Source organism: Rutidosis leptorrhynchoides, chromosome 2, assembly GCF_046630445.1.
Source record: "Rutidosis leptorrhynchoides isolate AG116_Rl617_1_P2 chromosome 2, CSIRO_AGI_Rlap_v1, whole genome shotgun sequence".
Taxonomy (NCBI): Eukaryota; Viridiplantae; Streptophyta; class Magnoliopsida; order Asterales; family Asteraceae; genus Rutidosis; species Rutidosis leptorrhynchoides.
In genome coordinates, this window is record NC_092334.1 from 350,644,433 (window position 1) to 350,716,521 (window position 72,089).

The window sequence follows — 72,089 nt, forward strand, 5'->3', positions numbered from 1 at the left end:
AAACAGAATATCTAACTCTAACAGAAATACATATTACCTTAAAAAAATTTGAACCTCCCCACACTTAGTTAGATGTGGTGTTGAAATTGTGATTAACTTCATTGTCAACTTCCATCGGACCATGTATGTAATGTTTAACTCTGTGACCATTAACTTTAAATTCAATCCCATTTGAATTTATTAACTCTATTGTTCCGTATGGGAAAACTCTTTTGACTATAAATGGTCCAGACCATCTTGATTTCAATTTTCCAGGAAATACCTTGAATCGTGAATTGAAAAGAAGAACTCTGTCTCCTTCTATAAATTCTTTTGAACTTTTGATTCTTTTATCATGCCATTTCTTCGTTCTTTCCTTATAGATTAAGGAATTTTCATATGTCTCAAGTCTTAATTCTTCTAATTCGTTTAGTTGACTTAATCGTAGACGTCCGGCTTCATGTAAATCAAGATTACATGTCTTCAAAGCCCAAAATGCTTTGTGTTCAATTTCTACTGGAAGATGACATGCTTTTCAGTAAACGAGTTTAAAAGGTGTGGTTCCAATTGGAGTTTTGTAGGTTGTTCTAAAAGCCCAGAGTGCATCCTCCAATTTTATGGACCATTCCTTCGGATTTGATCCTACTGTTTTCTCTAGAATACGTTTTAAAGCTCAGTTGGTATTTTCAACTTGTCCACTTGTTTGTGGATGATAGGCGGTTGAGATTTTATGAGTTACTCCATATCTTTTGAGAACTTTCTCAAGTTGATTGTTACAAAAATGAGTACCCCGATCACTTATTAAAGCTTTCGGTGTTCCGAACCTTGCAAAAAGACGTTTTAAAAAGTTGACTACAACTCGTGCATCATTAGTCGGGAGAGCTTGTGCTTTCGCCCATTTAGATACATAATCAATGGCAACGAGAATATAGAGATTATTATGAGATATTGGAAATGGACCCATAAAGTCAATACCCCAAATATCAAATACTTCACATACTTGAATGACATTTTGTGGCATTTCATCACGTTGACTTATTTTTCCGGCCCTTTGACAAGCATCACAGGATTTGCAAAGAAGGTGTGCGTCTTTGAAAATTGTAGGCCAATAGAATCCAGCATCGTAAACTTTTCTTGCTGTGAGTTGAGGCCCATAATGCCCTCCTGTTGGTCCTGTGTGACAATGGTTTAAGATTTGACTAGCTTCATCTCCGAATACACATTGAAGTATTATTCCATCGGGACAACTTTTAAACAAATGTGGATCTTCCCATAAATAGTGTTTTATATCACTAAAGAATGTCTTTCGTTTCTGGTACGATAACCCTTTTTCAAGGAATCCACATACTAAGTAGTTTGCATAGTCTGCAAACCATGGAATTTCATTATAATCTATCTTCAATAGATATTCATCAGGAAAGTTGTCTTGTATGGCCGATTCATTTAGAACTTCTAATTCAGGATTTTCAAGACGAGAAAGATGATCAGCGGCGAGATTTTCTGCTCCCTTTTTATCTCGGATTTCAATATCGAAATCTTGTAAGAGTAAGATCCAACGGATTAATCGTGGCTTGGCATCTTGTTTTGAAAATAGGTATCTAAGAGCAGAATGGTCAGTATAGACCACCGTTTTTGCTAGAACGAGATATGAACGAAATTTGTCAAAAGCAAAGACAATAGCAAGGAGTTCTTTTTCAGTAGTTGTGTAATTCGTTTGTGCTCCTTGTAATGTCTTACTAGCATAATAAATATTTTTAAATCGTTTTTCAATCCTTTGTCCTAAAACTGCTCCCATTGCAAAATCACTTGCATCGCACATTAGTTCAAATGGTAGATTCCAATTTGGAGTTATCATGATCGGTGCATTAGTGAGTTTTTCTTTAATAATATTAAAAGATTTGATACATTCATCTGAAAAGATGAATGGAGCATCCTTTTCTAGGAGTTTATTTATAGGAGTGGCAATTTTAGAAAAATCTTTTATGAAACGTCGGTAAAAACCGGAATGCCCTAGAAAAATCCTAACTCCTCTAACATTGGTGGGATGTGGAAGTTTAGCAATTACATCTACTTTAGCTCTATCCACTTCAATTCCTTCTTTTGAAATTTTATGACCAAGAACGATGCCTTCTTTAACCATGAAATGGCATTTCTCCCAATTAAGAACTAGATTTGATTGTTCGCATCTAATAAGCATTCGTTCAAGATTAACTAGACATGTTTCAAATGTATCACCGAAGACTGAAAAGTCATCCATGAAAACTTTCATGCATTCTTCTATCATGTCGTGAAAAATCGCCATCATGCACCTTTGAAAGGTTGCAGGGGCGTTGCTGAAATGTCCCGTTCATATTGATTATAAACGTTCCATATTAATTGATTTCGTTGCGAGGTTTTGACCTCTATATGAGACATTTTTCAAAGACTGCATTCATTTTTAAAACAACCATAACCTTTATTTTATCAATAAAGGTTTCAAAAGCATTACGTAGATTATCAAATAATGATAATCTGAAATATACTGTTTACACACGACCATTACATAATGGTTTACAATAGAAATATATTACATCGACATATGTTTCTTGAATGCAGTTTTTACATAATATCATACAAACATGGACTCCAAATCTTGTCCTTATTTTAGTATGCAACAGCGGAAGCTCTTAATATTCACCTGAGAATAAACATGCTTTAAACGTCAACAAAAATGTTGGTGAGTTATAGGTTTAACCTATATATATCAAATCGTAACAATAGATCACAAGATTTCATATTTCAATATACATCCCATACATAGAGATAAAAATCATTCATATGGTGAACACCTGGTAACTGACATTAACAAGATGCATATATAAGAATATCCCCATCATTCCGGGACACCCTTCGGATATGATATAAATTTCGAAGTACTAAAGCATCCGGTACTTTGGATGGGGTTTGTTAGGCCCAATAGACCTATCTTTAGGTTTCGCGTCAATTAGGGTGTCTGTTCCCTAATTCTTAGATTACCAGACTTAATAAAAAGGGGCATATTCGATTTCGATAATTCAACCATAGAATGTAGTTTCACGTACTTGTGTCTATTTTGTAAATCATTTATAAAACCTGCATGTATTCTCATCCCAAAAATATTAGATTTTAAAAGTGGGACTATAACTCACTTTCACAGATTTTTACTTCGTCGGGAAGTAAGACTTGGCCACTGGTTGATTCACGAACCTATAACAAATATGTACATATATATCAAAGTATATTCAAAATATATTTACAACACTTTTAATACATTTTGATGTTTTAAGTTTATTAAGTCAGTTGTCCTCATTAGTAACCTACAACTAGTTGTCCAACGTTAGATGTACAGAAAAAAAATTGATATATATTATCTTGAATCAATCCACGACCCAGTGTATACACGTCTCAGGCTAGATCACAACTCAAAGTATATATATTTTTGGAATCAACCTCAACCATGTATAGCTAACTCCCACATTACTGCATATAGAGTGTCTATGGTTGTTCCAAATAATATATACACATGGGTCGATATGATATGTCAAAACATTTGCATACGTGTCTATGGTATCCCAAGATTACATAATATATTAAAATACATGTATAATACAATATAAGTTAGCTAGGATATGATTAATATAGATTTGTTACCAATTTTCACGTTGCTACAACAAGAAAAATTATCCAATCTTGTTTTACCCATAAATTCTTCATTTTAAATTCGTTTTGAGTGAATCAAATTGCTATGGTTTCATATTGAACTCTATTTTATGAATCTAAACAGAAAAAGTATAGGTTTATAGTCAGAAATATAAGTTACAAGTCGTTTTTGTAAAGGTAGTCATTTCAGTCGAAAGAACGACGTCTAGATGACCATTTTAGAAAACATACTTCCACTTTGAGTTTAATCATGATTTTTGGATATAGTTTCATGTTCATAAGAAAAATCATTTTCCCAGAAGAACAACTTTTAAATCAAAGTTTATCATAGTTTTTAATTAACTAACCCAAAACAGCCCGCGGTGTTACTACAACGGCGTATGTCCATAAAGTGCTTCAAACGGCGTCATCTCAATGCTTGAATGATAGCTGTTGTTGTAAGAAAATTCTGCTAACGGTAGATGTCTATCCCAACTGTTTCTGAAATCAATAACACATGCTCGTAGCATGTCTTCAAGCGTTTGTGTCGTCCTTTCGCTCTGCTCATCAGTTTGTGGATGATAGGCAGTACTCATGTCTAGACGAGTTCCTAATGCTTGCTGTAATGTCAGCCAGAATCTTGAAATAAATCTGCCATCCCTATCAGAGATAATAGAGATTGGTATTCCATGTCTGGAGACGACTTCCTTCAAATACAGTCGTGCTAACTTTTCCATCTTGTCATCTTCTCTTATTGGCAGAAAGTGTGCTGACTTGGTGAGACGATCAACTATTACCCAAATAGTATCATAACCACTTGCAGTCCTTGGCAATTTAGTAATGAAATCCATGGTAATGTTTTCCCATTTCCATTCTGGGATTTCAGGTTGTTGTAGTAGACCTGATGGTTTCTGATGTTCAGCTTTGACCTTAGAACACGTCAAACATTCTCTTACATATTTAGCAATATCGGCTTTCATACTTGGCCACCAAAAATGTTTCTTAAGATCCTTGCACATCTTCCTCGTTCCAGGATGTATTGAGTATCTGGTTTTATGAGCTTCTCTAAGTACCATTTCTCTCATATCTCCAAATTTTGGTACCCAAATTCTTTCAGCCTTATACCGGGTTCCGTCTTCCCGAATATTAAGATGTTTCTCCGATCCTTTGGGTATTTCATCCTTTAAATTTTCCTCTTTTAAAACTCTTTGTTGCGCCTCCTTTATTTGAGTAGTAAGGTTAGTGTGAATCATTATATTCATAGATTTTACTAGAATGGGTTCTCTGTCCTTTCTGCTCAAGGCGTCGGCTACCACATTTGCCTTCCCCGGGTGGTAACGAATCTCAAAGTAGTAATCATTCAACAATTCAATCCACCTACGCTGCCTCGTATTCAGTTCTTTCTGATTAAATATGTGTTGAAGACTTTTTTAGTCGGTATATATAATACTTTTGACCCCATATAAGTAGTGCCTCCAAGTCTTTAATGCAAAAACAACCGCGCCTAATTCCAAATCATGCGTCGTATAATTTTGGTCGTGAATCTTCAATTGTCTAGACGCATAAGCAATCACCTTCATCCGTTGCATTAATACACAACCGAGACCTTGCTTTGATGCGTCACAATAAATCACAAAATCATCATTCCCTTCAGGCAATGACAATATAGGTGCCGTAGTTAGCTTTTTCTTCAATAATTGAAACGCCTTCTCTTATTCATCCTTCCATTCAAATTTCTTCCCTTTATGCGTTAATGCAGTCAAGGGTTTTGCTATTTTGGAGAAATCTTAGATGAATCTTCTGTAGTAACCAGCCAATCCTAAAAATTGACGTATATGCTTCAGAGTTTTTGGGTTTCCCACTTTTCAACGGTTTCGATCTTTGCCGGGTCCACCTGGATACCTTCTTTGTTCACTATGTGACCGAGGAATTGAACTTCTTCCAACCAAAATGCACACTTTGAAAACTTAGCGTACAGTTTTTCTTTCCTCAATACTTCTAGCACTTTTCTCAAATGTTCTTCGTGCTCTTGATCATTCTTTAAGTAAATAAGTATGTCATCGATGAAAACAATGACAAACTTGTCAAGATATGGCCCACACACTATGTTCATAAGGTCCATGAACACAGCTAGTGTGTTAGTCAATCCAAACGGCATAACCATAAACTTGTAATGACCATAACGCGTCCTAAAAGTAGTTTTTGGAATATCATCCTCCTTTACTTGCATTTGATGATATCCAGAACGTAAATCGATCTTCGAATAAACCGACGAGCCTTGTAGTTGATCAAATCAGTCATCAATTCTCGGCAGTGGATAACGATTTTTGATGGTAAGTTTGTTCAACTCTCTGTAGTCAATACACAACCTAAATGTACCATCCTTCTTCTTGACAAACAAAACAGGAGCTCCCCATGGTGATGTGCTTGGTCGAATGAAACCACGTTCTAATAGTTCTTGCAGTTGGCTTTGCAGTTCTTTCATCTCGCTGGGTGCGAGTCTATAAGGAGCACGAGCTATTGGTGCAGCTCCTGGTACAAGATCTATTTGAAATTCAACAGATCGATGTGGAGGTAGTCCCGGTAATTCTTTCGAAAATACATCGGGAAATTCTTTTGCGACGGGAACATCATTGATGCTCTTTTCTTCAGTTTGTACTTTCTCGACGTGTGCTAGAACAGCATAGCAACCTTTTCTTATTAGTTTTTGTGCCTTCAAATTACTAATAAGATGTAGCTTCATGTTGCCCTTTTCTCTGTACACCATTAAGGGTTCTCCTTCTTCTCGTACAATGCGAATTGCATTTTTATAACATACGATCTCTGCTTTCACCTTCTTCAGCCAGTCCATGCCAACTATTACATCAAAACTCCCAAACTCTACGTGTATCAAATCAATCTTAAATATTTCGCTACCCAGTTTAATTTCTCAATTTCGGCATATATAATCTGCTGAAATTAATTTACCGTTTGCTAATTCGAGTAAAAATTTACTATCCAACGGCTTCAATGGACAACTTAATTTAGCACAAAAATCTCTATTCATATAGCTTCTATCCGCACCCGAATCAAATAAAACGTAAGCAGATTTATTGTCAATAAGAAACGTACCCGTAACAAGCTCTGGGTCTTCCTGTGCCTCTGCAGCATTAATATTGAAAACTCTTCCACGGCCTTGTCCATTCGTGTTCTCCTGGTTCGGGTAATTTCTAATAATGTGGCCCGATTTTCCACATTTATAACAAACTACATTGGCATAACTTGCTCCGACACTACTTGCTCCGCCATTACTCGTTCCGACACCATTTGTTCCTTTCGTTCTGTTAACCCCTGGTCCGTAGACCTCACACTTCGCCGCGCTATGACCATTTCTTTTACACTTGTTGCAAAATTTGGTGCAGAACCCCGAGTGATACTTTTCACACCTTTGGCATAGCTGCTTCTGATTGTTGTTGTTGTTGTTGTTGTTGTTGTTGCGGTTGTTATTGTTGTTGGGATGATTGTTGTAGTTGCTGTTGTTGTTGTTGTTGTTGTTGTTGTTGGGCCATTTGTTGTAGTTGCGATTGATGTTGCGATTGTTGGGATAGTTGTTGCGATTATTGTTGTAATTGCTGTTGTTGTTGTATTGGTGATTCTTGTCACCGTTTTCCTCCCACTTTCTTTTGACTTGCTTCACATTGGCCTCTTCAGCCGCCTGTTCTTTAATTCTTTCCTCAATCTGGTTCACTAGTTTTTGAGCCATTCTACATACCTGTTGTATGGAGGCGGGCTCGTGTGAACTTATATCTTCATAGATTCTTTCCGGTAATTCTTTCACAAATGCGTCGATCTTCTCTTCCTCATCTTCGAACGCTCTCGGATACAATAGGCACAATTCTGTGAATCGTCTTTTGTACGTGGTAATATCAAATTCTTGGGTTCGTAACCCTCTAAGTTCTGTCTTGAGCTTATTGACCTCGGTTCTGGGATGATACTTCTCCTTCATCAAGTGCTTAAATGCTGACCACGGTAGTGCGTAAGCATCATCTTGTCCCACTTGCTCTAGATACGTATTCCACCATGTTAACGCAGTACCTGTGAAGGTATGCGTAGCGTACTTCACTTTGTCCTCTTCAGTACACTTACTTATGGCAAACACCGATTCAACCTTCTCGGTCCACCGTTTTAATCCGATCGGTCCTTCGGTTCCATCAAATTTCAAAGGTTTGCAGGCAGTGAATTCTTTGTAGGTGCATCCTACACGATTTCTTGCGTCGTTAGCTGCATTGCTAGATTCAGAGTTATTGTTGGTATGTAGCGCAGCCTGTACTGCGGCTATGTTTGAAGCAAGAAAGGCACGAAATTCCTCTTCGCTCATATTCAAGGTGTGTCGAGTAGTCGGTGCCATTTCCTTCAAAATAGTCAAATGAAACGAGTTAATCATATAGAATATCAAGAGTAGTCAATAGTATTTCGTAGCGTAATATGAACTTATTTATAAAAGCTCTTTCTTCATATTAGCGTTTTATACTCTTTAATTCGGGTAGTACCTACCCGTTAAGTTCATACTTAGTAGCTAACATACCATTTCAACTACTACAATTCTATATGAAAAACTAATCACAAAAAAAATATATATATATCATATTCAAACCTTTATACAATAACTTGCAAACTTACAATACCGCTTTTTTTTACATATAGCATGAAATATAGCACATAAAACTTTGATACAAAGTAGTTGCGAAGATAATTCTAGTTAATAAATAAGGCGTTCAGCAAAGGCAATAAAGACACGTAATTCATACGTCCAGAAACAAGTCATGCATTCTGGTTTTACTAATACCACTTCCCATCCTTGGTTTTGTGGAACATAACCATTGTGACCGATAATAAGACAATGTGTTGTAACGTCGTCAAAAGGATGAAGGTTACGTAATGACCAATAGTCTCGTAATAACCTAAAAACCTCATTTCTTACCCCAATTACCGACTCCATCACTTGTGGGAACGTTTTGTTTAATAGTTGTAGCCCGATGTTCTTGTTCTCACTTTGGTGAGAAGCGAACATTACTAACCCGTAAGCATAACATGCTTCTTTATGTTGCATGTTAGCCGCTTTTTCTAAATCACGAAGTCTTATATTCAGATATATTGAGTCAAAATAATTTCTTAACCCGTTGCATAAAATAGCATTTGGGTTCCCCGCAATATATGCGTCAAAGTAAACACATCGTAACTTATGGATTTCCCAATGTGATATCCCCCATCTTTCGAACGAAAGCCTTTTATAAATCAAGGCATTCTTGGAACGTTCTTCGAATGTCTTACAAATTGATCTCGCCTTAAATAGTTGTGCCGAGGAATTCTGACCGACTCTAAACAAGATTTCATCAATCATGTCTCCGGGTAGGTCTCTTAAAATATTGGGTTGTCTATCCATTTTGTGTTTTTATACTGTAAAATAGACAAGAGTTAGATTTATAAAAAAAATACTTATTAATACAAGCAATTTTTACATATATCATAAAGCATAAGCACACTATATTACATATATTACACCACACGAATACAACTATCTTATTCCGACTCGCTCGTTTCTTCTTCTTCTTCAGTTTTGGTTCGTTTTGCCAAGTTTCTAGGGATATATGATGTTCCCCTAATACGAGCCGTCGTTTTCCACATTGGTTTAGAAAAACCTGGTGGTTTAGAGGTTCCCGGGTTATTGTCACAACTTAAGAAATACGGGTGTTGACGATACATATAAAGTTCATCGTGTTTGGAATCAAATTTCTCTATTTTTATGCCCTTTCCCTTATTGTTCTCTTTTGCCTTATTAAATTGTGTTGGGGTAATTTCTATAACATCATCGGAATCCTTGTCGGAATCCGATTCATCGGAGAATTGGTAATCCTCCCATTACTTTGCTTCCTTGGCGGAAACACCATTGACCATAATTAACTTTGGTCGGTTGGTTGAGGATTTTCTTCTACTTAATCGTTTTATTATTTCCCCCACTGGTTCTATTTCTTCTTCCGGTTCCGATACTTCTTCCGGTTCCGATTCTTCTTCCGGTTCCGACTCTTCTTCCGGTTCCTCTTCGGGAACTTGTGAATCAGTCCACGAATCATTCCAATTTACATTTGATTCTTCATTATTATTAGGTGAGTCAATGGGACTTGTTCTAGAGGTAGACATCTATCACATAATATCAAACACGTTAAGAGATTAATATATCACATAATATTCACATGTTAAAAATATATAGTTTCCAACAAAAATGTTAAGCAAACATTTTTAAAGAAAACACGGTTGAAGTCCAGACTCACTAATGCATCCTAACAAACTCGATAAGACACACTAATGCAAATTTTCTGGTTCTCTAAGACCAACGCTCTGATACTAACTGAAATGTCCCGTTCATATTGATTATAAACTTTCCATATTAATTGATTTCGTTGCGAGGTTTTGACCTCTATATGAGACGTTTTTCAAAGACTGCATTCATTTTTAAAACAACCATAACCTTTATTTTATCAATAAAGGTTTCAAAAAGCATTACGTAGATTATCAAATAATGATAATCTAAAATATACTGTTTACACACGACCATTACATAATGGTTTACAATAGAAATATATTACATCGACATATGTTTCTTGAATGCAGTTTTTACATAATATCATACAAATATGGACTTCAAATCTTGTCCTTATTTTAGTATGCAACAGCGGGAGCTCTTAATATTCACCTGAGAATAAACATGCTTTAAACGTTAACAAAAATATTGGTGAGTTATAGGTTTAACCTATATATATCAAATCGTAACAATAGACCACAAGATTTCATATTTCAATATACATCCCATACATAGAGATAAAAATCATTCATATGGTGAACACCTGGTAACCGACATTAACAAGATGCATATATAAGAATATCCCCATCATTCCGGGACACCCTTCGGATATGATATAAATTTCGAAGTACTAAAGCATCCGGTACTTTGGATGGGGTTTGTTAGGCCCAATAGATCTATCTTTAGGATTCGCGTCAATTAGGGTGTCTGTTCCCTAATTCTTAGATTACCAAACTTAATAAAAAGGGGCATATTCGATTTCGATAATTCAACCATAGAATGTAGTTTCACGTACTTGTGTCTATTTTGTAAATCATTTATAAAACCTGCATGTATTCTCATCCCAAAAATATTAGATTTTAAAAGTGGGACTATAACTCACTTTCACAGATTTTTACTTCGTCGGGAAGTAAGACTTGTCCACTGGTCAATTCACGAACCTATAACAAATATGTACATATATATCAAAGTATATTCAAAATATATTTACAACACTTTTAATACATTTTGATGTTTTAAGTTTATTAAGTCAGTTGTCCTCGTTAGTAACCTACAACTAGTTGTCCAACGTTAGATGTACAGAAAAAAAAATTGATATATATTATCTTGAATCAATCCACGACCCAATATATACATGTCTCAGGCTAGATCACAACTCAAAGTATATATATTTTTGGAATCAACCTCAACCCTGTATAGCTAACTCCCACATTACTGCATATAGAGTGTCTATAGTTGTTCCAAATAATATATACACATGGGTCGATATGATATGTCAAAACATTTGCATATGTGTCTATGGTATCCCATGATTACATAATATATTAGAATACATGTATAATACAATATAAGTTAGCTAGGATATGATTAATATAGATTTGTTACCAATTTTCACGTTGCTACAACAAGAAAAATTATCCAATCTTGTTTTACCCATAACTTCTTCATTTTAAATCCGTTTTGAGTGAATCAAATTGCTATGGTTTCATATTAAACTCTATTTTATGAATCTAAATAGAAAAAGTATAGGTTTATAGTCAGAAATATAAGTTAAAAGTCGTTTTTGAAAAAGTAGTCATTTGAGTCGAAAGAACGACGTCTAGATGACCATTTTAGAAAACATACTTCCACTTTGAGTTTAACCATGATTTTTGGATATAGTTTCATGTTTATAAGAAAAATCATTTTCCCAGAAGAACAACTTTTAAATCAAAGTTTATCATAGTTTTTAATTAACTAACCCAAAACAGCCCGCGGTGTTACTACGACGGCGTATGTCCGGTTTTACAGTGTTCTTCGTGTTTCCAGGTTTTAAATCATTAAGTTAGCATATCATATAGATATAGAACATGTGTTTAGTTGATTTTAAAAGTCAAGTTAGAAGGATTAACTTTTGTTTGCGAACAAGTTTAGAATTAACTAAACTATGTTCTAGTGATTACAAGTTTAAACCTTCGAATAAGATAGCTTTATATGTATGAATCGAATGATGTTATGAACATCATTACTACCTCAAGTTTTCTGGATAAAGCTACTGGAAATGAGAAAAATGGATCTAGCTTCAAAGAATCCTTGGATGGCTTGAAAGTTCTTGAAGCAGAATCATGACACGAAAACAAGTTCAAGTAAGATTTCCACTCGAAATAAGATTGTTATAGTTATAGATATTGAATCAAAGTTTGAATATGAGTATTACCTTGTATTAGAAAGATATCTTACTGTAAATAACAAAGATTTCTTGAGGTTGGATGATCACTCTACAAGATTGGAAGTAAGCTAGCAAACTTGGAAGTATTCTTGATTTTATGAAACTAGAACTTGTAGAATTTATGAAGAACACTTAGAACTTGAAGATAGAACTTGAGAGAGATTAATTAGATGAAGAAAATTTAAGAATGATAGTGTTTGTAGGTGTTTTTGGTCGTTGGTATATGGATTAGATATAAAGGATGTGTAATTTTGTTTACATGTAAATAAGTCATGAATGATTACTCATATTTTTATAATTTTATGAGATATTTCATGCTAGTTGCCAAATGATGGTTCCCACATGTGTTAGGTGACTCACATGGGCTGCTAAGAGCTGATCATTGGAGTGTATATACCAATAGTACATACATCTAAAAGTTATGTATTGTACGAGTACGAATACGGGTGCATACGAGTAGAATTGTTGATGAAACTGAACGAGGATGTAATTGTAAGCATTTTTGTTAAGTAGAAGTATTTTGATAAGTGTCTTGAAGTCTTTCAAAAGTGTATGAATACATATTAAAACACTACATGTATATACATTTTAACTGAGTCGTTAAGTCATCGTTAGTCGTTACATGTAAGTGTTGTTTTGAAACCTTTAGGTTAACGATCTTGTTAAATGTTGTTAACCCATTATTTATTAAATCAAATGAGATGTTAAATTATTACATTATCATGATATCATGATGTATTAATATATCTTAATATGATATATATACATTAAATGTCGTTACAACGATAATCGTTACATATATGTCTCGTTTCAAAATCATTAAGTTAGTAGTCTTGTTTTTACATATGTAGTTCATTGTTAATATACTTAATGATATGTTTACTTATCATAATATCATGTTAACTATATATATATATATATCCATATATATGTCATCATATAGTTTTTACAAGTTTTAACGTTCGTGAATCGCCGGTCAACTTGGGTGGTCAATTGTCTATATGAAACCTATTTCAATTAATCAAGTCTTAACAAGTTTGATTGCTTAACATGTTGGAAACATTTAATCATGTAAATATCAATTTCATTTAATATATAAAAACATGGAAAAGTTCGGGTCACTACAGTTGCAAAGTCCAAATGGCATGCGTTTGTAAGCAAAAGTACCATAAGGGCACGTGAATGTGGTTTTTTCTTGGTCCTCGGGTGCTATTGGAATTTGAAAATATTCGAAAAAACCGTCAAGAAAACAATAGTAACTATTTTCGGCTAATCTTTCCAACATTTGATCAATGAAAGGTAAGGGAAAGTGATCTTTTCTGGTGGCGTCATTTAATTTTCTATAATCAATACAAACACGCCATCCTGTTACAGTCCTAGTAGGAATAAGCTCATTTTTCTCATTTATGATGACAGTCATGCCACCCTTCTTAGGTACGCATTGAACTGGGCTTACCCATGGACTATCAAAAATTGGATAAATTAAACCTGCATCTAGCAGTTTAATAATTTCTTTCTTAACAACATCTTGCATATTAGGATTTAGTCTTTGTTGGCGTTGTACATACGTTTTATGACCTTCTTCCATAAGGATTTTATGTGTGCAATACGAAGGACTTATTCCTTTAATATCATGAATCTTCCATGCAATAGCTGGTTTATGAGCTTTTAGCACAGAAATGAGTTGAGATTTTTCATTTTCAGTAAGAGAAGACGATATTATTACAGGTAATTCAGATTCACCATGTAAATAAGCATATTCCAAATGGTTTGGAAGTGGCTTTAACTCTAATGTCAGTGGTTCTTCTATCGATGATTTATATCGATATCTGTCTTCCTCTTTTAGCATTTAAATTTCTTCTGTTGTTGGTTCATATCCATTAGCCATAAGTGTAGCTAACATTTCAGTTTCATCAATTGGTTCAGTTCCTTCTCCTAAAGAATATTCTCCTGTTCCTTGTAATTCTGGAAATTCTTCTAACAATTCTGCATGTGAATCTATAGTTTGAATATAATAACATGTATCATCTGCAGATTGCGGTTGTTGCATGGCTCTATTATAACAACCCTCACTTTTCGACTTCCGATTTTACTAAAATACCTAGAGTTGTTATATACGAAAAAATTTAACGTTGACCGAATAAACGTACGCTTAAAATAAATAATATAATTATAAATATTATAAATAAGATTATGATATATAATATAACATAATTACATCAATGAATATATATATAATATTTATATTACTTTTGTTATTTAATTAATAGTTTATATAATTAACTAAATAATAAATAATATTATAACATTTATAAAACTAATAAAAACTATAAATTAATAATCATAAATTTTAATTTTTATAAAAACTAAATATAATAATAATTTTTATATAAAATTCGTATTTAATAATTAAACAAATATAGAAATAAAATGTTAAATGTTCTTAGAAATATATTAAACAAATTTTTTTTTAGAATTTTATACAAAAAAAAATCAAAACTATATCTACTTTTAATAAATAAATACAAAAATACAAACTACTTTTTCTTTTGAGATTTACTTTTAATAAAAATACAAACTACTTTTTCTTATTTTAACTTTTAAGATTTACTTTTAATAAAAATACAAACTACTTTTTCTTATTTTAACTTTTAAGATTTACTTTTAATAAAAATACAAACTACTTTTTCTTATTTTAACTTTTAAGATTTACTTTTAATAAAAATACAAAATACTTTTTCTTATTTTAACTTTTAAGATTTTACTTTTAATAAAAATACAAACTACTTTTTCTTATTTTAACTTTTAAGATTTTACTTTTAATAAAAATACAAACTACTTTTTCTTATTTTAACTTTTAAGATTTTACTTTTAATAAAAATACAAACTACTTTTTCTTATTTTAACTTTTAAGATTATTTTTAATAAAAATACAAAATACTTTTTCTTATTTTAACTTTTAAGATTTTACTTTTAATAAAAATACAAACTACTTTTTCTTATTTTAACTTTTAAGATTTTACTTTTAATAAAAATACAAACTATTTTTTCTTATTTTAACTTTTAAGATTTACTTTTAATAAAAATACAAAATACTTTTTCTTATTTTAACTTTTAAGATTTACTTATTTTATTTTAATTTTTTTTACCTAACATTTTCAACTATAAATACCACATACATTTCTCATTTCAAACTTACACCTTAATCTCTCAATTCTCTCTTAAAGAACTACTTCTAGTTGATATCTCGGTCACTTACTTGCTTTACTTTCCTTTCTTGCGTGGAATACTTCAACTGCTATTTAAGGTGAGTTTCATTTGCTCCCTTTTTAATTGCTTTGCAATTTACATTTTTGGGCTGAGAATACATGCGCTGTTTTATAAATCTTTTATGAAATGAATACAAACACTAAAACTGATTTTGCGTGAGTTTCATTTGCTCCCCTTTTACTCTTTACATTTTTGGGGCTGAGAATACATGCAAATATTTTATTAACTGTTTTACAATAATTATATGCGAGTGTTTCATTACTCCCTTTTTATATATATTTTTGGGCTGAGAATACATGCGATGTTTTATAAATATTTTACGAAATAGGCACAAGTACTAAAACTAATTCTACGTGGGTTAGAATCAAAAATCCCCTAGCTTGGTAACTTTAACTATTGGTTTATGAACTGGTAGGCGCGAATCCTAGAGATAGATCTATCGGGTCTTACACCCCCACCCAGATGTTATTCTAGTCACTACTAAACTAGAAGAACGGGTGTTTAGTACTTCGAGGTTAACGTAACGCACTTGATTCGGTGCAAATATTATTATAACTCAGGGGTACACACTCTTGTTAAGGCTAGTTACCGGGTGCCCACAACTTATAGAATGCTTTTATACACTTGCTAGTGTACGGATATTTATGAAACTGAAATCTTGTGGCCTATTATTATAACAGAAATGATTGATTTTGATAAACTAATGAACTCACCAACCTTTTTGGTTGACACTTTAAGCATGTTTTGTCTCAGGTGACGAATAAGATGATTGCCATGATTGCTACCTGATGAATTGAATGCTGCTACATGGAGTCTTCATTTCATTACCTTTACTTTGCATTAAGACTATTATTATTATTTCAGTTTAAATTTGATGTAAAACTTTTAATGATTCCGCTGTTTTATTAATAAATGTTTTATTCAAAACGTCTCATATAGAGTCGTTCTCGTTAATACAACTGTGATTTGATATAATTAGTCACAAATACCCTATGCCCTATTTTGGAGGTGTGACAGATTGGTATCAGAGAAGGTTGTTGTAGAGAACCAGGATTGCATTTTATGTGTGCCTTATACAATTAGGTACCTTAGCAATGTAGGACTACAACTTTCCTTGACCATAGTGCCTTTAATTGTTGCATTTAATTGATAAATACTACACTATACCTTAGAAACTATACTTAAATCTTAAGATTATAACATACACGATAATGTGAAATTACTCGAACGTCAACGCTACTTAAGGCCTAGGGTGATCCTTGGTACCACTATGGGACGCTTGTGGATTTCGAATGCCAAACTTAGATTTTGGTCGAGAATTCCTGGGCCAACCGGTAATAATTGATCATTCAAGTGACTCGGCGGTGGCATAGATGTTTGGGTATGGTGCACAATATCAAACCTGACTATAGTGATCATACAACACTTAGTCACTTACGCACTTAATAAGTGGTGAACTTATTAAGAACAACTCACTTAGTCATCTATCCTGGTTTTGTGTATTACATATGTATTACATGAAATATTATCCAAGATTTTTGAAACTCCTATAATTCATACTCAAACGTATATAACTCCCTGTTATATCACGTACCTATATGCCTTATGCCTTTATGCATCGGTTTGCGAACCGGGAAATGTCATTGGGTTATCACAGTATACGAATTGAAAGTCTTTAATCGAAAGATTATTAGATTACTTACTTATCATTTTATAATCTCGACACGTCATACTGCCATTATTGGAGTATAGACAAATCATATCTTAGCATATCTATTCCCAATAGACCTTGTCTAACACTTTTCCTAAATTTCCTCCGTAAATTACGGAAATCTTTCTGCTATATATACGTATTCAAGGAGACGAATATATCATTCAATATTCAACACCCATTTCATATCAAACCCTATTCCAAACACATAATATGGATTTCTCACCTGATTCCTCAAGTTCTTCTAGCTCCAAAGATAGCGTGACAGGAGCACACCCACCGATCAATTACCGTGATTTCTTTAGAAAATGGGGATGGGTTCGCGAAATACTCACCCTATGGAGAAATGAAGAAGGTACTCCTTATCATGAGCCAAACTTACCACCAAACGTCGGAGTACTCGATCCGCTTACCGGCGAACCTGTTCGCAATACCGTTTTCACTCTTTTTGCAAGGATTTTCCGCCTCGAAGGTCGACTCGATGTAACCAACGACAATATTCGTCCTCTACTCCCGAATTCTAACCAGAAAGGGTTATTAGAAGAAGTTAGAAGACTTCGAACTAAATATCAAGAATTGACAAACCTTACAGAGGAATGGGTAGAACAAATCCACAGACTCGAGCGTAAAGTAGAAACCCTGGAGGAAATAGTGCGCGATTTGGTAGCTAGGCTCACACTTACTAACCAAGTACCACAAGCAGCACCAACAGTAGCAGCAGCAGCACCAGCACCACCAGTACTATCAGCATCACCACCAACAGCATCAGCTTCACCAACAACAACATCAGCATCCCACGTCTCAACATCATAATCGGTACCTCAAACATCGACATCATACGCCCATAGATACTAAGGAATATTAGTAATAATGAGTTAAGATGTATTGACTCATTCTTCCTGAAGAATTATATATGTATACTTTATATATATATGGTTTGGAACAATAATAAATCTTTTCGTACTAAACTATTACGTGTGAATCTTAACTAGTATGTACTACTTGGTTAATTCATATCACTAATACGCTATGATGTACATCCTTCGTTAATGACTTAACAATCATTAATCACTGCTTCAGTACAATAAACTCCATTTCATAATAAACTAAGTGTATTATTCAAATGCATGTGTGATTTTACACTCCTATTTTCGATATTCTCGAAAATTTCTCGAAAACATCATTTGTGCCTTATGAATTTCACAAGAAATCCACGAGCATCAACATCATATACTGAGGTATATTAATAACAATGAACGATGAAGTATTGATTCATAACTTCATTAAAGAAATATTCCGCGACGATTATGTAATCTCTAAAGTTTTGGAGATTATTTATTCTCGTTTCAACCGTAAATCAAATGAGTTTAATATTATATTAACTTATTAAATCCATAATTACATCTGAAGAAAATATATATGTATGTATATTTTCATAAAGATTGTATTTAAAAATTCTTTTGTACAAACTGTTGATTGTGAAAATATTTTAACGGGTAGGTAATACCCAAGAAATATCTAACATTCACATTAATATATTACATTGTACATTCTTCAAAATCCTTGAAAACATATTGGATTGATAATCAATGATTCAGATCAGTTAACCTTGAGAATGCTGATGAAGCAGCAAAAGCTGTAGATGGCCTTAATGACCAGAAGCTTGATAATAAAGAATTGTGTGTTGGAAAAGCTCAAAAGAAAATCTGGTATTGAAAGAGGGATTGAGCAAAACATGAAGGAGACCAAGGACAAATCCCAAGGACTAAACCTATAACCAAAGAATCTAGATGATTCGATTTCTGAAGGAAATCACAGAAGATCTTTTTACGCATTCTAAATCCTTACAGAAGAATTTCTTCATTATCCATCGATTTTAGAAATTCTAAAATATCATCGTATCTTTTGTTATAAATATCCTCGATATTTCTAAAGATATCTTCATAACGATTCTTGTCCGCAATTAATTATCTCTTTGCAATATCTTTATTACATCATAAAGGAAAAATGTTTAAGTTTCTATATTCCGTAAAATTTAAATTCAAATTTTGAATGATTTGAAGTAGTGTTGAGAATTGAAGCATGAGTTAGTATGATATAATGACGTCAGGCCAACGTGATTATATTATAGTAAGTCATGCTAAATTTTTAATGGAAGATGATGATTCATAGACTTTATAATCATCATTTGCCATGTTACACGACTCTTACATTCTACTTAATCTCTGAACATATCAAGAAAATATATTCTTGATAGTTCTATCCTCAATAATTCTGGTAATTTACCAAATCAAATCGTGATATTACGCTTAGAACAGTAGGTCCATTCGAAACTTCATACCTACAAATTCTGGACCATTACTCGCTTTACTTAGAGTCGAGAGGAGAATAAAAAGGCAAAGAGCTCCGACATATAAGGGAAAATATGTAGCCCGATAACGATACCGAAATTACAAACCGTGTATATCAATACGTATTGCAACGTAAAGACATGGGAGAATTAAAAACACTATAACCCCAAGGTAATAGTAGAAGAAAACAAATTCCTCTTGTGGTAAATGAAAAAGAAGAATGACTAAAATGATAGTCAGAAAAATATCCAGGATAAGAACTGGATGGAGCATTCTCACAATCTTTGGAAGTATGAATTGAGGAAGAAAGTATAGAAGTGGTGAAGATAATGAAACGGAAGAAGCTAATTTATAGCAAAATTCCAAACACAACAATTGAAGCAATTCACCTCATTTAATCAAAGAAAATTTCAAATTCCTTAATTACCGGAGAATCAAATCTTATGGATTACGAAGATTTCCTTTAATCCCTTGAATTCCGGAAATCAATCGTGACTACGTCAAAAGTTAAGGCGAACATTTAATTTCTCATTCACTCTTTTACAATAGCTTCGTTTATACGCTTCCTATAATCAAATCGTTTTATCCATATTATTCAGTAGTGATAAAACTTTATTTTTTCAACTTATATTCATCATTACAATGTTCTTGTTGTAAACAATGATGATCTCTATCAAACTTCATGACTATAATTTTCATGAACTACTCTCTGTTTTGTCTACCCTAATATTGTGACATAAACACTCAAAGTTTTAAATAAGCTCAATACTATTCATAACACATTTCATGTGTTCTGTTTACTAAAATGCTCGTATAACACCATCATCCCTTTTGAGGATAACCTAGTCAAATGACACTCTTATTAATCCTTTAGATAACCTCCGCATTAATGATAAAATGCACTTTATAGAAGAACCTGTAAGAAATTAGGGTTCGTATTATTTAAATGCATGAAACAGAACAATATTCTATCCGTTGGAATTCACGAAAGGCCCCGAACCTACCTGGGAACGTGAAGAGCAGATAAAACGTAAATATCCTCGTCTAGGTACGAACAACGCCGATTAATGGCAAAAACAAAATTTCGGGACGAAATTTATTTTAACGGGTAGGTACTATAACAACCCTCACTTTTCGACTTCCGATTTTACTAAAATACCTAGAGTTGTTATATACGAATAAATTTAACGTTGACCGAATAAACGTACGCTTAAAATAAATAATATAATTATAAATATTATAAATAAGATTATGATATATAATATAACATAATTACATCAATGAATATATATATAATATTTATATTACTTTTGTTATTTAGTTAATAGTTTATATAATTAACTAACTAATAAATAATATTATAACATTTATAAAACTAATAAAAACTATAAATTAATAATCATAAATTTTAATTTTTATAAAAACTAAATATAATAATAATTTTTATATAAAATTCGTATTTAATAATTAAACAAATATAGAAATAAAATGTTAAATGTTCTTAGAAATATATTAAACAAATTTTTTTTTAGAATTTTATACAAAAAAAAATCAAAACTATATCTACTTTTAATAAATAAATACAAAAATATAAACTACTTTTTCTTTTAAGATTTACTTTTAATAAAAATACAAACTACTTTTTCTTATTTTAACTTTTAAGATTTACTTTTAATAAAAATATAAACTACTTTTTCTTATTTTAACTTTTAAGATTTACTTTTAATAAAAATACAAACTACTTTTTCTTATTTTAACTTTTAAGATTTACTTTTAATAAAAATACAAACTACTTTTTTTATTTTAACTTTTAAGATTTACTTTTAATAAAAATACAAAATACTTTTTCTTATTTTAACTTTTAAGATTTTACTTTTAATAAAAATACAAAATACTTTTTCTTATTTTAACTTTTAAGATTTTACTTTTAATAAAAATACAAACTACTTTTTCTTATTTTAACTTTTAAGATTTTACTTTTAATAAAAATACAAACTACTTTTTCTTATTTTAACTTTTAAGATTATTTTTAATAAAAATACAAAATACTTTTTCTTATTTTAACTTTTAAGATTTTACTTTTAATAAAAATACAAAATACTTTTTCTTATTTTAACTTTTAAGATTTTACTTTTAATAAAAATACAAACTATTTTTTCTTATTTTAACTTTTAAGATTTACTTTTAATAAAAATACAAAATACTTTTTCTTATTTTAACTTTTAAGATTTACTTATTTTATTTTAATTTTTTTTTACCTAACATTTTCAACTATAAATACCACATACATTTCTCATTTCAAACTTACACCTTAATCTCTCATTTCTCTCTTAAAGAACTACTTCTAGTTGATATCTCGGTCACTTACTTGCTTTACTTTCCTTTCTTGCGTGGAATACTTCAACTGCTATTTAAGGTGAGTTTCATTTGCTCCCTTTTTAATTGCTTTGCAATTTACATTTTTGGGCTGAGAATACATGCGCTGTTTTATAAATGTTTTATGAAATGAATACAAACACTAAAACTGATTTTGCGTGAGTTTCATTTGCTCCCCTTTTACTCTTTACATTTTTGGGGCTGAGAATACATGCAAATATTTTATTAACTGTTTTACAATAATTATATGCGTGAGTTTCATTACTCCCTTTTTATATATATTTTTGGGCTGAGAATACATGCGATGTTTTATAAATGTTTTACGAAATAGGCACAAGTACTAAAACTAATTCTACGTGGGTTAGAATCAAAAATCCCCTAGCTTGGTAACTTTAACTATTGGTTTATGAAATGGTAGGCGCGAATCCTAGAGATAGATCTATCGGGTCTTACACCCCCACCCAGATGTTGTTCTAGTCACTACTAAACTAGAAGAACGGGTGTTTAGTACTTCGAGGTTAACGTAACGCACTTGATTCGGTGCAAATATTATTATAACTCAGGGGTACACACTCTTGTTAAGGCTAGTTACCGGGTGCCCACAACTTATAGAATGCTTTTATACACTTGCTAGTGTACGGATATTTATGAAACTGAAATCTTGTGGCCAATTATTATAACGGAAATGATTGATTTTGATAAACTAATGAACTCACCAACCTTTTTGGTTGACACTTTAAGCATGTTTTGTCTCAGGTGACGAATACGATGATTGCCATGATTGCTACCAGATGAATTGAATGCTGCTACATGGAGTCTTCATTTCATTACATTTACTTTGCATTAAGACTATTATTATTATTTCAGTTTAAATTTGATGTAAAACTTTTAATGCTTCCGCTGTTTTATTAATAAATGTTTTATTCAAAACGTCTCATATAGAGTCGTTCTCGTTTATACAACTGTGATTTGATATAATTAGTCACAAATACCCTATGCCCTATTTTGGGGGTGTGACATCTATCAACAGAAAAGGTAACACTCTCGTCCTCTATACTTAGGGTCAGTTTCTTACCAAACACATCTATTATTGCTTTAGCCATGTTTAAGAATGGTCTTCCAAATATGAAAGGAACTCGAGAATCTTCTTCCATATCCAGAATAACAAAATCTACTGGAAATACTAAAGTACCAACTTTAACTAGCATGTTCTCCATTATCCCTCTAGGATATTTTACTGATCGATCGGCTAGTTGTATGCTTATTTGTGTTGGTTTCAATTCTCCAAGGTCTAGTTTAGTGTATAGTGAATACGGCATTAAATTTATACTAGCACCTAAGTCTGTCAATGCTTCTATTGAACTAAGACTACCCAGAAAACATGGAATTGTGAAACTTCCTGGATCAGATAATTTTTCTGGTATCTTATTCAACAGCACTGCAGAACAATTAGCATTCATAGTAACAGCTGAGAGTTCTTCCATTTTCTTTCTATTTGTGATTAGATCTTTCAGAAATTTAGCATATCTTGGCATTCCTGAAATTACATCAATGAAAGGAAGATTGACATTTATTTGTTTAAACATATCCAAGAATTTGGATTGCTCGGCTTCAAGTCTCTCTTTTCTCATTTTACTCGGGTAAGGAAATGGTGGTTGGTATGGTTTAACATAAGGTTTTGCCTTAACTGTGTTATCTTCATTAACCTTTTCAACTACCGGTTCTGTTTCCTTATCTTGCTCAGGTTGTGGTTCTTGTGGAGTAGGAATAGCTTCATCAGAAATTACAGGTATTTCAAGTGGTTTAAGTGTAATACCACTTCTTGTGGTAATGGCTTTAGATGTTTCATTCCGGGGGTTAGCATTTGTATCACTAGGTAGACTTCCCGGTTTTCTTTCACCTATCAACCTTGCTAGGTTGCTCACTTCTTGTTCCAGATTTTGAATAGAAGCTTGTTGATTTCTAAATGCTTGAGCATTTTGTTCATTGGTTTGTTTCTGAGATGTGAATAATTGAGTTTGAGATTCAACTAGCTTTGACATCATATCTTCTAAATTTAGCTTTTTATCATCGGTTTGTGGTGGTTTATTTTGAAAAATAGGTCTTTGCTGATTGCAAGTATTATTGGATACTTGTTGATTACTAGGACCTTGTTGGTTGTTGTATGGAACATTTCGGTTATAATTCTGGTTTTGATTGTAGATTGGTCTTGGCGGTTGATAATTATTCTGATAATTATTTCCAGGCCTTTGGTTTAGATATGAAACATTCTCTCTTTATTCCATTGTTAGTTCAATACTGAGACAATCTTTTGTTAAATGTGGTCCTCCACACTGCTCACAACTAATTCGTATTGAGTGAATATCTTTAGTCATCTTTTCCATTCGTCTCTCGACAGCATCTATCTTTGCAGAAATGGAATCAAAGTCATGGCTAGAATCGGATCTAGCTGCTTTAGATGATCTAACGATATCTTTTTCTTGGTGCCACTCATGTGAGTGGGAAGCAGTGTTATCAATAATTTTGTAAGCGTCAGTTACGGTTTTCTTCATAATGGAACCACCAGCTACTATATCGACATCTTTCCTTGTAGTGATGTCGCATCCTTGGTAGAATATTTGTACTATTTGACAGGTGTCTAAACCATGTTGCGGACTTCCTCTCAATAACTTTCCAAATCTTGTACACGCTTCGTATAGAGTTTCATTTGGCTTTTGCGTGAACGTAACAATTTCTCCTTGAAGTCTTACGGCTTTAGATGCCGGAAAGAATTGTTTAAGAAATTTTTCAACTAAAACATCCACTATCCAACTATAAATTGATTTAATAATAATCTTTGATGAACTCAATGACTCGAATGCAACGTTCTTCGAAATATGCTATGAAAGACTCCAAGTAATATCTTTAAAATGAGCAAATGCACAGCGGAAGATTTCTTTAACACCTGAGAATAAACATGCTTTAAAGTGTCAACCAAAAGGTTGGTGAGTTCATAGGTTTATCATAACAATCATTTCAATATATTAATAGACCACAAGATTTCCGTTTATAAATATATGTACACTCGCAAGTGTATAAAAGTATTCTATAAGTTGTAGGCACCCGGTAACAAGCCTTAACGTTCATGTTTTACCCTCTGAAGTACACCAGATCAGGTGTGTTTAAAATAACCTCGAAGTACTAAAGCATCCCATAGTCAGGATGGGGTTTGTCAGGCCCAATAGATCTATCTTTAGGTTTCGCGCCTACCGTACATAGACAAGTAGTTTAATGTTACCAAGCTAAGGGTATATTTCTGGTTTAAACCCACGTAGAATTAGTTTAATACTTGTGCCTATTTCGTAAAACATTTATAAAAACAGCGCATGTATTCTCAGTCCCAAAAATATATATAAAAGGGAGCAAATGAAACTCACAATACTGTATTTCGTAGCAATTATGTATATGACGGCACTGAACAAGTGCAGGGTTTGTCTCGGATTCACGAACGTATCAATATTGTGATTCAATATTGTTGGAAAGTACGTAGACGCAACGAAAATGATAAACGTTAGGTTGACCTCACGAGCAATACCCTCGATCAATACCCATAACCTCCATAGCTATAACCCATAATTTCCTTAGCTCTATCCCGTTTGAAAACTTTTTTTTGAAATCGTCTGAGTATAACTCCGTCGTAGTATTTTATGTATACTAATAATATCTTGAAATAATACAAAGAAAATATATATTTGTAATTCGATTGAGAGAGTTTAGAGAAATATATTTTCAAGTTTCTATGAAATAATGAAACCTATTGAATTCTATTTATAATAGATTTTTGAATTATTAAAGTGAATTATTAAAGTATGAATTATTAAAGTGAATTATTAAAGTGAATTATTAAAGTGAATTATTAAAGTATGAATTATTAAAGTGAATTATTAAAGTAATTATTAAAGTATGAATTATTAAAGTGAATTATTAAAGTATGAATTATTAAAGTGAATTATTAAAGTGAATTATTAAAGTGAATTATTAAAGTATGAATTATTAAAGTATGAATTATTAAAGTTAAAGTAAAGGTAAAGTTAAAGTATAGTAAAGTATAAAAACTATGTATGTATAATACGCGTATAAATATATATAATATTAATTTAAATCATTATATATATTTAATAAAATAAAATATAAATATCGTTATATTTATTATACTGGTTAAGTAATGACTTGTCAAAAGTGATTCTAGATATTTATAAAAGTTATATACGTTTTAATAATAAAGTTCTTTTTAAACTGAAAACGTCTTTGTACGTTTGAAAATAGATTAATAGAATATTATGGAAACCAATTCTCCACTAACTTTTGTCTAACTTTCGTAAATGACACTTTTTGTTTTTATTTATAAATAGCTTTACAAATTATTCTGAATATCGTTAAGAGGAATAGATTTTCTCAAATCATAGTGGACCTCTCAACAGAGACTTGTAATCATAATTCAATGTTTCTGATAATTCAATCATTTAATATATTTTTTTTAATTTCGTCGAAAATCATATTGAAACAAATACGTTCGTGTAAAGTATTATACGTTTAATACTTTATTAATATTCTCAAGTTATAATATATATATACATATACATATCTATTTATATATAACGGTTCGTGAATCGTCAGAATTTGGTCGAGGTTATAATGAATGTATGAACACAGTTTAAAATTCCTGAGATTTAACTTAACAAAATTTGCTTATCGTGTCGGAATAATATAAAGATTAAAGTTTAAATTTGGTCGGAAATTTCCGGGTCGTCACAGTACCTACCCGTTAAAGAAATTTCGTCCCCGAAATTTGATAGAGGTCGTCATGACTAACAATGAGAATGTTATTATAACGATTATAGAGTTTTATCATGTTCAAGAAGAATGGATAAAATAATTCGATTACTCGAAGCGTGTGAGTGAAGTTATCGTAAATGTATGAAATAAGATAATAGTGATTCGTCGTATCTTTTGGCGTCATCACGATTGATCTCCGAAAATAAAATCTTTATAATCTATATTGGATTTGATTATTCGGCGATTAAGAAAATTATGATCCTCTTCGAATTACTGCGATAATCCATTTTGATTTCTCTGTCGGATATTTCACTATAAATCCACCTCATTTGTTTTCTTACAACTCACACCTTCTCAACTCATATTTTAAAGTATTTGTCAATATGCTTCATCCAGTGCTGATTCTTGATATACTCCTCACTTTCATATCTGTCGCTCTTCTTTTTCATCTGCCTCCGGAAGAATCTATTTACTTCTACTATACTCTTGGTTTTATAGTGTTTTTAGTTCTCCCGTGTCTTTATATTGCTATATGCATTGATATATACGGTTTGTGATTTCTGGGTTGTTGTTGGGTTTTATATCTTCCCTTATATTTCAAAGTCCTTGCTTCTTCTATAATCATTGTCATCCACAGTTAATGTTCTCTTCTATTTGCTATGATTTATACTCCTATTTCTAGTTCGGAGCTTTGTCCGTTCGTTTCTTCTTCTTGCGATTAAGCACCGCTTGTAATGGTCCAGAATTCGCAGATATAAATTTCGGAATGAACATTGTTAATGTTCTAGGAAGGAAATTGTAATGGCACGATCTTGACTTGTCAAATTACCAGAATACCTCGAAAAAGGCCGAATCATCAAGAAATATTTTCTTGATATTTAGAGATCAAAGAGAATACAAGAGTCGTGTAACATAGCACATGATGACGTTATGATCTGTGAATCATCATGTTCCATTTAGAAACTCAGCATGAATTACTGTAATATAATCACGTTGATCAAATGTCATTATATTATACTAACTCATGCTTCAGCTCCCAACACTTCTTCAAGAATATTCCTATTTTAAACTCGAATGTTTCAGAATTTAGAAACTAAAATAGTTTCTTTTATGATATAATACAGATAGCACGAAGAGGTAAATGATTTTAGATAAGAATAATTATGGAAATATCTTCAGAAATATGGAGGATATTTATAATGAAAGATACGATGATATCTTAAAATTTCTAATATCAGGGGATGATGAAGAATATTGTCCGTAAGGGTTTAGAGTCAGGAGTAAGGTATTCGATAATGACTTCAGTAGACACGGAATCATTTGGATTCTTTGAAGGTATATTTCGTCCTTGTGATTTATCCACAGCCTTCTTCATGGTTTGCTCAATCCGTATTTTTCAGTACAAAATCTTCTTTTTTCTGAGCTTTGCCAACACACTACTCTTTATCATCAAACTTTTACTGTTAAGGTCGTTTATAGTTTTTGCTGCTTCATCAGTATTTCGAGAACTAGTTCACAGTTTAGGGTATTTTTCAGAAATTTCACATTCAAAGTATATAAGTCCAGAAGATAGACACATATAATTGTTGGCGTAGACATGCTGCGAGATTTCAAAATACTGATTGCTAATTTCCAATGATTCGTATGGCAATTCTCGTTACAAGATGCAGATGAGTAAATGATGGGGTTTTGAAAAATATAAAGATTTTTCGGAAAGTCAAAGATCAATGAAGTTGTTAATAAGTTTACTTCTAATGTGGCGATATATGAAAGGTTTCTCGGTAATAATGATGAAGGGGTAATCATTATAATAAGGCTTATTCGATTGAACAATTGAAGTTGGTTTGCTGGAGATGTGACAAAACCATCTATTTTTAGAAGGGATTGAAAAGTTATTTTAGCTAGTAAATGCCAAAAGATCTAACATGGATACATGTTAAATTATGACTTTGGTTTCAAGAGTTTTTCAGGTACTTAACTGTGGATAACATGTGGTTGGATCATCATCTCAATTGTTCATTATTTGAAGTGTCTTCAGGTATTTCGAAGGGCTTGAACACAGATTATAATCGTTAATATACATACGATGTTCTAACACAGTTTTGAAGTTAAAGTATAGCTTTGAAAGATGTAAGAATCTAAGAGTGATGATACCGGTTATAACTTGAATTGAATTCAGCGATTTCGAAATCAGAATATGTAATTAGATTTTGAATGAGTATGGTTGTTTTGATTTCTATAAAAGAATGTATATTGTTGTGAAAGTAGGGAGTATAATGGATGATTTGCTGAATCAGATTCGAAGAATGTAACATATTAATTGTGAATTTATATATCTCTCGGGTATTACCTACCCGTTAAAAAAATGTCACAATTAATATTTTGTACAAAAGAATTTTATTACAGTCTTTATGGAAATATATGTGTATATTTCTTCAGATGTAATATAGATTTAATGAGTTAATATTAAATTAAACTCACTTGATTTATGGTTAAGGCTAGGATAGATAATTTCTAAACTTTAGAAATTACATAATCGTCGTAGAATATTTTCCGAATGAAGTTATGAATCAATACTTCATCGTTGTGGTATTCCTTAGTATCTACAGGGCGTATGACGTCGATGCTCATGGGACAGATTGTGAAGTTGAGGTTTTCGATGCGGTTGTTATTGGTGGTGGTAATGGTACTGTTGATGTTGTTGATGGTGGTACTGGTTATGTTGCTGGTGCTGCTGCTGGTGTTTGTAACCTTTGCACCATATTCTCCAAAGCCACTACCCGAGCGCGAAGCTCGTTGACTTCTTCTATTACACCGGGGTGATTGTCGGTTCGGACGAGTGGATAAATAAGATCTAGAATTTGGTGTAGTATATAATCATGACGAGATACTCTGGAAATGAGAGAGAAAATGGTGTTTCGAACAGGTTCACCGGTAAGTGCTTCAGGTTCATTGCCAAGAGGGCAATGTGGTGGATGGAAAGGATCACCTTCTTCTTGTCTCCAATGATTGAGGAGGCTACGAACCCATCCCCAATTTATCCAGAATAGGTGATGACTGATTAGTTGATCTATTCCGGTCACACTGCTTTCGAAGCTTGAATGGGATTCCATTTCGGAATCTGAGTGACTTGAACTGATGACGAATTCCATTTCGTACGATTGGATAAAGGATTTTTTTTTTCGATATGAAATGATTTTGGCTAACGGATGGTATTCTAATTACATAGAATATATATATATAGATCAAAAGATTTCGTAGATTACGGAGGACTTTGCGGGATATGTCAGGCAAAGTTTAAAGTAACAGATACGATAAGATATGATTTAGCAGATATGCTAAGATATGAATTTTTGTCTATACACTATTCATGCAATCAATACAGCAAGACGTGTCTTAGACTAAAAATGATAAGCAGGTAATTTTCTGAGGATGATAAGTAGTTAATTTTCGACACAAAATGATAAGCAAAACTTTTGACATGCAGATACGGTCGAAGTCCAGAATCACTAATGCATCCTATCGACTTATCAGTTAGACACACTAATGCAGACCTGGTTCGCTAAGACCATCGCTCTGATACCAACTGAAAGGACCCGTTCATATACATTATAAACGATTCACAATAGTTGATTACATTGCGAGGTATTTGACCTCTATATGATACATTTTACAAACATTGCATTCATTTTTAAAAGACAAACTTTCTTTACATCGAAAATTGACAGGCATGCATACCATTTCATAATATCCACTATCCAACTATAAATTGATTTAATAATAATCTTTGATGAACTCAATGACTCGAATGCAACGTTCTTCGAAATATGCTATGAAAGACTCCAAGTAATATCTTTAAAATGAGCAAATGCATAGCAGAAGATTTCTTTAACACCTGAGAATAAACATGCTTTAAAGTGTCAACCAAAAGGTTGGTGAGTTCATAGGTTTATCATAACAATCATTTCAATATATTAATAGACCACAAGATTTCCGTTTATAAATATATGTACACTCGCAAGTGTATAAAAGTATTCTATAAGTTGTAGGCACCCGGTAACAAGCCTTAACGTTCATGTTTTACCCTCTGAAGTACACCAGATCAGGTGTGTTTAAAATAACCTCGAAGTACTAAAGCATCCCATAGTCAGGATGGGGTTTGTCAGGCCCAATAGATCTATCTTTAGGTTTCGCGCCTACCGTACATAGACAAGTAGTTTAATGTTATCAAGCTAAGGGTATATTTCTGGTTTAAACCCACGTAGAATTAGTTTAATACTTGTGCCTATTTCGTAAAACATTTATAAAAACAGCGCATGTATTCTCAGTCCCAAAAATATATATAAAAGGGAGCAAATGAAACTCACAATACTGTATTTCGTAGCAATTATGTATATGACGGCACTGAACAAGTGCAGGGTTTGTCTCGGATTCACGAACGTATCAATATTGTGATTCAATATTGCAGGAAAGTACGTAGACGCAACGAAAATGATAAACGTTAGGTTGACCTCACGAGCAATACCCTCGATCAATACCCATAACCTCCATAGCTATAACCTATAATTTCCTTAGCTCTATCCCGTTTGAAAACTTTTTTTTGAAATCGTCTGAGTATAACTCCGTCGTAGTATTTTATGTATACTAATAATATCTTGAAATAATACAAAGAAAATATATATATGTAATTCGATTGAGAGAGTTTAGAGAAATATATTTTCAAGTTTCTATGAAATAATGAAACCTATTGAATTCTATTTATAATAGATTTTTGAATTATTAAAGTAAATTATTAAAGTATGAATTATTAAAGTGGATTATTAAAGTGAATTATTAAAGTATGAATTATTAAAGTGAATTATTAAAGTAATTATTAAAGTATGAATTATTAAAGTGAATTATTAAAGTATGAATTATTAAAGTGAATTATTAAAGTGAATTATTAAAGTGAATTATTAAAGTATGAATTATTAAAGTGAATTATTAAAGTATGAATTATTAAAGTTAAAGTAAAGGTAAAGTTAAAGTATAGTAAAGTATAAAAACTATGTATGTATAATACGCGTATAAATATATATAATATTAATTTAAATCATTATATATATTTAATAAAATAAAATATAAATATCGTTATATTTATTATACTGGTTATGTAATGACTTGTCAAAAGTGATTCTAGATATTTATAAAAGTTATATACGTTTTAATAATAAAGTTCTTTTTAAACTGAAAACGTCTTTGTACGTTTGAAAATAGATTAATAGAATATTATGGAAACCAATTCTCCACTAACTTTTGTCTAACTTTCGTAAATGACACTTTTTGTTTTTATTTATAAATAGCTTTACAAATTATTCTGAATATCGTTAAGAGGAATAGATTTTCTCAAATCATAGTGGACCTCTCAACAGAGACTTGTAATCATAATTCAATGTTTCTGATAATTCAATCATTTAATATATTTTTTTTAATTTCGTCGAAAATCATATTGAAACAAATACGTTCGTGTAAAGTATTATACGTTTAATATTTTATTAATATTCTCAAGTTATAATATATATATACATATACATATCTATTTATATATAACGGTTCGTGAATCGTCAGAATTTGGTCGAGGTTATAATGAATGTATGAACACAGTTTAAAATTCCTAAGATTTAACTTAACAAACTTTGCTTATCGTGTCGGAATAATATAAAGATTAAAGTTTAAATTTGGTCGGAAATTTCCGGGTCGTCACATCATCCTCCACTTCTCTTATTTTAAATAGAGTACAGATCCTATTAAAGGTACGAAGATGTTCATTTGGATCTTCCTTCGGTGCACCACTAAATTGGCATTGATTAGTTACTATGTGTAGGATTTGTCCTTTGATTTCATAATCTGGCGCATTAATGTCTGGTTGAGTAATTGCGTGACCTTGGTCAGTGCGTTTAGCTCGCATTCGGTCTTCCATACTTAGAGGTTCCAGATTTTCCATGATTGAATTTGTTGAATCTGAATCACTAGGGGATTCTGATTTAATGGTTGGTTCCTCGACAATCTCTGTTTGAATGATTGGTGGTTCCGGAGGAAAAATTAATGGTTCAGGATCTCTGAATTGTCCCTGAATATCCTCTGGATTCTCAATTGTGAGGTCGGGTTCAAAAAATGGATTATCGAAAATTTGAATTGGAGTACTTGGTCGACTTGATGACGATTCTAAAGAAAAATCAACGGCGACAATATTTGCTAGATGTCTTGATCGAGTTACAGGTGGTGAACGTATAAAAGGTGATGAACGTTTTGCTCGGTGCATTCACTGAATATTCTATTAGTTATAAAAGATAAAAATTATTAAAGTTATCAAATTAATAGACTTTTCTGTTTTTGCCCACGTTTCGAATAGCCAAAAGATGTAGCAGGGAGCCAGAACCCTTTAAATCGGAAGCTCACAACTCAGCCACTAACAAATCCAACTATTACTACGAAGCAGAAAAATTGGATGTCTATTAATTTAACCACTTAAAATAATTCTTCGTTGAAATTTAAAGAAATTTTAGAGAAGAAATAGAAAATTCTATGTCCTAAAAACTAGAGCGGTGAGAAATAAGAAAGAAAAAGAGCGCGTCGAAAAACGTCAAAAAATAAAAGGTTGAAAAATAATAAAAAGAACGTAGTGCGCCGAAACTTAAAAGTCTAAAAACTAAGAATTAAAAGTTGCGTCTAAAAATATTAAAGCTTAAAAGAAATACTATATCCAAAACGACAATAACTTAAAAAGTACTAAAATCTTAAAACAGCGTCGCAAAAAATCTAAAGCACCTAAATCTTATTCTAAAGAAAAAGCACTTAAGGGATTTTACGGCAAAGCCTAAAAATCTAGAAATAAAAATAACTATGGCAAAAACTATGACTTAAAACTAAATACGAACGAAAAATACAAATATTACGCTAAAACAAATAAAAAGATACAAAATATAAAAATAAACTTAAAGTTGTAAAAACACAATTTTTATAAAAATATTATTTTTATATTATTATTTATAAAAGTATTAATTTTTATATATTAATAAAACTAATTAAACTAAAAATATAAATTAATAATAAAAACTAAACTAATTAATTAAAAACTAAACCCTAATTAGGGTTTTAATAAATAAATAATAATAATAATTACCCCGTAATTAATGCTGTTACCAGTCAACTCTGGCGTGTCAGACAGGTTCATGCGGTCGCATGGATGTTTGCCTTCGGGCTCATGCGATCGCATAGGCTAGGTTTCCAGGCCAGGAATTGGGCTTCAACAGTACCGGGCCGATTGATTTATATATATATATATATATATATATATATATATATATATATATATATATATATATATATATATTGTTTTAATTTTCTGTTTTAATATTTACAAAAAGTATTTATATAAATTAAATAAAACTTATATTTTTACAAACTAAAAATAGAAATAGAAATATTTTATAATTTTATATATTTTTGAACAACTCTTAAATATATATATATATATATTTTTTTTTCTTTTTATATTTTTGTATTTTTAATATTTAAAACGTATATTTTTTTTAATACAAAGAACTTAATAAAAAAATCTTTTTTTATATATATATATAGCGTTTCGCTTCCGGCGTTTAAGCAAGTTCCCCTGCAGCGGCGCCAAAAATACTTGATGTGCGTAGAGGTGTATATAAAATAGTTTATATTTTACAAGGAAAATACTATTAAATACGATACAATTTTACACAAGTTATTTATTTATTTATAGAGTGGATATACCTAAACCTTGCTACAACACTTATAGGCAGTGTACCTAATCGTACAGTAGTGTAGTTTTTAGTAAGTCCGGTTCGTTCCACAGGGATCTAATAAACTAGTTCAACGCTATATTAGTTTTAACTTATAATTGTAAAAATACAAATATATATATAAGTAATATTATTATTATAAAAGGGGATTTTTACCGTTTAATGACCGGTTTGTCGATTTTAAAACTTTAGTCGCAGTTAAAACCTAATGTAAAATATTAAAAATAAATATAACTTAATTTAAAGCGGAAAGTAAATGACAATAATTAAAGTGTGATAAATTAAAGTGCGATAAATAAAATGACAATAAATTAAAGTGCGATAATTAAAAGTGCAATTAAATATGAAATAAAGGAATTTTGCTTATTTAAACTTCCATAATCATGATGTTTGACGTGTTGATTTTAGTTTATTCCCATGGGTTAATTGTCCTTTGTCCTGAATTATTTGATATGTCCATACGATTTTGTCCATAATAGTCCATCAGTCATAATTATAAAATGCGGAAGTCTTCGTCAAATTATTCTTATTCCCGAAGTCAAATATTCCAACTAATTGGGGATTCGAATTGTAACAAGGTCTTAATACTTTGTTTAATGAATACACCAGGTTATCGACTGCGTGTAATCCAAGGTTTTACTACTTTGTTAACAATTACACCAATTACCCTTGAATGTAATCCACCCCTGTTTCAACAAGTCTATTAACTATTAATCCAGTTCCGTGTCCAGTTAAATGAACAATTATTGGTATTTATAGATATCCCGCCCACCGTACCCAGTCAAGCGTATGTGGTTATATATAAATACGTAAAATTATAAGTCTATATATTAAATCAACGAGGTATCATTTAGTTAACATAAAGCCCATTAATAGCTCATAGTCTAATTTCCATAAGTGTCGTTCTTTTGTCCAAACCCCAATTATGGTATAAAGCCCAATTACCCAATTTTAATATTTAGTCCAACATCACGATTACTTCGGCATTAAATAAGCATAATAATTACTTAGCTACAAGACATTAATTTAAAAAGGTTGAACATAACTTACAATGATTAATAATAGCGTAGCGTTACACGGACAGAATTTCGACTTACACCCTTACAACATTCGCTAACATACCCTTATTATTAAAATTAAAATTAAAATTAAAATAATATATATATATATATATATATATATATATATATATATATATATATATATATATATATATATATATATATATATATATATATATATATATATATATATATATATATTATACGAGATAGAGAGAATGAATTGAAAAAAAGGTGTCAAAATTCGTCCAAAACTCGCGAACTTTATAGGACCTGACGTACTACAGGACGTCATACGATCGCACGGCTTTTGTGCCTCCAGGCCATGCGAGCAGCTGAATCCAGTCACATGATTTTGTTTTCTTGTTTTGCCGACGGTTTAATAAATAAATATAATATATAAATAATTTTAAGAATTATTTAAATATTATATTATATTTATGTGCATAGTTGACTTGTAATTTTTAGTCCGTTGCGTCGAGCGTTGAGAGTTGACTCTGGTCCCGGTTCCGGATTTTCGAACGTCCTTGCGTACAATTTAATATCGTGTACTTTGCGTTTTGCGTCTTGTACTCTTGTAATTTCGAGACATTTCTCATCAATAATTTGAACCACTTTGATTGTACTTTGTACTTTTTAGCTTTTTGGTCATTTGCGTCTTCAATTCGTCGAATCTGTCTTTTGTCTTCACCTTTTATTATTTAAACGAATATCACTTGTAAATAGAACAATTGCAACTAAAAGCTTGTCTTTCTTGAGGGATAATGCTATGAAATATATGTTCGTTTTTAGCATTATCACGTTTAAAGCATGTTTATTCTCAGGTGATTATTAAGAGCTTCCGCAAATGCATGCTATTATATGGACAAGATTTGGTGTCAGCATGTTTGTATAATATTGTTTAAAACTGCATTCGAGATTTATTTTGTTGTAACATATTAATATTTGTAAACCAATATGTATTGGTAGTGTGTAAGTGTGATATTTGTTAGATTATCATTTCTGGATAATCTAAGTGGTGTCTTGTTAACCTTGTCGATAAAATAAAGATTATGGTTTGTTTTAAAAACGAATGCAGTCTTTGAAAAACGTCTCATATAGAGGTCAAAACCTCGCAACGAAATCAATTAATATGGAACGTTTATAATCAATATGAACGGGACATTTTAAATGTATAACGATGTGTAAATGTATATGCATATATTTAAGTAAATATGTATATATTTATACATATATATGTATTTTGGGTGATAAATGGATATACACATGAATGATAGATTGACATACATATCCGATCCACTAATTTTTCACATCATTCATATCCATATCCATATCCGTTATCATCCATTTAGGTCATCTATATTCATTTATATGGATTTGATCGGATGAATATCCAATAGATCAAACATCCATTTTTAACCCTACAAGCAACATAACTTTATCCGACATGAACTAACAAACCGAGACAAACACTAGACAATTTATGAAAACATAATATAATGCCAAAAACATTACAACTAAAAAAAAAAACAACCATAACAAAGAATGTTACTGGAATACAAATGCTATCGCAAAAACCTCTCAAATTTCTCCACAACTGTCCTAGCCATTTTTTGCTTGTATGAAGGTTTGTTTACTCAATTGATTTAATTAGTGTAAGACTACAGCCTTAAATAATTGACTAAATTACCAAAATCATCTATGTGTTTGTCAGTTTTAGTCGTTTTAGTCCCAATTTTTAGAAAGCTACACTTTTTATCCTTAAATGCATAACAACGTCCCAAAATAGTCCCTCATACTAACTTCTATTAACTGTGCGTTAAGTATACAACATGTGCACACCACGTGCATATCTCCTGCTTAAATAAACGATCCATATTCCTATCCCTATAATCTCTACGATATCTCAACACTTGAAACTTGCAAAACATTAAGAACTGAAACAAGGAAAAGGCGATTTATTAATAATGGATGGCGAACTTGGATGGACACCATTGACTACAACATTGCAGAATGTTTATAGTAAGTAAATTCCATTTATTGTTCTTTTGTCTAGTTACTAGGGTTTATGGTTTGAAATTCAAATAACCGAGTGATTTTCACAAACACAATAGAGACCCATAGAATTAGAAGTGAGTTGGAATTGCTTGAATTCGATGCTTCATTATGTGAAGCCAATTACGGTTTAGGTCAATTTGGAGCTGGTAATCGTTTAAAATAAGGGTGAATTGTCACATGGTGTGCTCATGTTGTATACTTAACGGACAATTAACTATAGTTAGTATGAGGGACTATTTTGGGACATTTTTATGCATTTAAGAATGAAAATTGCAGCTTTGTATAAATAGGGACTAAAACGACTAAAATTGACAAACACGGGGACGATTTTGGTAATTTAGTCTAAAATAAATAGTTCTTACAAAAACAAGGGCTAAATTGAAACAAAGTCCATAACTAGAAGGTTATGAATATAAAATAGTTACATTACTAGTTACTGCCGAGAGTGAAATGAAATTAGTAAAAGCTTGCTCGGCTAAGGTTTCATGGCGGTCTCTGTAATACCAACACCACCAATTTCATGGCAACCTCGTAATAATAATCATAACAATAACATTACTCTCTTCATTCGCCGTCCATCAATTTCCGGCCAACGTCCGTACCGGCGACATTCAACCTTCAGTTGTTCATCATCTCTCAGTACGTCCCTAAAACCCTAATTCCGCCACCTATAATGCACAATTAAACTTTTCATGTTTCAATTTCATAACTAATTACGATAACTATTCTATAAAATTTATATAATTAATTTCAGAATCACCGAAGTCTACGGAGGAAAAGAGAGAATTACTCAAACAGTACGGACTCGATCCTGATGAATTCCTGTCTGAACCTACTCCTAAGAAGGTTTGCTAAATTTTGATGTATATATAAAATTAATTAAAAATTATGAAATTGTATCGATGTATGATGATGTATTGAGTGCGTATTTTGTTTAGTCGAGAAGGAAAAAAGAAGTGAAAAAGGATGAGATTAAGGCACCACAGGAGCAAAGTAAGCCCAGGGAGACTCACAAGTTGCTTCAGGTATCTGGAATCTGTTGATTGCTCTTCCAATCAGGGGCGAAAATATTTGAGGGCACGTCGATTTGCAATTTTCAGTGTAAAAATTTTGGATTTTTCGATTTTGTCCTAGTGGATTTTTTTTGCCTCAAAATCTCTATATTTTGCGCAAAAAGCTTCATATTTTGTCCCAAAACCTTCATATTTTGCGTAAAAATCTCCACATTTTGCCAAAAAACCACCATATTTTTTGCCCAAAACCTCCATGTTCAAAAAAAGTTGCTACGCTTTTAAAATTTTTTTCGCCCTGGTGAAAAATTATTTCTGCTTCCACCAGTGCTTCCAATGTATATCAGTGTTTAGTATCTTATATGGAATATGGAAGATTTAATGTAACACGGTAATAGTAGTGTTTTCATTCTGTTTTTAGACATGTGATTAAAAGTTCAAGCAATGCATTAACTCCATAGATTAAAAAAACCTGTATAAAAGGAAGATCAGTACTAGTATCAAGAGACAACTAATGATTATTGAGATGAGTGAAAACCGATTCTTACTTCTGAAATACAAAAATGGGATTGATTGATTGATTACCAGATTCTGTGATTACAGTTATTAGAAAAAGCCTAACTGAATATCCAAATACACTGTTATATGTATATTGTACTGCATATTGACATTATGAATGGTAGGTTCTTGGAGGAACGGCACGAAGGAAGAAATTACTCTCACCAAAGAGCATGGATGTGCGCCCAATGATGGAAGTTGTCAAAGGTGCAGCTTTTGGTATTTTGCAGGTACTATTTTCATTCTGCTTTGTTTAATCAAATCAAAATATGGATTTCTTTTATAATTTATTTATCAGTAAGAAAATATCTACTTTATTTAGGCTGCTGGTGGCTGTCCTACTTCTTTAAGGCCCGGTAGATGGTTAGATCTTTATAGTGGTACAGGATCTGTTGGCATAGAAGCCATTAGCAGAGGTTGCTCTGAGGTACGTTATTTTCATTTAACTATGGTTAGAGTTTAACTATGGTTAGAGTTTATATGAGTATGTATGATTTAGCATTACCATACTGATTACAGGTGCATTTTGTGGAGATGGACCGTTGGGTTGTTTCTGACGTTCTACGTCCTAATTTAGAATGGACGGGCTTTGTTGATAATGCGGTTATACACACTGTGCGCGTGGAAACTTATTTGGACCGAACCAAAGATGCTCCATTTGATTACATAAGTGTCACACCTCCATATATGCTAGTCGATTACGAGATCCTAATGAAACAAATTTCAGAATCTTCTGTGATTGGAGATAATTCTTTCATAGTAAGTTACCTCTTCTAAATTTTCCTGACCATTATGTTTCTTCACATTCAGATTGCTTTAGTATCTTACCGAAGATTATCATTGTATAGGTTGTAGAGTATCCATTTCGAACTGACATGTTGGAAACATGTGGGTGCCTTGTGAAGGTACTTTTTAGCTATTTCTTTTGTGTTTTATATCATAACTGTACACTCAGTTATCATGTGCATAGAACCCACGCTAGTTCTCCAGTGGTTCACCCCCTTACACTTGTGTATTGGGATGGGGGTGGGGAGGTCTCAAGTTCGAGTCCCTCTCCGTAAAATATCCGTGGGATCTATTTCCTGAAAGCTGGATTGCCCTGGGGAGGTTTTACCGACCCGTATTCAGGACCCATGTCTGAACCGCCTGCCCCTCGGGATGAATAAGGTTCGAATCCCTGTAATGCGGTTCGGGTTTCCGCCCGAAAGCGCGTGCGTGCGTGGCAAATGAGAGCATTCGATGCCAACAACTTGCCTTTCAAAAAAAAAAAAAAAAAAAAAATTATCATGTGCATAGATTTATGACCTTACGATTTTTCCAATGGCATACAAACTGTAGTTAGCTGATCGCCGTTTCGGGAGGACACATCTAGCAATATACGGTCCCAAGTGGGCCAGGAAGAAGGAAAGGTCTTAATGGTCAAATTACTTTGTTCAGTTTTCCTTAACTATAATCATCAACAATTGAACCTAGATCAGCCTCAACATCTCTTTGCGGTAAGCAACTTCTATATGTGAACAATGTACAATCACATTAACGGAGAGTAGCATGTGATAGAAAGTTCGCATTGGAGTTTAATCACATGGTTAGAGATGAATAGTTGATATGCAGAATCAAATCACAATTATTTAAAATTGTAAGATGATTTTTCAGATATCATTATTGTAACATTATGACATAAGTTACAATATACCTAGCATCTTCCTTTTGTAAGGTGTGTGTAATCTCATGTTCATATCTTATCAACACAAACAAAAGCTTCTTTGCTGTTAACGATATTATCCTGTTATGTTATTGTTGGAGCTAATATATTTTGAAAAAATAACGCAACGTAGTTTCAGAATGAAACAAGTTTGATTGAAAGGAATCAATGGACCACTATATACTTTGAGTCTTAGTAAGGCAACCTCTTTTGTTTCTCTCGCATGAGACAAAAAAAAGGTTATATGTCTACAACTCTAGATACCGTAAAGTGGTAGTCATACTTCAAGATGTAGTCACTTTTTTTTATATGTTACTTTCATAAACAGAGGCGGTGCGAGTAGAAAATGTATCGTATCGTAGTATCAAATAGAAACATGGTGCATCGAAAACGTCATATCTTAACAAGAATTGTTGTTTTCTAGCTTACTGTGCTTAACTGACTGCAATCTTGAATGGAAGTATTGAATTCATAAACTGTACTACTATCACTTGCATTTGCACATAATTTGATGTATTCTTATACATCTATAATGTCATGAGTAGCAAAATCTGTGTCACAAGTGCATGAAAATGCACATGACAAAGCATTGGTAAGTTTTTTTGTGGACCCACTCATAACCTAAAGCAAGAATGCTTGTCAAAAGTTCATCTAATTTTTACCTTTTATCTTATAACATAAAAGAAAAAGTGCAACAGAATTGCTTGTAATATTCCATCTTTAAAAAAAAGTAGTCTCTCTTACCCTCCAAGTAAAAAACTTACACACACATTCTCTTTATATGTGTGTGGGCAACTTCTATATCAAAGGCAGAGAGATGCATAATTCTAATTCCAAAACCAACATGATTGTTATTACTATAAGTTTATCATTTTTCATTCATATTGTCTGCCAAAAATTCTGTTTTGGAGTAGACATCTAGAGGGGTAATTTGGTAATTGGTATAGCTAGAGTCATGGGGAGGAACATTAAGGATGTTTTTCAGGCGTTTTTATTTGTCGGGTTCTGCTGTTTTTTGTTTTTTGGGGTTGCCACGATCACAGGGGGGCCAATGCCCCCAACTGCAAGCGTTGGTGTTTTCATGTCGAACGAAGGAACAAGGAGGCACGAAGGGTTTGTTTTTCACCATGTGAGTAAAAGAAGAATACCAAATGGACCTGATCCTATTCACAACAGGTATGCAACTACACACATTATCCCTATTTTTTTTTTTTTTTTATGTTGATTACTTTGATGTGATAATTATGTAACTATACAAGTTTGAAGGCGCTCATGCATCACTATATCTTGTGCATGATTTGCATTTTTTTTCTCAGTTATCATCTAAAGCAAAGTTGAAAATTGCAGAAAAGTTTACATAGTTTAAGTTATAATTATGCATGCATTAAAGCTTTTGTGTCTCATTGTGCTATGTTTGATTTTGTTCAGGAAAATTGGGAATACGAGACAATCGCCTGAACGAGTCTAGGATTGGCTCGAAAACTTTTGTACATGGAGATATATTAGTAAACCAAGGTAGGTCTACATGAAGTTTGGTTCTTAAAATCGATTATAATGGTACAATTCTTAAGATATTGATCATAATATTTGATCTAGGACAAGTTCTTTTCGCTGGTTTATTGTGTCGGGTAGAAAAGTTTGAAGCTTTTTTTAAAGGGTACTAATTCAAGTATTTGTTCAAAGTTTGAATTGAAAGATCCATGTTTAATTTTAGATGAAAAAGGAATGAAATCTAATACATTTTCTATGTGGGTGTGTTATGTAAAAGATGCAAATTTTAAAAGGGGTGTTGCCTTTGCTTTAGCTTTAAGGAGTTGGCTTTATTCTGTAGTTAAGTGGGTTTGTGTTCCCTAAATAAAGCACTTAGCATCTCATATACTTACCCTCCTTTCAACAAATCTTTTCTTTACTTTTTTTGCATGCTCAAATTGCTAAAAATGAGCATAGTTTGTTGCAAGATGGTAGAAATGATGTGAAAAAGAGTAAACTTGATATGGGTCTTAAATCTTAACGGGTCGGGCTTCATAGTAATAACTGTGTTCATTTCAAAAGTAGTTTTCAAATATAACTTCAAGTCCAACAATAATCACACTATCAAATATGTATAATCTCACATTCTCACATTCTCACATATGTATTATTTTTCTGTCTTTAACATTTGTACCAATAATCACCATATGTGTTATTTTTTCTAACACACCTTATGTGTTATTTTTTCTAACATCAAATTTTTTTTTTCTGCACACCATTAAATATACATTAAAATATACAAATACAAATATACAATAAATTAAATGTGTCTTATTGGCTAAAATATGGTATACAAATCGCTTTCCGAGTCGATTGTTAGATAGTTTTTCATTTGCTCCAAACATCTAGCTTACGTACTAAAAAATGTATTAGTGCCAAATACGAAGTGATTATATTAGCGGTTTAAGCTGTGAATAAAGTTGGTAATCTCCCTGTGGTTTGTCTTCTTTTTTCTATGATACTTTAGCTTTTCTTTTCTTTACTTGTCTTGTTTTCTTTTATGTATTGTGATTTTGAAAGTTTCAAGAATGGTAATTTGGGTCCAGATTCGATATTCAAAAGCACCTTTTGTTTCTTTTGGGTTGCATTGGTCATTGCTGACTGCCACTCTCAATTCCTTTTGTAATTTATGGTAATGGCATTTTTGGTGTGGCTCCAAGTTATATTAACAAGCACTTTTAAGTGAAAATTATTATTAAACTCTACCTAAGAAAAAAAATATTATTACTCTACTATTTAATAAGATTGTTGTTTTACCTTACTTTTTATCTATGTGTTGTCGTTATGCAAGTATAATACTACGTATTACTTTACCTTATCAGCTTTAATTATTCATGAATGTTGACAACTAATTTATGAAATCTACATGGGCTATAAAAATTTAGAGGAAGTATAACATTAATGGTAAATTGTAATAATTATTGGGATCTTCTCATTTTTCCAAACAAATGTAGACAGCAAAGCAAAAACATGTCGATGATATTTAAATTTGGAGGCACCATTAACCCACAATTTCATCCCTGAAGTTCCACACATGGCACATTTCCACACATGGCACATTTCCCACATCGCGTTGTGGGGTCAAGGGGAGGGGGTTTTACCGTCCATATCCCGTATGGGATTGGTGCGGGTTTCCTCCTGGGCACGCAGGGGGGGGTAACTGTGTAGGAGATGAGCACGTGAGTGGTTAAGTCCCCCTAGGTGATCCTAAAGCTGTTCAAAAAAAATAATATAATAACCTCCATACGAAATTCCGATTTATGAAGATATTTTGAAGATTAAAATTGAGACGTAAAGAATATATTAGAATGCGACTCTTATAAGTCTTATTTGGTTACCCCTAATAAGTTATGTTTACTATTTAGTTTAAGTAAGCTATGTACAAATTATTATGAAAATTCAACCGAGCGGTCATAGAATATACGCCAATAATGTATCATAGGCTCACCAACAATTTGTTGTTACTTGTAACTAGAAGCTTCATAAAATGTACTCCGTAATATGCTTTTGTACAGTCTCCTAGTGAATTAGTATACTCGCATATTGGGAAACGCGTGTAATTTGAGATCAGAAGCGGAGATGACGGGCAAGAGGGTGTTGGGCTACCCCAATCAGCCCATAACTCTTAGAAATGTGTCATAATCAGGCCGTAAACACTTTTATTTGATTGGTTCATTAAGGGAAGGTTACTGACGAGTTAACTAAGTTTGATTGGTTCATTAAGGGGATGCATTCGTCTAAAATAAAAAATAAAAAAATGAGGGTCGCAAGAGGCCTCGGCAACAAAAGTCGAGCCCAAATAGTGGGTATTTTTGTGTCCCGCTATGATGTTCAATTCATGGCTATTCAAGAATCTAAGGTCAAGGAGGTTTTGGTACCTATTCTAAATAAGTTTTGGAAGGGTGTACCGTTTAATGTGGTGCAGGTTGGAGCCTTTAGAAGATTAGGGGGTCTAGTTTCTGTGTTTCATTATGGAGGGATGACTGTTTCACTCTAATTGATTATCGACAATGTCGTTATTATATTGCCACTTTGCTAGAATCTGTGACAAATCATGTTGAGGTCCTCATTATTAATGTGCACGCTCCACAACTTGAATCTCTAAAGTGTGAGTTTGGGATCAAATTGTTTCTCTGGACGATAGGTGGTCCTTTGTGTGTGTTGGGTGATCTCAGCTCCACGTTACATCAAGAGCAACGATTGAGGGAAGTATCTGATGAGTCAAATATGGCTCATTTCAATTTCAATTCTTTATTATAAGGGCAAACCTTATTGATCAATATCAAAAATGGATCTAATTCACTTGAGTATGTATTACATGAATATTCTACTATTTCATTTTGGCATTTTGGAATTCAATGCCCAGTGTTGGAATATGAAGACAGGGAGGTGACTAGTAGTGACTGCTTTACGTGCTTTGCTGTCATCCGTATCTATGGTATTACATATAGATGCCAAAATTGTGTGTTGCTATCTAATAACGAGTCTTATTTGGTTTCGGATGGAATGCGTTTGTTGGTTGATCGCTCCTTTTTAGGCTTGCAAGATTCAGAACAAATCAATTATTTCAAAAATCATCATATTCCATTGGTTCTCGTTCATAGTGTAGAGTGAATAGAGGGACTTCCCTTTGACTTATATGCATGCATTTGTTTTTGTCCATGACCGATGTGGGATAACTTCCCAACACGCCCCCTCACATCAAGGCGTGGAACTGTTGTAGAGATGGCGGCAAGAAGAAGGCCTGACTCAATCTCTTTGTAGCGACGACGGCGCACACATGGGGACCTGACTCGGACTCGCTGTAGAACAAACCGTCCACCTAAGCTCTGATACCATGACAGAATTGATAAATCGTATAGTCGAACAACATGTACGACACATAAGTCCAAGAGTTCATCCTTTTCTAAAACCAATTGGTGATAGAGGGACTTCCCCTTTGACTTATATGCATGCACAGAGGCGGATCCAGTGTATAAGGGAGGGGGCGCCCGCCTCCGGTGGATTTCGAAATTTTAGTACAAATTTTTTCGATTTTTCGATTTTGCCCCCGGTTGAATTTTTTTTTTTTGCCCCAAACCCTTCATATTTTGCCCCAAAACCTCCATATTTTGCTCCAAAACATTCGTATTTTGCTCAAAAACCTTCAAATTTTGCTCAAAAAACTCTATATTTTGTCAACAAAAAAAATTCCTACGTTTTAGAAAAAATTTCGCCCCCGGTGAAAATTTTTCCTGAAATCACCCCTGTGCATGCATTTGTTTTTGTCCATGACCGATGTGACATCTTTATCTATTTGTATCATTATCCTTATCATAGAGCACAGGCCCTTAACAAATTAAATTACTACCATAAAATAAATTGAGTTCATTTGCTATGAAAAAAATAACGAATCAAAAGAAATTGAAGGACTACATTGTTACATTGTTTTTTTTTTTTTTTACGAGGAACCCCACTATGGACCAGAGCACATTGGCCCCCCCACCGCAGGTAACCCCCGGGTAAACGGCAAGCCAGCCCTCCACCGCTACCAGGTAAGGCATTCTCCAGTTTGGTCATTAAATGCGGGCACCCCTTAGGATTGAACCCGAGACCTCCCCTTCACTGAAAGTGCTGGTGGCCACCCAGGCTAGGCCTGAATGGTTCATTGTTACATTGTTGCAACTGTTATTTTATTTAGTAGACGATGGCTAAATTTATAGTCAACGATGGCGAGAAAAATAGCCATTATCTCAACTACCTTAAAAAGTGGGACTCCACTTACAAATAAACTAAGGGCCTGTTTACCTTTTTTTTATTAAGTTCTGTATGGATATTGATGGCAGTATGGATAAAGATGGCTATATACAATAATCAGTGAATGGTTAATCTTGTTTACTTTTTATGTTTAATCAGAGATCTGAATGATAAAATTGACTATTTTACCTTTAAATAAAATAATTATTTTCTTTTAGTTTTTATGCACATTAGTTATAGTTATTTTATTTGAGATACTTTATATTTATTTTCTTTACAATTTAAAATATTACATTTCTATTATCTATCTTCAATCATCAATTTTATGTAAAGATAAGTATAATAACTTGTTTTCTTGCACATCTACACCAACCGACTCACCATTGTAAAAATTTAAAATATTCTCTATTATCTTTACTCATTTTAAATTCAAAATCATTACACCACCAACACCGACTCAATTAATCGTCACTATTGTTTCCTCAAACAACTATGTTTTTACAAAGTGGCCGCCGACTGAGATTGATAAAGAGTTCAAGAGGCGCTTTCACTTTGAAAGAACTAAAAGAAGACGGAAGAATAAACTTTAAACAACTCACCATTCTTTTTCTAGTTTCATTTCACTTTATCTAATTTATTTGTTGAAACTTCAAACCCAGTAGGTGATATAAAAAACCCCAATTAAAATTATTAAAAAAGAAAATAATAATGAAAAGATTAAAGAAAAAAGGAATTTGTTAGTAAGAAAGTTTGATGGTGGAATGTTTGGACTATTGATTACGCATAAACAATTTTGTGTTTTTGGAAAAAGGAAGATGAGGGTATTGTGGTAACATAAATCAGCTATATAGGGACTAGTGGGGTTTTGCTGGTGACCGAGACATCCATCCAATAAGGCATCTCATTAATTTAAGGTGCAAGTAAACACCTTCAATTGGTGACCGAATAAGTTTATCAGTCAATACAGCCATTAATGCGTAGGTAAACAGGCCCTTAGGGGAAGTCCCTCAATACAGCCACTAATAATTCCTCATAATCGGTCAACTAATATCCGATTCCATATTAATAAATCAAACTAAAAAACCATTAAATAAAGCATAACAAATTTTTTTTTGGACAGCTGTTAGGATCACCCAGGGGACTTAATCACCCACACGTTCATCTCCTACACAGTTATACCCGCCCCCAATGCATATTGTTTCGGCTTTCTCCTTTTCCGTAACAACGTCGTGGCATGCATTGTCTAAGGATCCTGTTTCCTTTCCCGTAACATATACAGTGGCTCTCTTGGACACTCAACACCATCTCGACTCATCTGGATCCCCGACCTCTTTTCCAGTTATGTCTACAGTCATCTCGGTTTAAACCTCCATAGCCAGAGCCAGAACGTACTTTAATGTACTTTGACGTGTGATTTTCTTCACTATTATTAGAAGTGTTACCCCACTTACAAATAAACTAACTAATAATTCCTCATAATCGGTCAACTTATATCCGATTCTCTACTAACAAATTAAACCAGAAAACAATCAAATAAAGCATAACAATAAAACATTAAATATTAAATGCTTGATAAAACCAACGTATACTCTTTATTAAACTGATTAGCCCAACACAGAGAATATCCTATCAGCAATGAGATTTCAGTGACTGTCCCTTGTTCTGTTCAAGTTTTTTCGGGAGATTGGTTCTGGGGCATGTGGATTGAAGCTTCCAAAATTTTAGTCTCTAATAGGACCGGCGACAATTTGGTCCATTTGGATTTCATGAAACAAAGCTTTATTCGTGGAGAGTTCTCTTGTCGCCTTGTCAGAGATTCTTAGTCTAATCGATTAAACTCAGTTTTTTTGGGGGCCTACGAATGCTAATCTTTGCCATTGTTATCAACTACATATTTGATTAACGCAACCTTGGTTTTTGGTTCTGACATGATAGCAACTAGTCAACTACAGATTTTTTGTGGTCATTTTGTAGGCATGTTTTCTAAAGTTTTCATTGTGTATTGGCGTTGTTCTATTGCACTTTCTTCAGCCTGTCAGATGGAGATGGACTTCTTTAATATGTATCCTCGTCATTATCATTCAATATTTTAATTTAATATGTATCATCGTCATTATTCATTATCATTCAATATTATATTGTGTTGTTTTAAAACTTCTTTTCATATTTGTTTTCCCGGAAATTGATAAAATTAAAGAGTCCTTTCGATAAATGTAAGAACTGAATACTGACCAAACCAAACAAACGCCTAAACAAACCTCAAACCTACACTAAACAATCTAAAGTATATAAATCAACTTATGTGTAGAGTAATAATTAGGAACTATCAATTATACTGTAGCATAAATGATAAGATATTTGCTACGAAAGGCACACAAAGCATAAATGATTTATATAATCTAAACTTAGGATACGATAATCATATTAGCATAATCAACTTAAGATTCTTTGGACAAAAGGCATAATGGGTGGAAACTTTTACCTAACCTGACATCACATAAATCACATAAATTCAATTACAACATGGCTGCTGACCTTTTCTACACCTGCTACCAGCCCACACCACCCCAAACATAAATGACTGTGTGTAGGAAAGATCTATGATGTCAGGTTAGATTTGTTTCCAGCCAATGGACCATCCAAATTATTGATGTGTAGATATAACCCTTGTTAACAAAATACTAATATATACAATATGGCAGCTTCCTTCAGCAGAACACCCTGACCCATTTTAATTCTAAATGCAACCACTTTCAACCCAAACTCATATTGATGCATTATCTGACCTGTCAGTGGCTGACCCAGTAGTTCTGCCACCGCTACAAAATAACAATACAGCAGCCACCAAATGATGATGATAAAGTTTGGGTTACAAGATAATTATGAGTTATAAATATAGCAAATAAGTGTATGCAACATATGACATCACTATAACAACCTGGTTTAACAACACGACTAAATACAACTGAACATCTATTCTACATATCCTAATCAAGGTTACCTGGAACAGCATCAGGCTGACCAAATCAAATGATGAAGAATAAAACACAATGAGTTGGTATATTCATTTGTTTAATTCGAGTGTTGACTAAATTGGAAACTATTTATAACCAAAACAAATATGATCAAATTTGGGTTACCGGGCAGTCATATAATACTATAATACGAATAATAATAGAGAGCTCAGTGTATGTTACTTTCCACTTAATGATCTGTTTTTGTACAGTTCTTAATTCTTAATTCAGCAAGTAAAATTGTTGTTTCTTTATCACTTAATCTGAAAAATTGGTCTGTGTTTCTAAGAGACATAGAATCAGACACCCATTCTCATTAAGAGACAAATGGAAACAGGAATTAATTCAGAAAATAGTAAACAGCCCCGCCACTCCTCGAATCATACCCACAGAGCATTCTTGAAAATATGATGAAACTAATAGTTTCAGCAGCTTTTGTGTAATATAATGCAGTTATATTTGACAAGCATCGAAAAAAATAGGGCTTAAATAGAAATAACAAGATCTACAACAAGCATGCTTCAATATTTATATTAATGGATAATATTTTCAAGGCCATGTATGAAACATGAACTTATCTCTATGCACGATAGTTCAAACGTCATTCTTTGTTAAAAAGAAGAGGAAATTCATCATGATGTTCAGATAAACCTAGTTCTTGAGCCATGCTTTTTAACGCTTCATAAACCTGGTACATAGACCATCTTGCTTTAGGCTGATAAGTAATACAATTACCTGCAATTTTCATGAACTGGACAATCTTCACATCATGACCTTTGGCTCGAAGATTATTATCAATGGCAAACTCAATTCGACCTGCACTTAAAAGCTGATTCACCCAATCCACTAAATTACCCTTAAACCCTTCATCTGTAGCTGTTACATTTGCAGGTTTTTGCCCAGTTGCCAGTTCCAATAACACCACCCCAAAAGCATATGTATCACCTTTCATAGAAGAAACCATGGTGCTCGAATACTCAGGAGCTACATACCCAAACTCACCCAAATCCCCATTAACAAAACTACTTTCATTTGGGTGCTGATTTGATAAATTCATAAGCCTAGCTAATCCAACATCCACAATTCGAGCATCATAATCTTCATCAACAAATATAGCATTAGAGCTAACGTTTTGATGTAATATTGGAGGCCGACAACCATGATGAAGCCAAGCGAGCCCTCGTGCTGCACCCAAACCAATCCTAAACCTCGCAGGCCAATCTAACGAGCTTCCCTGTGTAGCCAACAATGATGAAAGAGTTCCATTTGTCATATACTTATAAACCAAAAGCTTTTCTTCTACTACTAAACAATACCCTAACAAAGGAGTCAAATTCGGGTGTCTTAAATGACCCAACCCATTCATCTCAGCTTGAAACTGCCTCTCAGAAAGCTTACACGTACTTAGCCTCTTAATCGCAAGTGCAGAACCATCTCTAAGAATAGCCTTATACGTTGTCCCTGTCCTAGTCGATACAATAACACTCTCGTTACTAAAATTATTCGTAGCAATCATTAAATCTACAAGCCTAACCTTCACAAGTGGTTTCTGAAACAAAGACACCTGAACAAGCTTATGACTTCTCAACCTATCAGCCCAAGTACTGCTTCCATCCTCTCCCATAATCCCGTTCCGTCTCTTCCTCTTTGACCTGGTGAAGCACCACCACCACAACCCAAACCCTATCAACAACGAAGCCGCAGCACCAAACACACCAGCAGCAACAATAATAGTCAGATTCTTCTTATTCAAACCACCACAACTATCTAACGGCTTACCACAAAGTCCTCTGTTTCCGTCAAACTTAGACGAATCAAACTTCGACAACCGCGGCGGTATCGGACCAGATAAATCATTATTCGCAACCGAAAACTCACTCAACCTAACCAAATTAGAAAACTGAGGCGGTATACCTCCTATAAACTGATTATCATTCAAAATAATCCGATTCAAAAAGGAACAATTACTTAACCCTACCGGAATTTCACCGGTCAATTGATTACCGGAGAGATCTAAATCAACTAAATAAGGTAACCACGTACACAGTTCATTAGGTATAGAACCAGTTATATTATTACCGGATAGATCTAGTGATTGTAAACCTTGACAGAACCGTATGGCCGGTGGAAATGATCCGGCGAGTCCTGCTTGACCTAGCCGTAGCTTAATCACACGATTCTCCTGTTGATTCCAACATTCAAGCAAATTAAAGGCGCAAATGTATCCTGGTGTCATGTTAGTAAAGATCCAGCTGGATAACGCAAAGTTTGGATCACGGAGCGAGGTTTTTAAGCCTTGTAGACATTTGGTGTCATCTTCGCCGACGACGGCGGACGGCGGAGTGGAGATGAGAACGGCGATGGTGAGAAGAAGTGGAACGGAATTGAGAATTAGTTTGAAAGAAGGCATTGATGATTGAATTTTAGTGTTAGGGTTTTGCTAATTTGGGGAATTTGGTGATGGTGCAGGTTTAGTTATTTTTAATCCATTCTCTGATCTCTTTTTTTTTTTTTTTTTTCGTTTCTAGTGGTGACACGTCATTTGGTCAGAAATTTTTTGTAGTGGGAGAATGATAAGGTGGGAAGAACCTTGACTTTTGTGGGGTGTTGTTTATTGAAGTTTGACCGGTGAATTTATTTTGCCTGCTGAGTTTCTATATCAGTAAAAGCGCGAGGAGTACTGAAACCGTTTTTACAATAGGAACACATTCTTTTGAATTAGTCAAGTAAAAATTTATACGGTATAATTAAATTGAAGAATTACGGAGTATATAATTATTTAAATAAAAATTTGTATTCTGAGTTTTTTTTTTCAAGGTAAGTATCTGAAATCCTTGACGGGAAATACCCATCCACCAGATCATTTTACACGCGCTTTCGGGTGAAAACTCGAACCGCATTACAAGGACCTGATTCTTAAACCATCACGAGGGACAGGCGAAGCGGGCCGAATCCTGAAATACGAGTCAGTTAAACATCTTCGGGGTCACTCAATAAATCGGGTAAATACCCTGAAAAGTTTAGAGAATGGACTTGAGATCTCCCAACCCATTCAACACACTATTAGATATATGTGTTTTGTGGGTTGAGAATCTGCAACCAGATGGATAATAGAATCGTGGTGTCACTTTCTTAATCGAGTGTTTTGACCCACTTGGTCACGGGTATCACAAAATCACGATTAGGATAAGACTAGTATGAACAATCGTCTTGACCAAAAGATAATTGTTCCTTGCAATTATAAAAGTATAATCTGAAAGTTTGAGTATTGAAAGCGTGCTTGAAAATGTCAAATTTCTGGAACCTTTCTTCAATGAATTTAGGTTTGCATATATAATGGGTCAAAAGGTGCAGTGGAGTGTTGCAACCTTTCAAATTTAGTTATGATCAAAAGTCACAACCCTTGGCAACCGACATGTTTGAATGGGTGCTTTAGAACACTAATAAACCCCTTAAACATGTCGCAAAACGCCCAAGTACAATAACCAACCATTTGTGATATGTTACAAAATGTTTGGGCAAAGATTGCACCTTTTCTGCACATACAACACTGTGGTGCGGCACACCATACAAGTGGTGTGGCGCACACTCCTCGTTCAATCATATGGTGCGGCGCACCTAGTAACGATTGCAGAGCACCTTAACACACCAAAGCCTACTGACTTCGAGTGGTCCTTTTCATATTATACGGTGTGGCGCACCGTAAGCCTGGACAACCAAATCATAGTTTGATTCAACTCAGACTATACCCAACTCAAGCTACCTCTTTTAGCTCTTTGACGTACCTGTACTCCACACTCTACAAATCCGTTCTAGAGCATTAGAGATTGCTTCACTTTCAACTAGCAAATCCAATACACTAAAATGATTCATTGGGTCACAGTAAAATCACCAACAAATCCCCTCTCCCTCCCGTTTTAGTGTTATCCTTAATTTACTAAAATGTAAACAAACAGTAAAACCAATGTATCAGTGGAAACGTTCTAAGAATTGAATTTTCACCTAGTATATTACACATTTCAAGAATTCGAAAATCAGGGTGCTCGTAACGTTTGAACCCACTAATCCATTTGAAAACTACAAGATAACATGCACATAAGTTTCGTACTTTCTACAATTAAACCCGACACTTTACAAGCCATGTGTCCTAATCCTCTCATGAACATATCAAAAAACCAAGTCCAAGCTTTCTTGAAGCTGCAAATTTCATGTCCACATAGGTTGTTTTCTTCAATCTTGCTTCTACAATGCAATTTTTCAAGAAAACTATTAAGAAGTGTTAAACTTCAACCTAACTTTATCTTGTAGGTCCGAACACATACCTCGAGATTATATTTACATGTGTTCCAATCTTGAAATAGTAGGCTTTCCACATTGAATTCATCTCCTAGCGTTTACTAGAAGGGAATTGGTTATCCCACTATGGAAGATCTAAATGAACTTCAATCCCACACCAATAGTTGACTTTTGCACTAAGTCCCTTACTGATCCTTTGGTCAAGTGACTGGCCAAATACTTGTAAGACCCAAGTTTGAAAAGTACATAATGTATATATGTTAATGCTGGCGACATCACTTTTCTGTTTTGAGCCGCGATGCGGCTAGGCCCTGACGGAAATTATTACTTTTTATTTAATTATAAGAAAGGCAATTTGGTATTTTCGCTTAGTGGACGACTCTAAGGCCCCAAGATCAGTTGGTGGGTGTCATTACTCCCTTTTCATCTACCTTATCTCTTCCAATTCAAGTTTAGAGAGAGATAGTGATTTCTAGTGTGAGAAAGCTTAAATCAAGGAAGAAGAAGTTTGTTTCGGGTTTAAGTACTTGTATTAAAGTTTCTCATCTAGTCACTAGCTACGTTTTGGATTGTGGTGGTAAGTCCTAATCTTGATTTCCTTACTTTAAATTAGTTAAGGGTTAGGGTTTGGGTTAGTGATGAACTTAAAACCCATTTGCTAGTAATTGGGGGTTTTGGGTAAGATTGAGTCATGGGGACTCAAAGATGACTAACTTAGGGTTTGAAATGATAAATGTGTTTATGAGTCTAATTTGGTTAGTTAATTACTAGCACACTTGGATATTATGAAAGTGGGTGTTATTTGGGTACATTGGTGACCCAAATGGGTGTGTTGACTTTGAAATGGGTCAAACGAGTGTTGAATGACCAAGTAGTGTGTAGTTGGGTGATTTAATGCCATGGTCACCAGTTTTAGTGATTATTGGTACGTTAGGCCTATAATTGACATTATGAGGGCAATGGGTGAACAATTGCGCTAAGTGGTCTATTTGGCCGGGTTAAGAGTCCCATTTAGATAAGTGTTTATTTTATGTTAATATTATAGGTGATTTCATTGACGGTTGAAGGGTTTGTTGGCTTACCTTCGTTTTGGATACAAGGTGAGTGGAATAATTATATGTGTATGTATATAATGTATTTATTTGCGTAGCGTGAGATGTGAAGTGTCGAAGTGTTAAGAAACCACATTTCACGTGATGAGGGAAGTGTCGAAGTGTTAAGACAATTCTCTAAGGAACATGATGAGTGAAGCATCGAGGTGTTAAGATGCCACTCGGAAGTGAAGCATCGAGGTGTTAAGATGCCACTCGAGGGTGAAGTATCGAGGTGTTAAGATGCCACTCGGGGGTTAGTGATACGCGGTGTTAAGTACACTAATGGATGTTGGGAACTCCGATGGTCTTTCGCGAGCACCATTCCCTTGTACGATTGATTATCCATGGTTGTGTGTTGTAGTGTAGCATATTATATTGTCACGTTATATGCTATTGTTGAGCTAGCTTGTTGAGCTAGCTTATATTGTCACGAATCATACTATGTCTAACACCTAAGTGTCTAGACTTTCCATTATACATATGGCTATAAGCCTTAGCCAAAGTTGAAGCACTATCACAATGTATACATCTAGGATAAATAGGCTTAGGCCACAAAGTAACCTCATAGATTAAATTCCTTAACCATTCGGCTTCATTGTCGGCCGCCGCTAAAGCTACAAACTCGGATTCCATGATCGAAGTAGTAATACACGTTTGTTTCTTTGATATCGGCTAAAAAGTCATGTGTTCACCCCTGTATTGAGGCCCAAAAACAATAAAGTTCCGAGCTTTATCGCCAAAATACCCGATTAGTCGGTTAAAATTGAAGATCAAGTGATTACGAAGACGGTGCAAAAAGAATCAAGAGAATTGGAGCTAAAACGAAGATTCAAGAGCCAAAACGGTGAAAGACGAGAAATCAAGCTACGATCAAGGAAATCAAGTTATGATCTAGTGAAATCAGCAAACCAGAGCAGGCCATAAGGCTTGCCATACGCCTTGCCATACGCCTGCCAATAGGCAAAACGGCCTGCCATACGGCCAAACCAAACGGCCAGGCAAAACGGTCTGCTAAAGCAAACGACCATCAAAAACAGCCTGCCATACGGCTTGCCAGCCGTATGCAGGCCAAATTTCAAGTATATTTAAAGGGTCTTTGTCATCCATCTTTACTTCAATTCACTTCTCTCTCTCTCTCTCTCTCTCTACAATATTAGTCATACTTTCAAGGTCTTCGACTCCGTGCGGGAAACCTAGTACCCGGAGAAGAACGCTGAAGATTGTATTAGGAGCGGTCTGGAGTTTGAAGTTGTCACTTTTGTATTCGGAACTCATTTAATCTACTGGTACTTCTATCATTTGTCTTTATATAATGTTTTCCATTATTATGCTTTGTGATATTGTTGCCATGATTATGTAACATCCTCAATCGGGCCTAGATGTAAGATTACTAGATTGCCCTTAAGTTTGTATTGCGTTATTATATGCTTTTATTTTTATTTAATATTTACTATTAAATAATAATGTGATTAGGACCAGTTTGTGACAAGGGTCACAGAACATGTTTGTTTATTTAATTTGGACTTCGTTTGGGTTGCCAAATGATGTACGAAAGATATCAGATACTGATAAATACCCGTGTGTTACACAGTATGGGATTTAATCCCAAATAATAGAATGATGTCTATCCCCTTCTTGCATTTTCCAGACCCTTCCCAAAACACTCCCGTACCTTCCCTTTCACCTACTAACAAACCCTAATCCTTAATTCTTGCTTTAGAGCTCAAATCGTTTATATTATTGTGTTCCTTGTGATTCACTGATTCTTTTAAGGTAAGGTTTGTATCATTTCGTGAATTAATCTTTGAGAAAATGGAGTTTTTTTGTTAGTTTTTCATAAAAGTGTAAATTGGGTCAAAATGGGTTGATTTGGTGTTGTTAGTGTCAAAACCTTGTGGGTTTGTGTTTTTAAATGATCAGTGTACTTGATTTGGCAAGTTTTAAGGTTAAAAACGAGCTCTAGGTCGAGAATTGGTGAGTTTGGTGAGAAACCCGTCACTTTGGCAGCTGCTGCTGCAGATGAACTACCCTCGGCCGATGGTCTCTGACCCTCGACCGATGGTGTCTGAAGATCGGCCGAAGGACTAGACCCTCGACCGATGGTGTGAGTCCTTCGACCAACGGTTGAAATTTTAACGATCGACCGATGGTGTAGTCCCTCGACTGATGGTGTAGTGACGATCGGTCGACAGTCCCGAATGATGGTCTTAGACAGTGAAAATTTTACTAAGTGTTGATTTTTAGACGTTATGCTGCATGTTTGTATTTTGGTGTTCAGGATGTAAATTTTGAAAGTGCACAAGTGTTAAGCAAAAAAATTTTAGCGGACAAATTTTCTGACAAAAATTTATATATTGTGTTATTTGGTGTTAATGGACAATAACTAACTTAATTTGCCTTATGTTCAGGTGAAAAAGATAAGGAAGCCGTTCAGTAGTAGATTATCTGAGCTGGTTGCTGGTATTTGGTGAGTGGGACCAACTGGAGAATATAGTATATAGAAGCATGTTATATTATGATTGCCATGCTTGTTAGATATACTTATTGTTGTGGTTAGTTAGTTCCTTGTGATGACTGCATGTTAGTTGATGCTTGTCTTCTGGAGCCCAGTGCGTCCCTATTGTGTGGTAGCCTCGGTAGGAGAGATCAACCTGCGGGTTGGGTTCCTCTGTGGTAGCCTATACATCCGTGGTGTATATATATGTGAATGACGCGTCAGTCGCTTGTGGATTATGTATATACATACGGTGGTGGAGGAACTTCTGGTAAGCCCCAGTCCGATCAGCTGGTGGTTAATGGTTTGGCCGAGCCGCCAGAGTCTCTGTAGACGGCACTTGGGTGATGTTTGTGTGTTAGACTATTGTGACATGATTAGTATAGCACTTATGTATGCTATGGTCTGTAGTTAGTCGTACTCACTTAGCTTTATGCTAATTCCCCTCCATCTCCTCCCTGCAGGTTGTTAGCTTTTGTAGATAGTGCTTTTGGGAGAAGACGGGCATGATGATGTTATGTCTGACAGGGTTAACTCTGATGTGGTCTTTTAGAATATGAACCGTGTACTTTTGAAAACAGAATGTATTTACGTCTCTTCCTGTTAATATGTAAATTGTTTTAATGACACGTGACATCGGTTTGTACAAATGTCGATATCGTATTTAATTAATATTATGCTTCCGCCATGTATTTATTATAAAAAAAATATATATAGCGGTGTCACAATTAACGAGTAGTTATCTTTAGTGTATGCTATGATGTAGTCAGTTATAATGCGGAAATAATATTATGGTTTGTGTATGTTGTCGAGATTCTTTCCGATTATGCTTTAAACTCAATCGCTTTTCTAACTAATAGAACGTAGTTATCGGCTCTGTCATTGGGAAGTCACGAACCCCGATCCAGATTACACTATCTGTGTCACCCCTTGGTAAGAGAAGTCTATCGGATACAACGTAAGTTTGACTAAGGCACACCGGTTGTAGTAAGTCCACCGAGCCTTGGATTCCGACTGAGGACTCTTTCGTAGTGAAACATCTAACTAGACCCATAGTACATTGTCGGTCCTAGACCATGCTAGTGTAGTCACCAAGCATATAAACTTCATACGTGCACGCTGAAGCACAACGGTTGTTGTAAGCTGTACCTCTGCTAAGTAAGGCCATGGAACCCGGTCAGTGCTGATTAGTACACTTCACCATAACGCGGTCTCAAGCATTGCACCCCGCTTGAGGGATTCTTAGTTAATTAAGGAACTGTTTGTTTAAACACATAAAGGATTGGACCGTTAGGATAACCAAACGTGTTGATGGAAGTCAAACCTGACTTGGCCATGGTGTTCTTTATGGTTGAACGCTTCTTAAGGGCCTAACTATCTCTTTGAAACCCAATCATTAACGAAAGCATCGAAACACATCAGGTCTCTCGGATATGGCATGTAGTGACCCGAACTTTTCCATGTTTATATATATTAATTGAGATTGATATTTACATGATTAAATGTTTCCAACATGTTAAGCAATCAAACTTGTTAAGACTTGATTAATTGAAATAGGTTTCATATAGACAATTGACCACCCAAGTTGACCGGTGATTCACGAACGTTAAAACTTGTAAAAACTATATGATGACATATATATGGTTATATATATAGTTAACATGATATTATGATAAGTAAACATATCATTAAGTATATTAACAATGAACTACATATGTAAAAACAAGACTACTAACTTAATGATTTTGAAACGAGACATATATGTAACGATTATCGTTGTAACGATATTTAATGTATATATATCATATTAAGAGATATTCGTACATCATAATATCATGATAATATAATAATTTAAAATCTCTTTTGATATTATAAACATTGGGTTAACAACATTTAACAAGATCGTTAACCTAAAGGTTTCAAAACAACATTTACATGTAACGACTAACGATGACTTAACGACTCAGTTAAAATGTATATACATGTAGTGTTTTAATATGTATTCATACACTTTTGAAAGACTTCAAGACACTTATCAAAATACTTCTACTTAACAAAAATGCTTACAATTACATCCTCGTTCAGTTTCATCAACAATTCTACTCGTATGCACCCGTATTCGTACTCGTACAATACACAGCTTTTAGATGTATGTACTATTGGTATATACACTCCAATGATCAGCTCTTAGCAGCCCATGTGAGTCACCTAACACATGTGGGAACCATCATTTGGCAACTAGCATGAAATATCTCATAAAATTACAAAAATATGAGTAATCATTCATGACTTATTTACATGAAAACAAAATTACATATCCTTTATATCTAATCCATACACCAATGACCAAAAACACCTACAAACACTTTCATTCTTCAATTTTCTTCATCTAATTGATCTCTCTCAAGTTCTATCTTCAAGTTCTAAGTGTTCTTCATATATTCTACAAGTTCTAGTTACATAAAATCAAGAATACTTTCAAGTTTGCTAGCTCACTTCCAATCTTGTAAGGTGATCATCTAACCTCAAGAAATCTTTGTTTCTTACAGTAGGTTATCATTCTAATACAAGGTAATAATCATATTCAAACTTTGGTTCAATTTCTATAACTATAACAATCTTATTTCAAGTGATGATCTTACTTGAACTTGTTTTCGTGCCATGATTCTGCTTCAAGAACTTCGAGCCATCCAAGGATCCGTTGAAGCTAGATCTATTTTTCTCTTTTCCAGTAGTTTTATCCAAGGAACTTAAGGTAGTAATGATGTTCATAACATCATTCGATTCATACATATAAAGCTATCTTATTCGAAGGTTTAAACTTGTAATCACTAGAACATAGTTTAGTTAATTCTAAACTTGTTCGCAAACAAAAGTTAATCCTTCTAACTTGACTTTTAAAATCAACTAAACACATGTTCTATATCTATATGATATGCTAACTTAATGATTTAAAACCTGGAAACACGAAAAACACCGTAAAACCGGATTTACGCCGTCGTAGTAACACCGCGGGCTGTTTTGGGTTAGTTAATTAAAAACTATGATAAACTTTGATTTAAAAGTTGTTATTCTGAGAAAATGATTTTTATTATGAACATGAAACTATATCCAAAAATTATGGTTAAACTCAAAGTGGAAGTATGTTTTCTAAAATGGTCATCTAGACGTCGTTCTTTCGACTGAAATGACTACCTTTACAAAAATGACTTGTAACTTATTTTTCTGACTATAAACCTATATTTTTTCTGTTTAGATTCATAAAATAGAGTTCAATATGAAACCATAGCAATTTTATTCACTCAAAACGGATTTAAAATGAAGAAGTTATGGGTAAAACAAGATTGGATAATTTTTCTCATTTTAGCTACGTGAAAATTGGTAACAAATCTATTCCAACCATAACTTAATCAACTTGTATTGTATATTATGTAATATTGAGATACCATAGACACGTATACAATGTTTCGACCTATCATGTCGACACATCTATATATATTTCAGAACAACCATAGACACTCTATATGTGAATGTTGGAGTTAGCTATACAGGGTTGAGGTTGATTCCAAAATATATATAGTTTGAGTTGTGATCAATACTGAGATACGTATACACTGGGTCGTGGATTGATTCAAGATAATATTTATCGATTTATTTCTGTACATCTAACTGTGGACAACTAGTTGTAGGTTACTAACGAGGACAGCTGACTTAATAAACTTAAAACATCAAAATATATTAAAAGTGTTGTAAATATATTTTGAACATACTTTGATATATATGTATATATTGTTATAGGTTCGTGAATCAACCAGTGGCCAAGTCTTACTTCCCGACGAAGTAAAAATCTGTGAAAGTGAGTTATAGTCCCACTTTTAAAATCTAATATTTTTGGGATGAGAATACATGCAGGTTTTATAAATGATTTACAAAATAGACACAAGTACGTGAAACTACATTCTATGGTTGAATTATCGAAATCGAATATGCCCCTTTTTATTAAGTCTGGTAATCTAAGAATTAGGGAACAGACATCCTAATTGACGCGAATCCTAAAGATAGATCTATCGGGCCCAACAAGCCCCATCCAAAGTATCGGATGCTTTAGTACTTCGAAATTTATATCATATCCGAAGGGTGTCCCGGAATGATGGGGATATTCTTATATATGCATCTTGTTAATGTCGGTTACCAGGTGTTCACCATATGAATGATTTTATCTCTATGTATGGGATTTGTATTGAAATATGAAATCTTGTGGTCTATTATTATGATTTGATATATATAGGTTAAACCTATAACTCACCAATATTTTTGTTGACGTTTTAAGCATGTTTATTCTCAGGTGATTATTAAGAGCTTCCGCTGTCGCATACTTAAATAAGGACGAGATTTGAAGTCCATGCTTGTATGATATTGTGTAAAAACTGCATTCAAGAAACTTATTTTGTTGTAACATATTTGTATTGTAAACCATTATGTAATGGTCGTGTGTAAACAGGATATTTTAGATTATCATTATTTGATAATCTACGTAAAGCTTTTTAAACCTTTATTGATGAAATAAAGGTTATGGTTTGTTTTAAAATGAATGCAGTCTTTGAAAAATGTCTCATATAGAGGTCAAAACCTCGCAACGAAATCAATTAATATGGAACGTTTTTAATCAATAAGAACGGGACATTTCAGTTGGTATCAGAGCGTTGGTCTTAGAGAACCAGAATTTTGCATTAGTGTGTCTTATCGAGTTTGTTAGGATGCATTAGTGAGTCTGGACTTCGACCGTGTTTACTTGAAAAATGATTGCTTAACAAATTTTGTTGGAAACTATATATTTTTAACATGTGAATATTATGTGATATATTAATCTCTTAACACGTTTGATAGTATATGATAGATGTCTACCTCTACAACAAGTTCCATTGACTCACCTAATAATAATGAAGAGTCAAATGTAAATTGGAATGATTCGTGGACTGATTCACAAGTTCCCGAAGAGGAACCGGAAGAAGAGTCGGAACCGGAAGAAGAATCGGAACCGGAAGAAGAATCGGAACCGGAAGAAGAAATAGAACCAGTGGGGGAAATAATAAAACGGTTAAGTAAAAGAAAATCCTCAACCAACCGACCAAGGTTAATTATGGTCAATGGTGTTTCCGCCAAGGAAGCAAAATATTGGGAGGATTACCAATTCTCCGATGAATCGGATTCCGACGAGAATTCCGATGATGTTATAGAAATTACCCCAACTGAATTTAAAAAGGCAAAAGAAAATAATAAGGGAAAGGGCATAAAAATAGAGAAATCTAATTCCAACCCCGATGAACTTTATATGTATCGTCAACCCCCGAAGTCCTTAAGTTGTAACAATGACCCGGGAACCTCTAAACCACCAGGTTTTTCTAAACCAATGTGAAAAATGACGGCTCGTATTAGGGGAACATCATATATCCCTAGAAACTTGGCAAAACGAACCAAAACTGAAGAAGAAGAAACAAGCGAGTCGGAATAAGATAGTTGTATTCGTGTGGTGTAATATATGTAATATAGTGTGCTTATGCTTTATGATATATGTAAAAATTGCTTGTATTAATAAGTATTTTTTTATGAATCTAACTCTTGTCTATTTTACAGTATAAAAACACAAAATGGATAGACAACCCAATATTTTAAGAGACCTACCCGGAGACATGATTGATGAAATCTTGTCTAGAGTCGGTCAGAATTCTTCGGCACAACTATTTAAGGCGAGATCAGTTTGTAAGACATTCGAAGAATGTTCCAAGAATGCCTTGGTTTATAAAAGGCTTTCGTTCGAAAGATGGGGGATATCACATTGGGAAATCCATAAGTTACGATGTGTTTACTTTGATGCATATATTGCGGGGAACCCAAATGCTATTTTACGCAATGGGTTAAGAAATTATTTTGACTCAATATATCCAAATATTGGACTTCGTGATTTAGAAAAAGTGGCTAACATGCAACATAAAGAAGCATGTTATGCTTACGGATTAGTAACGTTTGCTTCTCACCAAAGTGAGAACAAGAATATCGGGCTACAACTATTAAAAAAAACGTTCCCACAAGTGACGGAGTTGGTAATTGGGGTAAGAAATGAGGTTTTTAGATTGTTACGGGACTGTTGGACATTACGTAACCCTCATCCCTTTGACGACGTTACAACACGATGTCTTATCAACAGCCATAACGGTTATGTTCCACAAGACCAAGGATGGGAAGTAATCCTAGTAAAACCAGAATGCATGACTTGTTTCTGGACGTATGAATTACGTGTCTTTATTGCCTTTGCTGAACGACTTGTGTACTAGCTAGAATTATCTTCACAGCCATCTTGTATCAAATTTATTGTGTGCTATATTTCATGGTATATGTAAAATAAGCGGTATTGTAAGTTTGTAAAATATTGTGTAAAAGTTTGAACGCGAAATATTATTATAATCAGTTTTTCATATAGAATTGTAGTAGTTGAATTGTATATTAGCTACTAAGTATGAACTTAACGGGTAGGTACTACCCGAATTTAAACTTATAAAACGCTAATATGAAGAAAAAGCTTTTATAAATGAGTTCATATTATGCTACGAAATACTATTAACTACTCTTAATATTCTGTATGATTAACTTGTTCCATTTGACTATTTTGAAGGAAATGGCACCGACTACTCGACACACCGTGAATATGAATGAAGAGGAATTCCGTACTTTTCTAGCTTCAAACATAGCCGCAGTACAGGCTGCGCTACATACCAACAATAACCTTGGATCTAGCAGTACAGGAAATCGTGTAGGATGCACCTACAAAGAATTCACTGCCTGCAAACCTTTGGAATTTGATGGAACCGAAGGACCGATCGGATTGAAACGGTGGACCGAGAAGGTCGAATCGGTGTTTGCCATAAGTAAGTGTACTGAAGAGGACAAAGTGAAGTACACTACGCATACCTTCACAGGTTCCGCGTTAACATGGTGGAATACCTATCTAGAGCAAGTGGGACAAGACGATGCGTACGCACTACCGTGGTCAGAATTCAAGCACTTGATGAACGAGAAATACCGTCCCAGAACCGAGGTCAATAAGCTCAAGACAGAACTTAGAGGGTTACGAACCCAAGGATTTGATATTACCACGTACGAAAGACGATTCACAGAATTGTGCCTATCGTGTCCGGGAGCATTCGAAGATGAGGAAGAGAAGATCGACGCATTTGTGAAAGGATTACCGGAAAGAATCCAAGAAGATATAAGTTCACACGAGCCCGCCTCCATACAATAGGCATGTAGAATGGCTCACAAACTAGTGAACCAGATTGAAGAAAGAATTAAAGAACAGACTGCTGAAGAGGCCAATGTGAAGCAAGTCAAAAGAAAGTGGGAGGAAAACGGTGATAAGAATCACCAATACAACAACAGCAATTACAACAATAATCGCAACAATTATCCCAACAATCGCAACATCAATCGCAACTACAACAAACGGCCCAACAACAACAACAACAACAACAACAACAGCAACTACAACAATCATCAAAACAACAATAATAACCGCAACAACAACAACAACAATCAGAAGCAGCTATGCCAAAGGTGTGAAAAGTATCACTCGGGGTTCTGCACCAAATTTTGCAACAAGTGTAAAAGAAATGGTCATAGCGCGGTGAAGTGTGAGGTCTACGGACCAGGGGTTAATAGAACGAAAGGAACAAATGGTGTCGGAACGAGTAATGGCGGAGCAAGTAGTGTCGGAGCAAGTTATGCCAATGTAGTTTGTTATAAATGTGGAAAACCGGGCCACATTATTAGAAATTGCCCGAACCAGGAGAACACGAATGGACAAGGCCGCGGAAGAGTTTTCAATATTAATGCGGTAGAGGCACAGGAAGACCCGGAGCTTGTTACGGGTACATTTCTTATTGACAATAAATCTGCTTACGTTTTATTTGATTCGGGTGCGGATAGAAGCTATATGAGTAGAGATTTTTGTGCTAAATTAAGTTGTCCATTGACGCCTTTGGATAGTAAATTTTTACTCGAATTAGCAAATGGTAAATTGATTTCAGCAGATAATATATGTCGGAATCGAGAAATTAAACTGGTTAGCGAAACATTTAAGATTGATTTGATACCAGTAGAGTTAGGAAGTTTTGATGTGATAATCGGTATGGACTGGTTGAAAGAAGTGAAAGCAGAGATCGTTTGTTACAAAAATGCAATTCGCATTATACGAGAAAAAGGAAAACCCTTAATGGTGTACGGAGAAAAGGGCAACACGAAGCTACATCTTATTAGTAATTTGAAGGCACAAAAACTAATAAGAAAAGGTTGCTATGCTGTTCTAGCACACGTCGAGAAAGTACAAACTGAAGAAAAGAGCATCAATGATGTTCCCATTGCAAAAGAATTTCCCGATGTATTTCCGAAAGAATTACCAGGATTATTCCCACATCGATCCGTTGAATTTCAAATAGATCTTGTACCAGGAGCTGCACCAATAGCTCGTGCTCCTTACAGACTCGCACCCAGCGAGATGAAAGAACTGCAAAGCCAATTACAAGAACTTTTAGAGCGTGGTTTCATTCGACCAAGCACATCACCGTGGGGAGCTCCTGTTTTGTTTGTCAAGAAGAAAGATGGTACATTCAGGTTGTGTATCGACTACCGAGAGTTGAACAAACTTACCATCAAGAACCGCTACCCACTACCGAGAATTTACGACTTATTTGATCAACTACAAGGCTCGTCTGTTTATTCAAAGATTGACTTACGTTCCGGATATCATCAAATTCGGGTGAAAGAAGATGATATTCCAAAGACTGCTTTCAGAACACGTTACGGTCATTACGAGTTTATGGTCATGCCGTTTGGTTTAACTAATGCACCAGCTGTGTTCATGGAGCTTATGAACCGAGTGTGTGGACCATACCTTGACAAGTTTGTCATTGTTTTCATTGATGACATACTTATTTACTCAAAGAATGACCAAGAACACGGTGAACATTTGAGAAAGGTGTTAGAAGTATTGAGGAAGGAAGAATTGTACGCTAAGTTTTCAAAGTGTGCATTTTGGTTGGAAGAAGTTCAATTCCTCGGTCACATAGTGAACAAAGAAGGTATTAAGGTGGATCCGGCAAAGATAGAAACTGTTGAAAAGTGGGAAACCCCAAAAACTCCAAAACACATACGCCAGTTTTTAGGACTAGCTGGTTACTACAGAAGGTTCATCCAAGAATTTTCCAGAATAGCAAAACCCTTGACTGCATTAACGCATAAAGGGAAGAAATTTGAATGGAAAGATGAACAAGAGAAAGCGTTTCAGTTATTGAAGAAAAAGCTAACTACGGCACCTATATTGTCATTGCCTGAAGGGAATGATGATTTTGTGATTTATTGTGACGCATCAAAGCAAGGTCTCGGTTGTGTATTAATGCAACGAACGAAGGTGATTGCTTATGCATCTAGACAATTGAAGATTCACGAACAAAATTATACGACGCATGATTTGGAATTAGGCGCGGTTGTTTTTGCATTAAAGACTTGGAGGCACTACTTATATGGGGTCAAAAGTATTATATATACCGACCACAAAAATCTTCAACACATATTTAATCAGAAACAACTGAATATGAGGCAGCGTAGGTGGATTGAATTGTTGAATGATTACGACTTTGAGATTCGTTACCACCCGGGGAAGGCAAATGTGGTAGCCGATGCCTTGAGCAGGAAAGACAGAGAACCCATTCGAGTAAAATCTATGAATATAATGATTCATAATAACCTTACTACTCAAATAAAGGAGGCGCAACAAGGAGTTTTAAAAGAGGGAAATTTAAAGGATGAAATACCCAAAGGATCGGAGAAGCATCTTAATATTCGGGAAGACGGAACCCGGTATAGGGCTGAAAGGATTTGGGTACCAAAATTTGGAGATATGAGAGAAATGGTACTTAGAGAAGCTCATAAAACCAGATTCTCAATACATCCTGGAACGGGGAAGATGTACAAGGATCTCAAGAAACATTTTTGGTGGCCGGGTATGAAAGCCGATGTTGCTAAATACGTAGGAGAATGTTTGACGTGTTCTAAGGTCAAAGCTGAGCATCAGAAAACATCAGGTCTACTTCAATAACCCGAAATCTCGGAATGGAAATGGGAAAACATTACCATGGATTTCATCACTAAATTGCCAAGGACTGTAAGTGATTTTGATACTATTTGGGTAATAGTTGATCGTCTCACCAAATCAGCACACTTCCTGCCAATAAGAGAAGATGACAAGATGGAGAAGTTAGCACGACTGTATTTGAAGGAAGTCGTCTCCAGACATGGAATACCAATCTCTATTATCTCTGATAGGGATGGTAGATTTATTTCAAGATTCTGGCAGACATTACAGCAAGCATTAGGAACTCGTCTAGACATGAGTACTGCCTATCATCCACAAACTGATGGGCAGAGCGAAAGGACGATACAAACGCTTGAAGACATGCTACGAGCATGTGTTATTGATTTCGGAAACAGTTGGGATCGACATCTACCGTTAGCAGAATTTTCCTACAACAACAGCTACCATTCAAGCATTGAGATGGCGCCGTTTGAAGCACTTTATGGTAGAAAGTGCAGGTCTCCGATTTGTTGGAGTGAAGTGGGGGATAGACAGATTACGGGTCAGGAGATTATACAAGAAACTACCGAGAAGATCATCCAAATTCAACAACGGTTGAAAACCGCCCAAAGTCGACAAAAGAGCTACGCTGACATTAAAAGAAAAGATATAGAATTTGAAATTGGAGAGATGGTCATGCTTAAAGTTGCACCTTGGAAAGGCGTTGTTCGATTTGGTAAACGAGGGAAATTAAATCCAAGGTATATTGGACCATTCAAGATTATTGATCGTGTCGGACCAGTAGCTTACCGACTTGAGTTACCTCAACAACTCGCGGCTGTACATAACACTTTCCACGTCTCGAATTTGAAAAAATGTTTTGCTAAAGAAGATCTCACTATTCCATTAGATGAAATCCAAATCAACGAAAAACTCCAATTCATCGAAGAACCCGTCGAAATAATGGATCGTGAGGTTAAAAGACTTAAGCAAAACAAGATACCAATTGTTAAGGTTCGATGGAATGCTCGTAGAGGACTTGAGTTCACCTGGGAGTGTGAAGATCAGATGAAGAAGAAATACCCGCATCTATTTCCAGAAGATTCGTCAACACCTTCAACAGCTTAAAATTTCGGGACGAAATTTATTTAACGGGTAGGTACTGTAGTGACCCGAACTTTTCCATGTTTATATATATATATTAATTGAGATTGATATTTACATGATTAAATGTTTCCAACATGTTAAGCAATCAAACTTGTTAAGACTTGATTAATTGAAATAGGTTTCATATAGACAATTGACCACCCAAGTTGACCGGTGATTCACGAACGTTAAAACTTGTAAAAACTATATGATGACATATATATGGTTATATATATAGTTAACATGATATTATGATAAGTAAACATATCATTAAGTATATTAACAATGAACTACATATGTAAAAACAAGACTACTAACTTAATGATTTTGAAACGAGACATATATGTAACGATTATCGTTGTAACGACATTTAATGTATATATATATCATATTAAGAGATATTCATACATCATAATATCATGATAATATAATAATTTAAAATCTCTTTTGATATTATAAACATTGGGTTAACAACATTTAACAAGATCGTTAACCTAAAGGTTTCAAAACAACATTTACATGTAACGACTAACGATGACTTAACGACTCAGTTAAAATGTATATACATGTAGTGTTTTAATATGTATTCATACACTTTTGAAAGACTTCAAGACACTTATCAAAATACTTCTACTTAACAAAAATGCTTACAATTACATCCTCGTTCAGTTTCATCAACAATTCTACTCGTATGCACCCGTATTCGTACTCGTACAATACACAGCTTTTAGATGTATGTACTATTGGTATATACACTCCAATGATTAGCTCTTAGCAGCCCATGTGAGTCACCTAACACATGTGGGAACCATCATTTGGCAACTAGCATGAAATATCTCATAAAATTACAAAAATATGAGTAATCATTCATGACTTATTTACATGAAAACAAAATTACATATCCTTTATATCTAATCCATACACCAACGACCAAAAACACCTACAAACACTTTCATTCTTCAATTTTCTTCATCTAATTGATCTCTCTCAAGTTCTATCTTCAAGTTCTAATTGTTCTTCATATATTCTACAAGTTCTAGTTACATAAAATCAAGAATACTTTCAAGTTTGCTAGCTCACTTCCAATCTTGTAAGGTGATCATCTTGTAGTGACCCGGAAATTTCCGATCAAATTTAAACTTTAATCTTTATATGTATCCGACACGATAAGCAAAATCTGTAATGTTGAGTCTCGAAAAGTTTGAAAACTATATTCATGTAATCAATTACCCTTTGACCATGTCTGACGATTCACGAACAAAAATGTGTAAATAGAAATGTATGTGTATGTACATATGTGTATTTTTTTTTAAGCTAAGAAATATTGATAAAACATTTAAGAGCTTGGTGATACAAAAATAGATTATGAGATTATTATGTGACTTGAAAGCATTGAACGAATTAGTTGATATGAATATAAGCTACGAGATCTATTTTATGAACATAGAAATGCTATCACAGTAGTTAGTGAATAATACTTTACTTGAACGTATTTGTTCGATGTAAGTTTATCAATGAGATTAAAAGATAATATCAAGTGATTGATTTATCAGGTACATTGAATTATAATTACGAGTCTTTGTTATGAGGTCCACTTGAATTAGAAAACTCTTACTTTTAACGGTATTCGGAATATTTAGTAAAGTGATTCCATGTAAGAACAAAAGTGTTATTATTGAGGATTAGACAGAGGTTAGTGGAGAGTCTCGTTTAATTATCAAAAGCGTACCTTGCAATGATTGACTTGTGTCACTTGGTAGGTTAATTATTTAGTTTTCTTAATATTGAAGACATTTTACGATATAGATGAAACCTTTTAAAGAATGATTTTGAATATAACTAATTCTGGAAAACTAAATTATATTTATTCAATTTAGTACAAACACATTTTTTTTCGATATAATAGAATTTGATTATAAAATATTTTTATGGATTTTCAATGATATAAAAATAAAAATAAATATAAAATAAAGATTTCTAATGAGCACCAAAAGACTACAACATTTCATCACAAGATTGAAAGTTAAAATGTTGGAAATCACTAAACCTGCGCACTTGCACGAGAAAAATCATAACTAAATCATACTGACTCGAAAAAGGGTGATTCCGGTGTCCAAACGACCGTAACTCAAAAATCTACAACTTTCATGAAGACACCATACACGAATCGTGTACCTATCTACACGAAACGTGTAATCTTGTGCCGACATATTTTGGTGGCGGCTCACTATGCAACATGTTTTTAATTTTTATTAATATTATATTATATTATTATATTATTTATAAATCTATATATATAGGATCGATCATAATTGTTTTCTAACTATCTATCTCTCACACTCTCTCTATAATTATATTTATTATTATTATTGTTAGTGTTATTATTATTATTATTATTAGTATTATTATACATAAAATACTACGACGAGGTCATGGGCGAATTATTTCAAAACGGGTTTTATGAGCGGGATAGAGCTAAGGAAATTATGAGTTACGGTTATGGAGGTGATGGGTATTGTTCATGGGTATGCTTGTGAGGTTAAACTAGTGTTTGTCACCTCCATTGCGTCTACGTACCTTTCCTACAATATTGAACCTCAATATTGATACGTGAGTACTCCTAATTTAATTTTTACATACTAATAGTGTATCCCTGACTAGTGCTCGAGAAAATAGGATTATGCATGCTTGTAAATTTGATAGTGCCCTTAGATAGGTTATGCCGAATCTTAAAGGTTGTTATATTATAGTTGAAGGAAGATATAAGATTTGCATGTCCTTAAAAAGCTAGAAAAAAAATTAAGAACTTTTCCTTTAGATGCCAAATAGATTTGATGGACGGATTAAAAGTTATAGTCAATTAAAATTTCGTAAAAATGATTATTATCGTCGTTAATATCGTTGTCTTAATTTTTTTTATCAAATTGTTATTATTCCAAAATAACACGACTGTTACTTATTATTATTATCAATACTATATTATTAACTAGAAATGTAATACAAATTATATAACTACCTTAATAGAATCTATCGCAGTATTTTTATGATATTAAATGAACTTTATAAGTTTTATTACTTAAGATATATAAAAGTATATTTTAATATAAAATTTTATTTATAAACGAATTATATTATTTACTTTATTAAATCTTTAAAAAAAAAAAATATTTTAAAAATATAAAACGACGATATTTAAATTATATAATAAAACATTTATAAAGTTTTGAAATCATTTGGAGTTAAACTAATTT

The 72,089-nt window shown here is 33.6% G+C and overlaps 2 protein-coding genes across 2 annotated transcripts; one reads left to right on the plus strand and one right to left on the minus strand.

Annotated features, from left to right (window-relative positions):
• The first annotated feature begins 38,088 nt into the window (after positions 1-38,088).
• On the plus strand, positions 38,089-40,996 carry LOC139891963 (uncharacterized). The gene is made up of 8 exons (XM_071874988.1): positions 38,089-38,274; positions 38,390-38,481; positions 38,574-38,660; positions 39,329-39,433; positions 39,526-39,630; positions 39,723-39,962; positions 40,052-40,108; positions 40,542-40,996. The coding sequence occupies exons 1-8, from the start codon at positions 38,121-38,123 to the stop codon at positions 40,617-40,619; spliced, it is 918 nt and encodes a 305-aa protein (XP_071731089.1). The 5' UTR covers positions 38,089-38,120; the 3' UTR covers positions 40,620-40,996.
• A 9,195-nt stretch (positions 40,997-50,191) lies between these two features.
• Positions 50,192-52,199, minus strand: LOC139891964 (inactive LRR receptor-like serine/threonine-protein kinase BIR2). Its single transcript, XM_071874989.1, has one exon. The coding sequence runs from the start codon at positions 52,093-52,095 to the stop codon at positions 50,287-50,289; it is 1,809 nt and encodes a 602-aa protein (XP_071731090.1). The 5' UTR covers positions 52,096-52,199; the 3' UTR covers positions 50,192-50,286.
• Between the last annotated feature and the right edge of the window lie 19,890 nt (positions 52,200-72,089).

Bases quoted from the DNA above. Each gene is read 5' to 3' on its own strand.
- LOC139891963 (XM_071874988.1), top strand. From the start codon at position 38,121: ATGGCGGTCTCTGTAATACCAACACCACCAATTTCATGGCAACCTCGT. The intron at 38,275-38,389 runs GTACGTCCCTAA...AATTAATTTCAG, and splicing joins CAGTTGTTCATCATCTCTCA to AATCACCGAAGTCTACGGAG. The intron at 39,631-39,722 runs GTACGTTATTTT...TACTGATTACAG, and splicing joins TTAGCAGAGGTTGCTCTGAG to GTGCATTTTGTGGAGATGGA.
- LOC139891964 (XM_071874989.1), bottom strand. From the start codon at position 52,095: ATGCCTTCTTTCAAACTAATTCTCAATTCCGTTCCACTTCTTCTCACC.